The 72,089-nt window shown below is 35.7% G+C and overlaps 1 protein-coding gene and 1 long non-coding RNA gene across 7 annotated transcripts; both read left to right on the top strand.

Moving 5' to 3' along the window:
• Positions 1 to 9,893: 9,893 nt before the first annotated feature.
• LOC114400246 (putative aminoacrylate hydrolase RutD) lies at positions 9,894 to 17,966 on the top strand. Of its 3 annotated transcripts, none has more exons than XR_003663915.1 (11): positions 9,894 to 10,283; positions 10,392 to 10,587; positions 10,707 to 10,789; positions 12,126 to 12,226; positions 12,774 to 12,869; positions 13,201 to 13,254; positions 15,367 to 15,515; positions 15,727 to 15,844; positions 15,972 to 16,059; positions 16,151 to 16,723; positions 16,821 to 17,057. XR_003663915.1 is itself a non-coding variant. In XM_028362594.1 (11 exons), exons 1-10 carry the CDS (start codon positions 10,160 to 10,162, stop codon positions 17,427 to 17,429), a joined length of 1,218 nt encoding a protein of 405 aa, XP_028218395.1. In that variant the 5' UTR covers positions 9,899 to 10,159; the 3' UTR covers positions 17,430 to 17,445; positions 17,551 to 17,966. The 3 variants fall into 3 exon arrangements, 2 of the variants coding, with proteins under 2 accessions (XP_028218398.1, XP_028218395.1); XM_028362594.1 differs by lacking the exons at positions 16,151 to 16,723; positions 16,821 to 17,057 and adding exons at positions 17,221 to 17,445; positions 17,551 to 17,966 and having other exon boundaries at positions 9,899 to 10,283; XM_028362597.1 differs by having other exon boundaries at positions 16,151 to 17,057.
• A 9,045-nt stretch (positions 17,967 to 27,011) lies between these two features.
• LOC114399104 lies at positions 27,012 to 46,468 on the top strand. Of its 4 annotated transcripts, XR_003663645.1 has the most exons (6): positions 27,012 to 27,134; positions 27,325 to 27,395; positions 28,583 to 28,679; positions 33,270 to 33,349; positions 45,125 to 45,218; positions 45,962 to 46,468. It is a non-coding gene; the product is annotated as an uncharacterized LOC114399104 (long non-coding RNA). The 4 variants fall into 4 exon arrangements; XR_003663646.1 differs by lacking the exons at positions 45,125 to 45,218; positions 45,962 to 46,468 and adding an exon at positions 43,094 to 43,133; XR_003663644.1 differs by lacking the exons at positions 45,125 to 45,218; positions 45,962 to 46,468 and adding an exon at positions 37,991 to 38,048.
• The last annotated feature ends 25,621 nt before the right edge of the window (positions 46,469 to 72,089 follow it).

Consider the following 72,089-nt stretch of genomic DNA (forward strand, 5'->3'; position numbering starts at 1 on the left):
GTTCGTTCTTCGTTTTCTTCAGTCTTCAACGGGTAAGTACCTCAAACCAAGCTTTTCAATTCATTCTATGAACCCGTGGTGGTCCACATTTTGTTTCATGTATTTTTCTTCTCGTTTTCATTTACTTTTTATACACCCTTTTGACGTGCTTAAGCCATTTATTTAAGTCATTTCTCGCTTAATGTAAAAATAAAATAAATTTCCACCGATCGTTTGAATTGTATCATCCGGTAATTTTGGTTAAAATGAATTCCGACCATTCGGTCGTGCCGTAACCACGTTGGAAATCAAAAAAGAGGTAAAATAATAATATAATAATCAAAAAATGTCTTTTAGTAAAATGAAGCGAAATATCAATCGGACGTTTTCTCTTTGGGATTTCTCATTCTTATGTGAATTGACTAATAACTAAAGTGAAACTAAGGCTAAAATCAACTCGCCTAGTCAAGCTCGTCCACAAAAATAGGGTTTCGAAAGTTTATCATTTCGCGTAAGTAAGAACTACGTAGGTCTGATTTCCTCTCCAAAGGAGGGTACGTAGGAGCAAAAGCCCCGCTTTTGTCGACCTCAAAAAATAAAAAGAAATAAAAGGTAACATAACACAATTTCCACAATTCTAAAAAATAGGTTGTTGTCCTTTGAGACAAACGTGAGAGGTGCTAATACCTTCCTCAAGCGTAAATACAACTCCCGAACCTAGAATTTTCATTTTGACCGGTTTCCTTCAGTTTTTCTGACGTTTTCCACAAATAAACGTTGGTGGCGACTCCGCGCACCTTTCCTCCTTTGGAAAGCGCACCCATGAGCCTCGCCCTCGCTCGCCCGCGAAGGGCACGTTGCGACAGATAGCTTGCAAGCGTTGGGCACCTCTAGTAACCCCCATGGCTAAGTTCGACCCAGAAATAGTCATGGAATTCTACGCCAACGCCTGGCCCACCGAAGAAGGTTTCCGTGACATGCGCTCGTGGGTAAGGGGCCAATGGGTCCCTTTAGATGCAGATGCCCTCAGCCGGTTCTTGGACCACCCGCTGATCCTGGAAGAGGGTCAGCAATGCAAGTACGGCCAGCAGAGGAACCAGGCTAACAGTTTCGACGAGGAGGCCATCGCCCAGTTGCTATGTACACCGGGGCAGGATTTTGCCCGGACTGCCGCAGGGAGGCGGGTGCGGATCATGTGCACCAGCATGACCGCCCTGACCCAGATGTGGATGACACTGCTACTCAACAACATCCTTTCTAGCGACCACAACTCTGACCTTCACCTGCCGAAGTGTCAGCTGGTGTATGCCATCCTTAGGGGATGAGCGTTCATGTGGCTCAGCTGATGGCTGATGCCATTTATATTTTTGCAGCTATAGCTCCCACGAGATACCCCTTGGACCCGGAGAAGTCCAACAGGGCCCTGGGGTTTCCGACTCTGATCACGGGCCTCTACCAGTTCTATGGAGTGCCCGTTACACCCAGCAAGGTCATACGACCTCCCATCACTAGGGCCTTTGTTGAGAAGTATTGTACTCCCCGACAGGTACCGGGCGGAGCACCCTAGCAACAGGCAGTGGGCGCACTGCCACCACCTCAGCAGGTCACTTCGACCAGTCCACTGAACGTGGAGCATTACCTGCAACATATGGTTCGCCAGCAGGCGGCCAACCACCGCGGACAGGTGCAGCTGCATGAGTGCCTCTACCAGTTCAGTCTCAGCCAGTAGGGTCAGGGTTTCACCCCTTTCATATGCCCTACCCTAGAGCAGTTCAGAGCTGCGGTCGCATGGCCTGGAGATTGGCCCGATGCTCAGACAAGGGTAGGACCCGTAGGGGGCCCTGGAGCCGAAGAGGAAGCCCAAGAAGATGAAGAGATGACTGACCTATTCGACTTCTTGGGAGGGGGCGGTGCCAGGTGATTAGGAGCACCAGACTTGTGACTTCTTTTCTATCATTTTTCATTTTTTTATTATTATTATTTTATTTTGATATGCATGTTATCGCTTTCGTTGTTGTTATGTGCTGATTTTACTTTTCAGTTGTCTCCATAATTACTGCTTTCAGTCGTGTTGACATTGCATTTTGATATTTACTGTTCGTCATATGTAAGTCAAATGTGTCGTCATTATTTCGTTGCATGTCACGATTTACCGTTGTTCGGCTTTTTGTCGTACGTGCTTTACGATGTTTTGTCTGAAACCAAAAAATATGTGTGAGTGTGTAAGCTTTGTGAACCTTCATTCATACGCCTTTCTCACTGAAAAAAAGGAACAACCTCGGGTATCAACCGTGCCCAGGTTACAAGCTATTTTTAATCTTTTAAAAAATGGCCAAAACAATAAGAAAAAAAACAACAAAACAACAAAAACAAAAAATAATAATAATAAAAATAAAATTGGTTAGCTAAAAGCCAACATGCTCTTGAAAGGAAATGGACTTGCCATTCAGAACACAAGGTTTTTGAAAAAATATGTATGCACCCGAAGAGTGAATTTTGTGAAAATTTTCCCAAAAGCCCATAATGAACTCGCATGAATGCATGAATTGATAAAAGAACATGTTTTGGAAACATTGGGTTGGCTTGAATAGGAAGAATGAAATCCTGATCCCTAGTGTCACATGACCATAGAAACTTGATGCTTAAGTGTCCACATAGGTGCATGCATGACCAGTTTTGCATAAAATTTCCAAATCATCATTGTTGCATGTGTGTCGTGGAAGTAATGTGGGACATCCCTTTTATCCCTAAACCGCTGGCCAAACCAACACCCTGACATACCTCATGTCCAGCCATTCTACAAGCCTTGAGCCAAAATCCCAACTCACCATAAACCTTGACCCAGGATGAGAATTTCCTGTTGGACCTTGTGGCCTCAATAAATCATGAAGATTTTGATGATGTCAAGAAGAATTAAGAATTTGCTTGAGAAAGGGGGAGAATGTAAATCATGCAAGCTTTGATGGTGTTGAGAAGAAATCACATGTTTGTCATCATCAAAAAGGGGGAGAATGTGAATGTATGTATACATGATTTTGATGATGTCAAAAGAAGAATTAAACAAGGCTCATTTTGCTTCAAGATTAATACAAGATTGTTTCAACAAACAAAGCCTTGATTCAAGATTTCTTCAAGATCAAGCCTTGCCTCACAATGAAAGGTTTCAAGTCATTCAAGGCACATGTAATCGATTACCAATACATGTAATCGATTACCAATGGTTTGAAAGTGTGTAATCGATTACACATCATATGTAATCGATTACCAGAGACTCTGAACGTTGGGAATTCAAATTTTAAATGAAGGGTCATAACTATTCAAGAAAAACAACTGTGTAATCGATTACACTAATTCTGTAATCGATTACCTGAGAGGATTTTCAAGGAATATCGCCAACAGTCACATCTTTTCATTAGATTTGAGAATGGCCATCAAAGGCCTATAAATAGGTGACTTGGGCACGAATTTTATGCAGAGAGTTTTGCTTGGCAAAAATGTCTTATCCTCTCAAAAGACAATGAGAGAGATTCCAAAAGAACTTCATTGTCAAATGCTCTCTCAAGAAATCCTTGAACAAACACTTGCAAAATCTATAAGGATTCTTACATGATCTTCATTGTAATATTCTTCTCTTGAAGAGAGAATTCTTCTTCCATTCTTCTTATTCAATGAGATTGGTTAAGAGACTGTGAGTCTCTTGTTGTAAAGGATTCCTGAACACAAGGGATGGGTTGTCCCTGTGTGGTTCAGACTTTGTAATGGATTTTACAAAGATAGTGGAAATCTCAAGTGGGTTGCTTGAGTACTGGACGTAGGCACGGGTTGTGGCCGAACCAGTATAAAACTGTGTTTGCATTCTCTCTTCCCTTATCTCATTTATGTTATTGCAATCAATTTTGCCTTGCATGTTTATAGAACATTATTAAATTGATTGTTGTTGCTTCTTCTACATTCTAAGCCTATCACTCTTAAGATTATTGAGGCCACAAGGTCCAACATTTCCATCCTTGCCCTCGAAAGAAGGAACAGTGGGGTCTCCCAAGAAAGAAGAGTTACTCATTGTTGAGCTGCTAACACGCTTCAAAAATAAAAGAAAAAAAGAAAGTTCCCGATCAAAGATTGGAAGAAAACAAAAGAAAAAAGTTCCCGATCAAGGATTGGAAGAAAACAAAAGAAAAAAATTCCCAACCAAAGATCGGAAGAAAATAAAAGAAAAAGAAAGTTCCCGGTCAGACATCGGAAGAAAGCAAAAGAAAAGAAAATCCCCGATCAAAGATAGGAAGAAAATGAAAGAATTTTACAGAAAGGTCTTCGGACCAGACGAATATCCAAGCAATACAAAATTGTCACAACCGAATAAGGAAAAAAAAGGGAACCATGACTTGAAGTGGTTCTCTCCCTTTGATTGCCAACCAAAATCCTGTGCGCTGGCGACTTTCTCGCCCCGCACTAAACAAAAACATAAAAGAAAAAGGACAAAACACTCAGAGCCAAATTTCCCACCAAAAACACTATTCCCAAAAAAGTCCTATTGATCCATGATCATACATGTAATATTTGATTTGATAGGAAAGAATTTGCAAAATCAAGTCATGACATATCTATGGTTCGGAATTAGGATAAAACACTTGCCTGTGTGAGATTGATACATTTTGAGTGGTTTTCTTCTATTTTTAGTTGGACTTGATGTTTCCTCTAAATGGTCGTTTAGAAACGAAACGCTAACATTGAAAATCTCATTTGTGGTTATGAGAAAATTTTATCAGCATACTCTCATTCCCCAATAGACACATTGTTTTTCTCCAAAAATTATATGTTGCTCTGATCAGTTGGAGGTTTTGTTTCTTTACTAAAGCATGTTCGCATTTTTGTGAAAGAACACTGAGGTTATTTTAGTCTCACACCGCTTTCGCAAGAACTACGTAGGTCTGAGTTCCTCATCACAAATTAAAGATATGTAGGAGCAAAAGCCCCAGTTTTGTCGACCACCCCACCTGTTGCTATCGTGACCCATGAGTTCGGTGGCATGCAGAGACACCCGATGGTTATCTGCCCACACACTTTTGCTATCCGGTAACCCGAGAGTCCGATAGCATGCAGAGACGCCTTACGATTATCCATACCTCGTCATTTAGAGACCCAAAGTTCGATTGACAAGCAGAGGCCAATGTGGTCATCTGCACCCTTTACGGAGATGTCAACATCTTTCGATCGAGACTTTTTTAGTCTCACAAGTAACATCTGTTAATCTTGACCCATGCGTCAAGTGGCAGGCGGAAATACCCCAAGTGGTTATCCGTACAAACACCACATCTGTTGATCTTGACCCATGCGTCAGGTGGCAGGCGGAAATACCTCAAGTGGTTATCCGTACAAACACAACATCTGTTGATCTTGACAAATGCGTCAGGTGGCAGGCGAAAATTTCCCAAGTGATTATCCGTACAAACACAACATCTATTAATCCTGACCCATGCATCAGGTGTTAATCCTGACCCATGTGTCAGGTGACAGGCGGAAATACCCCAAGTGGTTATCCGTACAAACACAACATCTGTTGATCCTGATCCATGCGTTAGGTGGCAAGCGAAAATACCCCAAGTGGTTATCCGTACAAACACAACATCTATTAATCCTGACCCATGTGTCAGGTGGCAGGTGGAAATACCCCAAGTTGTTATCCGTACAAACACAACATCTGTTAATCCTAACCCATGCATCAGGTGTTAATCTTGACCCATGCGCCAGGTGGCAGGCGGAAATACCCCAAGTGGTTATCCGTACAAACACAACATATGTTGATCCTGACCCATGCGTCAGGTGGCAAGCGGAAATAACCCAAGTGGTTATCCGTACAAACACAACATATGTTGATCCTGACCCATGCGTTAGGTGGCAAGCGAAAATAACCCAAGTGGTTATCCGTACAAACACAACATCTATTAATCCTGACCCATGCGCCAGGTGGTAGGCGAAAATACCCCAAGTGGTTATCCGTACAAACACAACATCTGTTGATCCTGACCCATGAGTCAAGTGGCAGGCGGAAATACCCCAAGTGGTTATTCGTACAAACACAACATTTGTTAATCCTGACCCATGCATCAGGTGTTAATCTTGACCCATGCGTCACGTGGCAGACAGAAATACCCCAAGTGGTTATCCGTACAAATACAACATCTGTTGATCCTGACCCATGCATCAGGTGGCATGCGAAAATACACCAAGTGGTTATCCGTACAAACACAAAATTTGTTAATCCTGACCCATCCATAAAGTCCTAGGATGTTTCAAGGAGAAACCGGCCAAAAACACGAAAACAGGAGTGTATTTAGCAAAATGGGGAATGTGAAAATAGACTGTTACACCCTAATTTTATCCAGGGACCATTGTTGATCGCTTCGAAAGGATTAACACCCATCGCCGTGGAATCCATAAAGTTCTGTGAGGTTTCGAAAAGAAAACAACCAAACACACAAAAATGGGGGGTGAACTTATCAAGATGGGGTGTAAATAGCAGGTTTCAAATCTGGGCCCATCTAGAGGATTCTGGACCTTCTCTTGCTTCCATTCTAAGCAACCAGCTCGCCTGGGCGAGCTGGGTGGCAAGCACCTCCCTCTTTTTTATGAAAACGGGCCTTCAGGGCTTCCGTAATGCTTCCGTAAAATTCCTGTAACCCTGGGTAAGCCTTTTCTACTTAATATTGGTGAGAGAAAGGACAAAAAATAATAAAATCAAGTCTGATAGGCTTCCGTAATGCTTCCATAACTTTTCTGTAAAATACGAGAAGGGGGTGAACTTAGGAATCAGGGGGGTGCCTCAGGAAGCTTCCTGAGGAAGCCACCTGCTTGCCCGGGAGAGCAGAGCTCGCTGGGGCTAGCTGGGCGGCAAGCATCACCCTTTTTTGCCTATAAATAAGGGAAGGGCGTTTCCGTGAAGAAAATTCAAACCGATGTGCTTCCGTAACGCTTCTGAAATATTTCCGTGGATGATTCCGTAAAGATTTTCCGTCGTTCTTCGCCATTCTTCGACTGTTCTTCATTCGTTCTTCGTTCTTCAATCGGTAAGTGTTCGAATTAGAGGCTTTCAATTCATTTTCTTGTTTTGTTTGCTTTCGTCTTCATCTCGTCACTTTCGGTTTTCTATTCTTCCGCTTTAACGAGCTTTTAACCGTTTATTTAAGCCATTTTCCCACCTAATAATTGATAAAATGAATTTCAACCGATCATTTACATTGTAATCTCGTTTAATCATTGTTAAAGCAAAATCTAACCGATCGTTCACACTGTAACTTCGGTTAAATAAAAAAAGGTAAATAATAATAAAATAATCAAGTACCCCCTTGAATAAAATAATAATAAAAAATCAATCGGACGTTTTTTCTTTGGGACTTTCCTTGAATGAATTGATTAATAACTAAAGTGAAACTAAGGATAAAAACAACTCACAAATCAAGTCTTGTCCGCGAAAATCACTCAAAAGGTCATTTTAGGGTCCAACGCCTTAAACGATCATCTTCGCTTTTATTGGTTAAAATGAACCACTAAATCAACACAGTGTAAATTTGTAGGAACAAAAACCTCGCTTTTGTCGACCCCCCCAAAAAGATTAAAAAAACATAAAAAGGGAAAATAACATTAATCTTTGTCGTCCTGTGTGGCGGACGTTTGGGGTGCTAATACCTTCCCCATGCGTAAAAACAACTCCCGAACCTTTTACACTTAAAATTCGTAGACCCACATTTGGTTTTTCTAACGTTTTCCACAAATAAACGTTGGTGACAACTTCGTCCGTCATCCTCCCTTGGAAGACACACCCACGAGCCTTCGCGTCGCCTTCCCACCGAAGGGTAGGTTGCGACACTTATTAACAAATAATTATCCACTCACATTTTCCATTTCCTTTAGTTTATTTTTGCCCAACGAAACCCCTCTGGTATGTATAAGTGTTTATTCATTCCTACTCATTCATTCTACAAGACTAAGTGACAATCCCATGCCATTTTCATCGTCAATGGAGGTATCAACTGCACCACCAAGTTTATGTAGAGGGCGATGGTGATGGTAGAGGTGCATTTACGTGTAAATAGAATTTGATGGCGATTCCACACCATTGACTAATGGCATTCAACATATAAAGTGTTTTTATGACATCCAATCAATTGTTTTGTTCAAATTCACCTACATTCGCAAAAACTATTTCAAAATTGTAATCAATAAGGAGTTGGATGACTCCGATGATGATGAAAATCAGCTCAGAGACGACCTACTCTGACAAACACATGTGTCTGAAGCAATGACAAATTCAATCGAGCAACTTGTAATCATAAGTCCTTTATCACGTATATTGCTTGTTGCATACATGCAAATTAGAAATACACTAACAAACTGCTTCCTCCTTTGCAGGTGATTGCAGAACATTTGATAAACTATGTCTTCCATCACATGTCAAATACAATAATGGTAAAGTCGCCAAATGAAACTCAGGAATTTTGGTCATTGATCTGGAGTATTACCATAGCCAAACATTGCCAACTTGGACAACAATGGGATGACTTTATAAGATATTATATTGTATTAAAAATAATGATGAGGTTAATTTTATGAAAAATCGTGATTGTAACACAATATGGGTTATAATTATAAAAAATTAGTATGTGTGTATTTTTCACAATTTCTTCACATATTTATCTTTTACACATTTTTAATTTATTAATTTCTTAATTTAACACCATTTATTGGTTACTTTCTTAATTCCATCAATTTCAAGTGAAAAATATTTACCCAATGACAATCATCTTTCCATTGATATAAATCTCTCTTTTTGTTCATTAGATACACTTCTAATTGTCGTTATTTGACATATATAGGTAGGTCGGTTATTTTAAATGAAGCATAGTAGTAGCATTTGCAAAGAAAGAATAACCAACCAATTTTTAATGTTATAATTCTCGCATTCGTGGCGATTAACTCTGTTAAAAAAATTAATAAAAGAAAGTGTTATACAATATACAAAATAAATGACTAATACAAAAATAACTCACTAATAATTGTAAAAAAATATTACTCATTAAGATCCATTATAATTTCCTAAACCCTAATAAAATCTCACAATTGTAACATTCCATTTTTCAATGAAAGCTTCACATTGTAAATATAAGTTCAATATTCCGCAAAATGATTTTTTTTTTTACTATAGTCATTTAAATTATTATGTTTCCCTTAATCTCCTCATACATGCTTTATTAATTTTATTATGTGCTACAATAATTCTTCTATTGAGATTCAAAAAAGTAAATTACATTTATAAAATTATTTATATTGCATGGAAAAATTAATCAATTTTTTAAAAATTACTAGTGTAATTTTCCTTAACCAAAAGTGCAATTGCTTCATACGGTTGATTTTCAATTAGGAGTACAGGAATAAATAAACAATGGGTGCAAGAAGTAATTCCTTAAAAAACACCCAAAATACTAACGTCCAACTACTAAGGTTCATCCAATATAACAAATGGGCCGTCGGGTAATTATCCTATATCAAAGATTTCCAAACAGGCCTGAACTAACCTTAGATTCTTAAAGCAATGAAATAGGGGAACAATTGAAACGTCGAAGAAGAGGCCACCGTCTCGGCGGTGAAGAACTGAGGTTCAGATGTGTACTGCTAAAAATTGTATGAATGGAAATGCCTTCTACACTTTTTTTTAATATATATATATATATATTAAACTAGACACGTGAAAATGAGGGGATTTTTTAATTTGTATGGCCCCACAAAAATACATACAACTACCCATTCTCCTCCCAACCTAATCTGCACCGTCAATAATCCAACTAACACATCTGACACCTAAAAATAACTTTTGTGCCGGTGCTGCAAGACCCATAAACTCTTAGCACCTCAGAACTCGTCATCTTTTAGATATTGTTCTTATTCTTAAAAGAAAAGAAGCACGTTTCGCAGGAAAATTTTTTTTTTTTTTTTTAAAAAAAACGTGCTTCTGATCTCAATTTTGGAGTTGGCATGTTGACTTTGACACCGTCTCCGTTCGCGTCGAGTCGAGACAACAGACCGTTAGACGTGGCATCAACCGCTTCTTATCCGCCACGTGGTCCCAAACTGCTATAACAACCCCCCCAATAAAACATCATATTCTCCCTCTCTCTATTTCGCAACAATGCCGTTTTGCTACGTCGGAACGCAGCCATCTTCCCCCGTCGCCGATGCGCCCCTCAATAATGACATCAAGATATTCTACAGAACTTACGGTGGCGGTCCAACGAAAGTGCTTCTCATCATAGGTCCTTCATTTTTACTTTTTATTTTATTTTATGAATTTATTTATTTATTTATTCCTTTTAGCTGCAAAAAAGTTTTGCTGATTTTGTGGAGATTGAACCAACGGTCAGGATTGGCCGCGACACACGAAGCGTGGGGCCCACAAATCAAAGGCTTGACGGGAACCACCGTCTCCAACGACGACGACGACGACGACGTCCGCGTCGTTTGGAGCGGAGAAGAAGTAAATGGTGGCATCCATGTATGCGCGTTTGACAATCGCGGCGTGGGTCGCAGCTCCGTGGCCGTCTCAAAATCTGAATACTCGTGAGTTGCTTTCTTCAAGCGACGCTGCGTTTTGAGATATTATTCTGCTTCGCGTCTTTTGGAAATTGAAATTTTATTGGTAAGTTTTAACGCACGGTTTTGGTTGTTGTTGGGTGCAGAACCAAGATCATGGCAAAGGATGCAATTGCTTTGTTAGATCATCTAGGTTGGAAAAAAGCCCATGTTTTTGGGCACTCGATGGGTGAGTTCCGAGTTTGTCATTGAACACCTTACATGTTTAGATCCTATTTGCATAAACCTCTCGATTTAAGGACCTGAAGGGAAATAAATAAGAAAGTAAAATTAATGGAATTTCTTTATAATTCAAAAGAGGTTTAGGATGAATTTGATTTCTATTTTCATTTTCTGTTTTCATGTCCTGTTTTTGTTGTCTGAAAATTGTTTTCAAGATTAGAATTGACTTCTTGTTTTCTGTTTTTAAGAAATAAAAACATTAAAAATACGTTTTTAAAAGAAAATATATTTTTAGATTTGTTTAAAATTACATTCCTTCACTGCGCTTTCATTTTATCCAAAATGAGATTCCTGATTTCAATTGAAAATATTGAAAACGAGATTTTATTGTTTCCAATTTTTTATTCGTTTGGGAAAATATTTTCATTGAAAATGAAATAAGAAATTCAATCAAACATATTTCCATCACTATTTGATTCTAATTCACAAAAAAGCTTAATTTATTTTACCTTCTTATTAAGTGCTTATAGAAAAGTTTATCCAAACATAACCTTTTATTTTACCTTCTTATTATTTTCTTTTTATCTTCTTATTATTTCTTTTTTTATCAAAAAGTTTATATTATGTTCTTCTCTTATAAGTGTTTATAGAGAAGTTTATTCAAAAATGGTCTTAGGGTAGGATTGTTTAATTTAGTTTCGTTAAATTACTTATTTGTTTCCTATAGTTTCATTATTCATATTTGTTAGTATATATAGTTTAAAAGTGAGTTTTTTAATCTCTATAATTTACATTTTAATTCTTTTTTAGTCCCTATAATTTAAAAGTAGTATTTTTATTTCTTATAGATTGTATTTTAATTCTCTTTTACTTCCTATAGTTTAAAATTAATCTTTTTAGTCTTTATAATTTGTATTTTAATTATCTTTTAGTCAATGTGTACAAAAAATATATAAAAATAATTAGCTACAAATTAGTTATAAATTATCAATTATTTTTTTATTACAAATTATCTTGCAATAAATTAGTTATGAATTATTTGCTAATATTTTTTAGTTAATTATAATTGATAATAAAGACTAAAAGAGAATTAAAATATAAAGTATAGGATTAAAAAGAATATTTTCAAAATATAAGAATTAAAAGGAAATTATAATGTAAATTATAAGGATTAAAAAAATCACTTTCAAACTATATGAACTAAAAAGGGAATTAAAATATAAGTTATAGGGATTAAAAAAATCACTTTAAAACTATAAAAACTAAAAAGGTAAACTATAGACACGAGGGAATAAATGAGTAATTAAACCATTTAATTTAACTAACTTTCACCGCAAAAACAGGAGCTATGATAGCTTGTAAAGTAGCAGCAATGGTTCCTGATAGAGTCCTTTCCTTGGCATTGCTCAATGTGACGGGTGGAGGTTTTCAATGTTTTCCAAAGGTATTGTATTGTTCTTATCATCTTTTGCGAAACCTCCCATTAGTGGCGGAAGGAACTTTCTTTTACTGTTTTCAGAGATGACTATGAATTTCAGAGAACATTGAACTGCAGTATCAGAAAACTAAGGTGGTTGGTTGGGAAACATCCTGAATCTCTGCTTGCACCCATTGCTGATTGTATCTTAAATATCTACTGTCTATCTCTTGTGATCTTTAACAATTGGAAGAAAAAAGTTGAACTATAATAAATTTTCATGTGGTTGACACTGGTACAAAGGAAAAAAAAGAAAAGAAAAGAAAACATACCGTAGCAATAAGAAAAGGAAATGGTATCTCAAACTTAGGATGCATCTATTTGATATTTGCCATCAAAATATTGCTATGAATCTTATAATTTTTCACATGCTTAATGTATAAGAAAACAGAAATGTATGGATCAGACATATATAATGTCTGATCCTTGTTTACACTGGTTTCAAGTTTTAGGCACCATGAACTTGGACACAGTACCTCAAAAGGGTGGCTTACTCATTTTTATTTTTTTGCAGTTGGACCAAAAAACAATCTCCGTTGCTTACCGTTTCTTGAAAGCGAAGACACCTGAACAAAGGGCTGCTGTTGACTTGGACACCCATTACTCTCAAGTAAGAAGAAATTTTTCTTGCTTTTGTTCATTAATAAAAAGTTGTCTTCCTAACCTCTCCCCCCCAACTTTTTCATTCCTTTGTTTCCACATAGTGCATTGAGCCACAACTATAACAAAAGTATGTGTTGATTTAAAAAATTGAATAACTCGGTATATATTATAATCATATCAAGCGCCTGGCTCTTATCATGAATATTAACATTGAGCTGAAGGTTGTCTATTTCTTGTCTTGTAAAAATTGTGATCTACAGTTACTGATAGCCCAGAAATTTATGTTCATTTTGTCCTTGGGATGAATCTTAAAGATAAGTTTTATATATGGCATGCAGGAATATCTTGAAGAATATGTTGGAACAGATAAGAGGAGAGCCATCTTATATCAGGTACAGTATACTAAATAAGCTTATCTTAATTAAGTAGATGTTGCTAAGTCCGCTTTGAGTTTATTACTTTGTGCTGTAGCTGTGTTTTGTTTCTATAGTTAAACAGCAATATACCAGATGCATTTATAAAGACAAGTTAAAATTACACAGGTGGTTGCACATTCCTGTAATTAAATAATCTAAAAGCATATTCCACCAAGAGTATAAATGCATATACTGCTATCAAATTTTACATTTCAAAACCTGTCATTTAATGTTTGCCATGCTTCACTGAAATTTCTAAGGTTAAAAGTAGGACTACACAGGTCCAATGATTATTTTTGCAGTGTGTAATTTAAGGGTATACTCTTGGATTGAGTATAAGGCTAGGGAGGATTTTGGGAGATTTCTTGTAGAAGGAAAGGAAAATGACTAATGAGGGATGTTCAGTTAAATATTCATAATCCTCTGGAGTTCACCTTTCTGATTTTTCTCAATTTGGGGAATTTTGGAGAAGAAATTAATAATTTCGAACCTATTGATATCCATATCAATAACCAATCTACATCTGTATGGTAAATTGACTCGAATTAAATAAATATCATTTAGAATTCTTTAACTATTCAATCTATAAATATTGGCTCGAGTTCAATATATGCCATTAGTATCATATAAGTCAGCTAAAATCCAGTTAATACGTTTTACCCACTGATAGTTTCAAGATAAGTGCATTGTTCCCTAACCCCATACACGGTATTCTATTCTTTTAAGGAATACATGGACAATTAACTCTCAACTCATTTGCATCACTTAGTTGAAATCTAGTTTTATTTATTTCTCTTTTTTTTAGGCTCAAATTCACGTTCTAAGATAATATTAGAATTTATCCTAAATCTATTAAAAAAAAGGATCATCCACCATTTTATTCATGCACTAAGTCCAAAAATGTTGAACATGAAGTCATGTATTAGAAAAAATTTAAGTCCTACATTAGTTAGAGAAAGTATCAAGATAAAATATATAAGTATGAGGTTATTCTCACTCTATGAGCTAACTTTTGGGATTGAGTTAAACCCAAACTCACATTCTAAAAATAATAAATCATTTTAAAATGATGGTCATTTTTATAAGACCCAATATATAATGTTGGCAATATTTTTGTTTCGCTAGTGTATGCAACCGCATCCTACTGCAATTGCAATGTGATTTTCAATCACGTGTAATACCTCAAGTCCTCAACGGAGCTTTAACACCGTTTTATTCTACTTTTTTTTTTGTCAAAATTAAATTAAATTTAGATTCCAATCTTCTATTTTGAATTTCTAAGAGACAATGATCGAATGTGTTTGGCTATATGGGACGTTAGAAGATACAAAATCTTAAAATGAATGAAATATTATGTTATGCTATAAATAAAAGATATGTCAATAATTAGAATAATTGTAAAATTCATTTTTCTTTAGTGAAAACATATAATAATTTCACGTCGCAATCTGCATTGCAGCAGTCGCATTGCCTGCAACCGCCACAGTTTAAAACCATAATGATAAGGATAATTTAAAAAAAAAAAATTATAAATTTAAGATAAAATTATTGTTATCAACTAACCGGTTACTTTCTCAACTAACATAGTATAGCATGATTGGTAGATACTAGATAACCTTGTCCTTTAAGGGCGTGGTTACGGGTTTAATCCCTGATTCAGGTATGAAAAAATATTGTTGGGAGAGATCAACTTAAATGAATTTCAGAACCTTGGGGGATTAATCTTTGACTTTCGGTTGGGAGATATCTTGGTTCACATGAAAAATAAAAAAATTAACCACTTTTCTTAATCTTAATCTTGATAAATTAGATAATTGGTCTTATAATATGTGTAATTGGTCTTATAATATGTAAGAACTAAGGGAGTATTAGTTAACCCTTTGTTTCCTTTACCATGCTTATTTTGAACATCCTAATAAGGGGTAAGAAAGCCACCCTTTAGTTACTTCCCTTCCCTTCTCTTTCATTTCTCTCACAACTCCGCTCCCGCTCCCCCACACACCGTATACCTAGTCATCATGTTGTTCTTCATAAGTATTTGGAATCCTTTTCTTTATTTTACTAATTCACCGCCACGGTCTCTTTCAGCAATATGTTAAAGGTATATCAACAACTGGGATGCAATCTAACTATGGTTTCGATGGTCAACTCAATGCATGTTGGACACATAAAATGACTGAAACAGAGATTGAGGTGATCAAATCTGCAGGTTTTCTTGTTTCAGTCATCCATGGCAGGTTTGTACTGTGTCAGGAAACATTTACGTAATGCTGCTTCATAGGAATGTCACTTTCAAAATATAAATGGAACTTGACCCCGAGGCACACATGCACATGTCATTCAGGCACAGAAAGAAAATTATGCATGAAATTGAAAACACTGTACAGAGACTCAAATTATGCATTTTATAGTTTTACCTGGATATTGAGACATTTCCTTCACGTTCAGGCATGATATAATTGCTCAGATATATTATGCAAAAAGACTTGCTGAAAGGCTTCATCCAGTGGCTAGAATGGTAGATCTTCACGGAGGTCATTTAGTAAGTCATGAGCGGCCTGAAGAGGTATAATTTGCATATATGTAATATATGCTTGATAATTTGAGTTAAAAGCACACGGGCAATTTGCATGCTGTACTTTGCTTCACAGGATGCACCACTGGTAATGGACTAAAGCTTTGCATAAATTCAGGTTAATCAAGCACTATTTGACTTGATCAAGGCATCAGAAGTGAATATGAGCCCACATGATTGGACTAATTTGCCAAAGAAAGAGTCTTGTAAGTATTCCACATTTAATGTTATAGATTTTCTTGCACCTGGCAATTCAGCATGAGCTCACACTACTCATGCCATGACTGTTTTCTGTAGCTTGGTGGGTTGCCAATGTGTGGTAATAATGTCTAAGCTCCAAAGCAGAGACAGACCCACGTTGGTGGGTTAGGGCAGTGTCCCCTCTCAAATTTACTACTACCATACATGATTTTCCATTTTTGACCCGAGCCTAAGAAGGTTTGCCCCAAAACAAGGTTCCCTGGGTAAATTCTAATTTATACTAACCACAGCCAATTCCTCTCTTTTGGAGTTCACCCTACTCCTCCCTTCTCAGTAGCAACTAGCAAAACCCAATTTCATTCAAAAGTGTTAACTGATAATTGGTTCCATACATGGTTTGATTACTTATCTATCACCCAACAGCCTCAAGTCTTCACAAAGCACAGGGACATGTTTCATCAGTGCATAATCAGTCCTAGATGGATTTACTGGTGAATTCCTAAGAGATGAACTAGCTCTGATACACAGCGAAACAAAAATGATGGTCAAATTAACATTGCTTTCCCTGAAAAAACTGCAAGAGATATCACTACTCGAAAATACCAAAAAAGTTACAGGGCAGGTTGACAAAAAGGTTTTCCCCACTAAGCCACTACCCAACATATCCAGGTCTGTCACTGGCTCCCAATGAGGAAACGCATGGTCTGCTATCATATGCTTCCTTTTTTGAAATATAATACATCTATTAATTGTAACTGCATTGCAGGCCAATGATTAAGTAAGTGTATATTAGAAGGGGTTGGAATGGGCTGCAGTTGGTTGGACCCAGTTAGGAGTTTTCTGTTATAGGCTGTAATCACTAACTACCTATATGAGGGGACTTTGAAGAATTAGAAAATTGTGGGGAGTGGACCCCAGACCTCTCAAACCTTTGGAGCAATGTATCATTTTCATAGGGAGATTTTCCCTGTTATGCATTCAATAAAATTTCAATTTCCTCACTGTTTTTTATGCTGGTTCGGTAACAATATATTCTTATGAATCTAGACTTATGGGACTGAGGTTGCAATTACGATGATATTGGAGATTAGAAGATGTGTCACTCGAGACAGTTATTAGGTGCACAATTTTTCTAATAAGATCTACTATATACTGATCTTGTGCAGGGTGGAACGAGAAAAGGGTGTTGATCATAACAAACATTCAGGCCGGAAGAAATGTCTCCCTTAACGGCTGCATGTTAGAAAAACTGCATCTCTGCCTATTATACTTCTTTGGTCTCCTTGTTTTAGCATTTGAATATGGAAGAAAGCTTCTGAGAAGCTTAAAACCAACTCAAGTTGGAGTTTCCCCCTCATATATTGAAAGTCAATAACTCCTTTTGTTAATAGGTAGGTAACTATGATTATTTTCTTTTCTGCATTATAATAATTGATTGATTACTTTCCTTATAAAGATTTGTCGAGGCTGGAATCTTTAACTCCTATTCGTTTCAGATGTGTATTGTGTAATTTGATAAACCCTCAAACTCAAAGTGATAAAGATTACAGCAAACCGAGTCTCATGCATGCCACGATGTTGACTTCGTTTTCTCAGCTGGAAATTTGGGATTTCTCTCAAGCAGCCAGAAAGCACATGAGAGAATCCTTGACTTGTGCTACTTGAGGCTTGACACTAAAATATCCCTTCATTGACAAGATGAATTCCAAGTGCTCCGTATAGCCAATAAAGGGGGACAGAAGAGAGGATGGATGGGCCTCTTTTCTTTATGTACACTGTAATGTAATATATGCGATCAGAATGCAACTCTAGTAATGCTCCATACCACATTTTTGGTACATGTTTGATAAGTATTTAGAAATAAAACTATCAAAACCAAATCACAGTAAAAACGTTTAACATGATTCCCGCATGCTTGTCTATATCAACAGATGATTTAAACGAATTACAGGATTTTCTAATTCTCGGGCCTCCTTGCAAACCTCTTTTCCATTTCAAAATTGTTAAAAATATTTGCACCCTTTTGTTTTCCTAGCAAGCCAGGTTTCATAATGGTGGCTTATGCTCGGTGGTTAATTGTATTTGCTTTTGTTTAAGTATATATCTAATAGTGTCTTTCAACAATACACAAGCTTAACCATTAAACAAAAGTCATACAATAATGTTATTAGGATCAGTGTTTGAAAAATCAGGTCATTCTGGTCGGTCGAACCGGTCGTAGCACCAAGTGGTCTAGGGTAGTCCTTTGCTGACCATGCACGCTCCCCAGGTGCTTTTAAGTTGTTGTATGTGCAAAGGTTGAATTTGAAATTGAAAACATTTGCTTTTAGGAAAATACAACAAAAAAACGGCCCTTTTAAAGGTTTGAACTTGCATCTCCTCAAGGTTATTTTAGGAGTATCAACCACCAGGCAACTTATTTAACAATTACATGCACAAACTAACACATATACATTTATTTTGATTTTTATGTTGATTATACCAGTTCATGTGGTCCAACCAATGATCGAGTGTCTCGAATAATTTGATTTTTAAAACCATGATTTGGATTGAATATATAAGCAGTAATGTATTCATGTAAATTGATTTTTTTATTTGAGTAAAATTCATTTTCAGATTATATAGTTCCCTCTTTTAGATTCTCTGATCCATGGATTCTAACAGCTACTATTGGGACAAAGTCTTACAAGTTATCCTCGTAGTTATTTCGTGGCCGGGAATCTCGGCTTGGGGGACCGTTGGCGATGGGGGTAGTAAGGAAACTCAGCTTCGGCCACTCTCACCGAAATTGGATTCGATTTCGATGTTTGATCCACTAGTCAATAACCAAAGGTTGTATGTATGATTGCAAAAGGGTTTGCGTGTTGGAGGGGATGAGACAACCAGCAAGAAAGAGGCTTTTTGTGTCAGGTGTGTAGGCACACATGTGATTGGTGATATTAGAGTGCCTCGGGAAGAGGACCACAAAAGATGTTTGAATGTGATGACATGGAATAAGTCCCATTTTGGATCTAAATTCAAACAAGGTATCCAAGGATTTTTCTTTCAGCACTCAACATTTTTTTTAATATATCCAATAATAAAAGAAAAAAAATAAAAAATATCTATACATATTACCTAAATTGATTAATAATCCGTACGTGCATATTATATTAAAAATATATTTTCTGAAATGAAATTAATTACTCATCTAAGTCTTAAATATGTAATTTTCACATTATTAAAATACACTCAGGTCAATTAAGTTAATATGTCAATTATATTAAAAAATAATTAATATTAATATATATATATATATATATATATATATCACTAAAAATTTTAATATATATTTAGTACACATATAAATTTACATAATTAATTTTTTAAATAATTAATTTTGATTTAATAATATTTTTTTATATATATAAATTTTAAATATAAATTTACATAAAAAATTATATATGTAAAAAAATAATATTATTAGATCAAAATTAATTGTTACAAAATTTATTATATAAATTTATGCGTATTAAATATACATTAAAAATTTTATTATTATATATATCAATCTTAATTATTTTTTAACATAATTTATCTATTAGAGTCAGAAATAATTCAAAAATCATAGGTTCCAGTGATTAAACAAAAAATTTATTAGGTGTAATCCTTTTTTGTGCGGTTGTGTAGAATCTATGTGGTAGGCCTTGTGGAGGGGTTAATGGCTTTTTAGTTTGTTTAGGTGCTGTAGTTTTGGAGGGATGGGTTATTTGGAGGGAAAAAATTGAAGTATTTTCATCGTCTCTCTCTCTTTCAGTAACTTGGTGGATATGTTTTATTTCTTGTATTTTGACATTTTTTATGCCTTTCTTTTATATATATATATATATATATATATATATATATATATGGCCCATAAAAAAAATCCTTGTAATTATTAAATAAGAAACTGGGACCAGTCTAACAAGTTTAGATTTGGGATATCAAATCGGGATTATGAAAATGTCCAAGAAAAAAAAAAGTAACGGTCACAAACAAGACTTTTCATGGAGAATAAATGAAAAGTTAAAACACAAGCATAGCAAGAATCTGTCTATGAATAGCAAAGTAATCTACATATATTTTAATGGTTATGCACATAGCAAAATTCTTTCATATATTTTCGATATATAATAGATTAATGGGTCGATTTTATCCGGCTACTATTATTTAGCTCAATTTATGTCAACAATCTAATTGACACCCCTAAAATTGTCGAACAATGAAGTCATAACTTAGCTTGATTAGTTGAAATTGACATGAACATTATAAACAACTCAATCGTAGACGGAAAAGAATAATTTTTAAAGGCATATAAGTTGAGGCTATGTGAGACGACAAAAAACAATGCCTAATCCACAAAATAATTAAGCAAAGCAAACGAGAAAAAAATAATGTTATTTTCACTTTGTCTCGTGTTTAGGCCTGAATTTGGCCTATTAAAAATAATGAAGAAAATATATAAAGTGAAAAAAAGAGTAACATTTTTTAGGTGTACAAATTGAAATAAGATTAGAATCTAGAACCTAGTACACACTACCTATTTACCCTTACCCTTACTAAGGCCGACCACATTGGTTTATAAAAGAATATGACTCTTTCATTTGAATTAAAATACTTCATATTCTCTTGTTTTCCTAAACCTACATATGTGCTGAAAAATAGATGAAAAAAACAAATACTTCATATTCTTCTGTTTTTCTGAACTTACATTTGAAGTAAATGCTTTTCTAATTCATATTCCATCTTTCAAATAAGAATAAATCTTGAAGATCAAGAGATTTGACTCGGTTGATTAAACGTTTGAATATTATAAACCTTTGATACAGTATTTAATTCCTACTAATAAAAAAACTCTCGAAGAAAAAGAAAAAAAATATTTTGCATCATAGTAAAATATTTGGAAGAAAAAAAATATTTTGCATCATAGTAAAATATTATAAACCTTTGTTATGTCCAAATATATTTTGCAAGGTTTTACGTACTCATCCCTTTTGGCGAGAGAAAACGTACCTGATTTGGTTTGGTCTCTTAGACAGGAGCCTGGAAATTAAAAACAAGTTCAGAGGCACAAGAAAGGGGAGAGAGAGATAACAATTAAGCAGAGAATGTGTAAATGCTCAATAATATACCCTCGACTTGCTAGGAATGTTTGGAAGATCAAAGCAAATATTCCGCTGGAATATCCCTATATGCTTAGTCCCATGAAATTATAATAAAGCTTAAGGGGGTCCCAACGTGTTCCAGCTAACCAATGTTAAGTAATAGCAACTTGATTAAGTTGGCGTCTAAAGTGAAGTATCCACTTTGGGGGTACACCCGTGAAGCAACCAAAAGTACCGTAAGATATATTATTAAACAATTGGACGGATAAGATTTATTACCTGTTACCGGTTACTAATTCCATTTAAGAATATAGTTTATTCTGATTAATTAAATTTTTAATTCCCAAAATTTTGTTTAATTGGTAAAGGTTTCCAACTTTTTTTTATTAAGTTTTCTATTTCTTAAATTTTTATTTTTTTGACTGATCATTGTCTCTTAATTTTTTTTTTCATTAAAAATATGGTTATCAAACTCTCGAATTAACTCGCTAACTCTTACGAGTTTATGAGTTAACTTGCTAATTTTTCAACTTGACTCTTGAGTAAACTTTGGGTAAACTCTAACTAAACTCGATAAACTCTCGAGTTTACCACCGAATAACAAATTAGCAAGTTAAAAGGATTAGATCAAAATGTAAGTCATTTTTTATTGTTTTCTGACTAAAAAACTCTAACTAAACTCGATAAACTCTCGAGTTTACCACCGAATAACAAATTAGCATTCAACATACCTTTCATTTGGTGTGTTATTCTCAAATACAAAATTTTCACCTTTAATAATATCAAACTCTTGTTCTATAATAATATCAAACCATCGATGAGAATGATCTACTACTATTATAACATCTACAAGTTATTATTTAGCAGTGATGTATTATTACTAAACTTAATTATTTAAGTATTATGAATTTTATGATTTACTGTTTTGCTTTATTATATTATTGAAATATTTAATTAATTTGTTATTTGCAGATATATTATTATTATTTTTATATGAAGTAGACTCTTAAGTCTAGAAGTTGAAGTTGAGTCCACGAGTCGAGTCTATGAAACTCTTACAAGTTTGTGTAAACTCTAAGATTGATAACCTTGATTAAGAGTAACATAAATTTTGAAAAAAAATTCTTAAAAACTGATTAAATAATTAAACTAATAGATTTAAACTTTTGTTTAAAAATTAAAAATTGAAATTTTTAAAGTTTAAATATGTTAATTAATCAGTTAAACAAAATTTAGAAATTGAAAACTTTAAAAGAAAAAAATTAAGAGATCTTAATCGATCAAACACAAATTTTGAGATTAAAAATCTAATTTTTAAAAAATTTAGAAAATAAAAACTTAATTAATCCTTTAATTTATGTATAATTTAGAATAGTTACAAATTTTTAATTAAGGAAAATATTAATTAATGAAATTAGAATTGTTTCAATATTTTCATTCCAGACTTTTACGAGAGAAAATCCTAGCAAGGTGGCGATCGGAGGCGGCAACATCGCTACCCACTGTGGTTTTGTCTCCATCGGTGAATGCAATGGGATTTTCTTTCAATAATTTCATTCCAGACTTTTACACCGCCGCTACCATCCCATTTTTTCCCCTTTTTCCACTGACAACAGAAATACAAAACACAAGCAGAAAATGCCAAAAAGATTTTGCCATCGGCGCATGATGGATCAAACGGTGAGGGAAGCTTAAAATAAATTTAAAGAAGACAAATTTACTTTAACAGAAGAATTATATGTTAAACTTTTTTTACCAAACACATGTGATATTTTTTGTCAAACATGTAATCTTTTTTATTTTATAATAAACGGATAGCGAATATTTTTTTAAGTAGGCTTAAAGCACATGCTTTAATTGTTTTACATTAGGTCAGCTCTGCGTCGGCGACCCAGACGGGGGTGGAGCTGAAGAAGACTTGTACGGGTAACTTGTCGTCGTTGACGAAGGATTGAGTCATGGTGATAATATTGGAGTGACGAACCCTAACAATGGTCTCCACCTCGAACTCAATCGCGACAGAGAGACCAAAGATTATACGGACTGAGAGGGTCTCACCACTGTGTTCTTTTCACTCTCTTTTGGATCTGCAGGGTGAAGTGCATTAAGGCTCTAAGGGTAACCATCTTCAGGGTTTGCCAAAATCTCATGCTTTTGCGCTTTGGGGCACACGATTTGCAACAATAAGACAAAGTGGGTGAAGGCCCTGCTCAAACTCAAAGAGTACTTTGCAGACAATAAAAAAAAAGCGATGTTTTCAAACGTTATTGGACGAGTAATTTTAAGTAGTTTTTAAGTTTTTTATCTGGTAAATAATTTGTTTGAGTTTATTTGGTAGTATTTTTTTAATATTTTAAAAAATATTGACTTCTAGAGATAGCGCCGAGATGCATGCTTTTTGCAGATGACATAGTCCTCCTTGGAGAGTCGAGGGAGGAGTTGAATGAGAGGTTGGAAACTTGGAGACGAGCTCTAGAAACACATGGCTTTCGCCTAAGCAGAAGCAAATCGGAGTATATGGAATGTAAGTTCAACAAAAGAAGGAGGGTTTCTAACTCAGAGGTGAAAATAGGAGACCATATTATCCCTCAAGTCACACGGTTTAAATATCTTGGGTCTGTAATACAGGATGATGGAGAAATTGAAGGGGATGTGAATCATCGCATTCAAGCAGGATGGATGAAATGGAGAAAAGCATCGGGGGTGTTATGTGATGCAAAGGTACCGATCAAGCTAAAGGGAAAGTTTTATCGGACTGCGGTAAGACCGGCGATTTTGTACGGAACAGAATGTTGGGCGGTCAAGAGTCAACATGAGAATAAAGTAGGTGTAGCGGAGATGAGGATGTTGCGGTGGATGTGTGGTAAGACTCGACAGGATAAAATTAGAAATGAAGCTATTAGAGAGAGGGTTGGAGTAGCGCCTATTGTAGAGAAGATGATGGAAAATAGACTTAGGTGGTTTGGGCATGTAGAGAGAAGACCGGTAGACTCTGTAGTGAGGAGAGTAGACCAGATGGAGAGAAAGCAAACAATTCGAGACAGAGGAAGACCCAAAAAGACTATAAGAGAGATTATCAAAAAGGATCTCGAACTTAATGATTTGGATAGAAGTATGGTACTTGATAGAACATTATGGCGGAAGTTGAACCATGTAGCCGACCCCACCTAGTGGGATAAGGCGTTGTTGTTGTTGTTATATACTTTTTTATTTTTATTTTTAATATATTTATCAAATTTTCTTATTATATATTTTTTTAAATAAATCATAATTTTATTATTTTTTGTCATTTTATATTTTTAAATTATTTTAATAATTATTTTTATTAAATACTTATAATTTAATAAGTTAATTTTCAATTTTTAATTATAGTTAATTTTTTAATTTTAAACGAACTTTCAACTAGTTTTTTTCAAACATAACTAAAATGTCATGTTTTTTCTCTTTCAAATAATTAGTTGTTTTTTAGCTCAAGCATTTTAATTTTAAACCACGGAATAAATATGATAAAAAAAAACTGAATGAATTAAATGCAGTGGAAAAAAAAGAAGTTGATGAGTAATTAGAAGCAATTAAATTCCAGCAACTCTTTGTTCTAAAACAATGAATGAATGGATAAAGGTAGTTAATAAGAAAGTTTTTAACTACTTGCACCGATCAAACGCACCGATTCAATTGAAAGAAATAATTATTATCTTCAATGTTTTCTATTTATTATTAATATATTATTCTGTATTTTGTTTTTTCTAATTATTAATAATATAATATTTTCAATTTAAAAAATGTTTTTTTATTTATTATAAATAATTTTTTCCGGTTATAAATCTATTACTACTGGAGTACCGGTCATTTTGCTCCCTCACGGTTAAGGGAGGGACATTTTCAGTCTTCACCTTAGAAGCCAATCAATTATCTGAATTTGTAGGAAGATTGTCGTAGGCTAAAATTACTTTGGTTGAGTGGATTTGTAGGAAGATTGTTGTAGGTTAAAAGTCTTACTTTGGTAGAGTGGATTTACAGATATTGTAATACCAGTCGAAGAAGCTGGTTATACTTGCTAGATTTAGAATGTACCCCTTGGAGAGGTGAAAATACTTAGTACATACCAATAGTAATAACACTATCGGATTTAAAGACTGATTAGGTTCTTATGGTTAATTTTTTTTAATAATAATTAGATAAACGAACTCAATTAAAAACAAATTTAACTTCAAAATCCAATTAAAAAAAGTTCAGGACTTAAATAAAAATTGTGAAATAGTTAAAGGATCACAATTAATTTAATCTATTAATAAAATAGATCAGCATCAATGTAAGATGAAATGTTGGAAAACACATTCTTTTAAATTCTTTGAAAAAAAGTCTTTTGAACACTATTTTTGTTTATCATTTATTGAAAATTAAAAAATGTAATAGTCTAACATCCTATTTAATGAATCTCTGTTAATTTTGTAATTCTAAAAAAAGTTTTAACCAATAAAAAAATGAATTTAAAAGAGTGTGATGGATAATTTATTTCTAGCACTCCTCTTAAAGAAAATTACTTAATTATGAATTTTCAAAGTACATACCGTTTTGATATTGTTTTAATATAAAGCGTAAAATAATTACTATCTAGACCAATTTGTGACAAGCTAGAAACCTAATTTTTTTCATTCAAATTATATATACTAATATAATTTCGTACGTATGTAATATATGCAATGACTAACTATAATGGGTGCTAATTATAACAAAGATAATATTATTTTAGTTGAAGTATATTTTTGTTTTAGATGGCATCTCGATAAAGAATATTTCGGCCTGCTATCAATTTGAACACACTTAAAGCGTGATTGCTAGCTGTCATCACCCCTAAAGCATGACCCTCACAATTACACCTAATTATCCTCAAAGAGATCCAATCTCTCCCTATATTTTTGTGCTTTGCATTGAAAGGCTTTTTCAGATGATATTTGTTGTTGTTGACCAAGAAGTTTGGCACCCTATTTGTTTAAGTAGACATGATCCCCTTATTTGAACACACTTGGCCTTTGTTGATGACCTGATTCTTTTTGCAGAGACATCTATTTAGAATATTTTAAATATTTTTTGCAGGACTTCTAGGCAAAAAATTAGCCTAGAAAAATCTCGGTTTTTCTTTTAAAAAATTGTGGCGGTTTGTTCAAAGGAATCAACTTAGTCAAGAAATGGGAATCCAAGGGACTCAGGATTTGGGGAAGTATTTGGGAGTCCCTATATTTCACAAAAGGGCCTCTAGGAGCGCTTTCCAATTTATTTTGGATTAGGTTGATCAGCGTCTTAACACATGGAAAGCAAAAACTTTATCCTTTGCAGGTAGAGTGAGTCTAACAAAATCAGTTTTGCAAGCCCTTCCGGCCTATGTGATGCAATCTATCTTGCTTCCAAAATCTATTTGTGATGATATAGACAAAGTCTGCGAAGTTTTATTTGGGGTGATGGGAATAGGTGGTAGCACTATTAGAAATATGTTTTTTTACGAGGTACTATTTAAGTGATTATCTAGAACTACCTTAGAAGGTAGCGTAGCGGTAAACTTAATTATTAAAGTTGAGAATAATTTTTTATAATGTAAATTCTCGTCTTAGAATGAGGCTGGGTGGCTTTTTTGTAAATATAGGAAAAAAATTCAAGGAACGGGTTTGGACGAAAACCGGCTTTGTTTTATTTCCCTCAAATTTGGGATTATTCCTTTACAGCCTTCCTTTCCACTGTTGACCCAGCGTCTCATCTCGTGTTCGAAGACAACTCCAGCGTCCCCTTGGTTCCGGAAGAGAACTGGTACATCGAAGAGAACTCTGTGACCCATCACTAAGCCCTGTCGTCGAAGAGAACTCTGTGACCCATCACTAAGCCCTGTCGTCGAAGAGAACTCTGTGACCCATCACTAAGCCCTGTTCAAGGTGTGTCGTGCCGCGATGGTATCGTACGAATTGGTAAGTACCCATGCCCTAGTTTTGCTTTCTTGAAAATGTGTAATGAATGGCATTGTCAACACACGGTTTTTGTTTCGCTGGTAGGTAGGGGCTTTTGTTTTGACTGTGTAATGAATGACATTGTCATTTTGAGTGTATTTGGTTTATCTTCTCACCATCATTTTATTTTGCCTTTATCGATTATCAACAGACGGACGAAGGGCAGCTTGCTTGTGGCTTCAACATCTGCCAACCAAACCCTTAGTCATCTGGGATTTAAAGGTACCGCGTGTTCTTATTTTGAACCACATAGCATATTCTTCAAAGCAATTATGCAGAAATAGTTTCTTATGTTAGTATTACTATGAGATAAGGTATGTTTTAATATAAAAATCATGAATGAATGTTATATTCAGGGGTGGCAGCACAGGGAAGTGGGGTAGGTTTCTCCTTTCCCAACCCTGATCTCATCTCTTTAAACTTTTTTCTTGAATCCGTTCTTACCCACTCTTTTTATTTTGTTTTGTACAATTTCACATTTTCCCTTAAATAAATTATATATTATATATCAAGTACATTTTGCACTAAATAATGCATTAAAATAAACTTTAAGATGAAGAAAGAAATTTAAGAAAAAATGTGTTTAATTTTATAATTTAATTATTGCAATAAAATAATTATTGTCATGATGGAATAGAGCATCTATATCTCGAACTTGCCTCACCTCTTTACCTATTTAGTTAAATTGAGTTTTTCATATCAAATTTGAGGTAAGATAAGATGGGTATGGGTATAGATTTTCTTTACCTCATCTAATTATAACAAAAACAGCTTATGCATTGATGAAAGTTACATGCATAGGCTTGTTAGCTGTCTTAGAAGCTGATGTAAAAGAGATAGTTAGTTTTGCTCATGAAACTTATGAGAAGTAAATCCTATTCCTATTCTTTTCCCTGCAAAATGATGTCATTAATGTCTATAGCTTGTCTAAGTAACTTTCTTGTTCATTTCTTGTTGGAGACTGATTCAAATGTCTGAGTGGCCTTACTATTAATAATCTTACTGGTTCAGAACAGTGAACATCCTTTGAACATTAGCAGTATATCTAATATGAGCCTTGATATAAATTATTTGACGATTTATTTCTTGTAAATTTTAATAATTATTTTGTACAACTAAGACATCTACTGGAATTTACAAGATTTCTGGTGCATTAATGTTAAGACATGCTTGTGTGTGCCTGTTGTGATGCTCTGGCCTAAAACTTAATCTTGTGACTTGTTAATTGATATACTGTACAAATCCAATCAGTGTTCTGATTCCCATATCAATGTAATATTAGTCTCTCAATTCAGTTTCTTGTACTTTCTTCCTACATTCTTTAGCCTCTTTCTTGTATCTTTATCTGCAAGTCTGCAACTGATTCTTCGGCCACTTACAAAGAATGATATGATTGATATTTTATCCAGGGAGGGACCGTTGTTGGTTGTCGCATGTGGAAGAGATACCATTTCTACTGCAAGTTCCACAAAACGTTTAGCATCTGAAAATGTTTTTGTTGTTCAGGTTTGCAGACTTCATGCATATTATTCTTTTATTTAATTTTGCTATGATATCTTGTAAATTATTGCTAATAATAGCACTTTTAGTTTTAAGCAAATATTGTATGATGAAGTAAAAGGAGTTGAACTTTATTAAATTTTCACCACTTAGCATAAGTGGTCTAACATAATAGAATTGCCTGCAATTAACTTTTTTTTGCTTTATTATTGTAAAATTGTATCATTAATCACTTAAAAATTAAACTAGTTATTTATCTAAAACAAGTTAAAATAGATTGATATTCAGTATGTAATAAATCCACTGCAGAAACAACACATTTTGGAACTTTCTCTCTTGAGTGTGTAAACAGGAAGGTCAAGATGTGTATTTTAATAGGGAATGTGTTATGTGACAATCATTATCTGCTCCTACCATACCCCATTCCTGTCACAAAGCAATTGTGTCCCATTCGATGGCCACCACATGGGTACATCTGGCTATATGCTAATTATTATAGATTATGATAGATATACTGTATAAAATTTATGAAGGTATAACATTGGACTTAGGATCTGTCATATTGAAGACTTAATTGGAAGGTTTTGGATCGATCTTTGGCCAGTAGTTATAGAGTGGTGTATAAATATAATGTGAGCATGTGAAGAGAGAAAGAGAAAGGGGGAGGGATATTGAAATCACCTTGTTCTAGTATTTTGTCCTGGTCGTCTCTTTGTTCTCTTAATTAAAAAGTAGTTACATTTTCTTTATTAATTATCACTTTGCTAGATTTTTTTTAGCTAACATAATATTTTAATTGAGAGACAGGAAAAAATAGAAAAGAAAAGCAGATTGCTGCATTAAATAATTTCAGTCCTCTAACTATCATAAACTAATTTTCTTAAGAGAAATTTTATAGTATTTTTTTAGAAATTTAAGAATTATACCACTCAGCATGAATTAATGGCTCCAGACTATTTCAATTCAATCAATGATCTTAAATTCTTTTTCTTTTTTCACCTTTTATAGTATGCACTTAAATTAGTACACATAAACAACCAAATCAAGTCTGTATCTGTCAGATCAAGTAAATTAAAGTGTTTTGAACCATATGGGTAAATTTAAGGTAAAAGAACTAAAAACGGAAGCAAATGTGTGTGAGGAAGCACATACTCAAGAAATTACCCCCCTGCAAACCAATAAGAGAAGTTAAAAGCTTCAGGGAAAGCCAAAGATAGAATCATTGATTAGACAATTGCTGGTTGTTTTCCCAAGAGATAGATAGAGTTGTTGCACCACTACCACGTACACATACATACACATCTACACAAAAGAAAGGAGACATAGAGAGAACATTCTGTTATTTTCTAACTTTTTGCTTTTTCTGTTGCCTCAATAAACAAATAGATCTTGTTTTATATACTTACCTAGCTACGTCCAGCATTTGCTTGGTTTATTGTGTTTAGTGTTTCTTACATTTGCACGCATACTCATATCCACTGTTCATTCATACCATTCTCAGTTTCTGGCATTTTGTCTGATCAGTCAACAAAATATAAATCACTAATTCCATTTTGTTTATTCCAAGTCTTACCATGGTTCATTTTCATTTGCTACTCCTGCTCCTGGTCAAGTACTATTTTTTTCCCTGCAATGTATTTCATTAATATTTTGGAATTTCTGTTATTTTAATATTTATCTAAATATGTGGGTACATCTCCTACATGGGAAGTTGCTCCGTGCATTTTTAATTTTGCTTCCTGCACTCTTTTGAGCATGCATCCGAAACATCTATTATTCCAAAATGTAAATTACAATCCAGAAAGACTTTTTTAGAATGTAAATCCTATCATTCCGAAAAGGCATTATTTTCAGAATGCAATTTTAAATTATATTAAAATTGGGTGTAAGAAACAATTTGAGAGGTGTTGAAAGTAATTGCCTTGTACATGTTAAGAGTTAAACTAAGTACTTTTTATGTAAAAAAACTACTTAGTACATTGAAAAAAAAAAAAATTAACACTTAGTTATGATCTTTATACTTTTGTTATTAATATGCTTTATAAGGAGGTAATTTTCTAAAACTTAAATATGATTTTTGTTCCTGAAAAATAAGGTGGATGGGTAGCGGAAGAGGAGGAATTATATAGCAGTTCAAGAGTGTTTTCTTTAACCCTATATACTAAAGATGAATGTTTCTTAAAATGGTATTTGAAACACAAGGTGGATGAATAAGGAAAGCTGGTGTGTGTGTCTTCTTTGCTTTATTTTCTGTCTTAGCTAAAGATAGGTAAAGATAGTACTATGTAGTCTCCCTTTTCTTCTCTTGTCTGTTGTCTCTTGTCTAATAAATATAAGGTAGCTACAGCCTGCAAGTGTGAAGTTCGTGAGTATTCTTTGTCGATGATACCCACATAAAAAAGAAGTTCTTTGTTGATGATGATAAAGTGTAATAGGAATGAGTTAGTCAAATCTTCCTAGGTAGCTGACTATAATTAAATGGAAGGGGAGCGGCTATAACAATACAGACTGATTTTCATAGTGTGAAAGGGAAAGAAAGATAAGTGATTAGATGGACTCAGGAGTCAAACTCAAATCCCACTACATATGTGATTAGATAAGTGAGTAGATGGAATCAGGGAAAGAAAGAAAGATAAGTTCTTTGATGCTTCGAAATTCACTTCAACAATGTTATCTTCAACATATGTCTCTTTATAAGTGTGATTTCTAAGCCAAATTCCTTTGCGAACATTTGAAAATTGAATATCTCGGAGGTAATAGCTACTTAGTGATATAACTAAAATGGAGTATTGCTTAGTCTGAAAATTGAATATCTCGGAGGTAAAATTTGTGAGTATTGTATCATTTGAAGCACCTAATAACTATGTTCTGTTATTTTAAAAGTAGAAGTTGCACGTTGAAATTTTTAAAATCTTTATAAATGAACTTGTGATAATTACAGTTGACAAATAAACTAGTCAGAAGTTTGAACTCACATGCATGAGATTGGGTTAAGTTCACACTGTTGTAGAATGAAAATTCACTTGTTAGATGTGTTAACTTGGTTGTTAATTAAGTTGGTTTTTTTGAAAATCTTTTATTTGTAGGTTTTTTCTAAGTTTTCCTAGGTATGTCCCCCTTCAACTGCTGTCATTTAAGTTTCACATGTTTTTGGCCATTTTTTAAAAAGATTTTTCTTTTAAACAAGATTGTAATGAGAAATATATATTCAGCAACTTGCCTTGAAATTAACCCAAGACATGGAATTTTGTTGCATCACATTATTTACAGCAGTATATAGTATATACCATACCCTATGAGTAATTGGCATATTTCAGGCCTGACCCCATGCCAATGGCATGTTCCCTCCTTCATTAGCTTTATATACTCCCATTTTCTCTGCCTGCAAAACAATTTTGTTGACTCATTAATTAGCATAAACTTTTCAACACTTGTGAGCTACATGGATTTACAAAATCTTTTTGGGAGACAAAAAACAAGTCTTACTTTTATTGCTTCAAGAAGTTTGTGGTCATCCTCAAGATACTTGAGAATCCAGGTTAGAACACTTGCTGTAGTATCCTCAGCTTCAAATAGGACCCCAATTACATTCAGCAATTTGGTCATCGCTTAGCATTTGTCCTTTTTCATCGTTGTAGTTCAGCAAGTGGCCTAATAGATACCTCTCCATCGTAAAATTCTCTTTTCTCTTACACATGATGTCACTTATAATGTTTGTGATTCTCCTCCTTTGCCTTCAAATCATTTCACAAAACATTCATAAGACAAAGACATGACACAAAATCTGATCCCATGTATCAAATGATTTTCTTAGACCATGACTAACAAACCATATGATATAAAATATAAAATAAAGTACAAAAAACATGACACTATTTTCTTTTTATCTATAATAAAAAATATATAAAAATTTTATGACTTACGCATTATCTTCAATCAACTAAACAAGATCCATGGAAACCATTACACTATTTAACACACATTTTCTACTATTGATTAAAATTCATTAAGAATTACAAAATGATGAGTGAGACTCCTTAAGCAATGAGTTAAACCTACAAAATTTTATGATGTACATTATATCTCAGTATTAACAAGAAGTGTGTTAAAAAGAATGTATGAGAGAGTCTTTTGAGATATGCAACTTACCAACAGTGCTTTGGATACAATTTTTTTGGATCCCGTTGTTGGTGGTGTTGCTAACTTTGCTGTGATTTAAATCTTCGTTGTTGATACAATTAATTTTGTGGCATGTCTCTTTGTATGTATGATCTGAAGTTTTTCTATTGTTATTTGTCAATTTGATATGCATTTCAAGTTGGACAATTGAGAGGGTATCAAACAAGGTTCAAAGTACAGAATTGAAATTGTTTTTGGACTGGTAATATTTTTATTTATGGAAGTTGTATACCATTTTCATAGCATGAAATTGTTATGCTATATGGCAATGTACTAATGGTATGATTCTAAGAATCAGTCATTGGCTTTTACTTAATCCGCTTCTTATTTTCCCTGTTAAAGCTTCGAGTTATAGTCATACTAACACTAGTTCATCAGTTGAATGTTTAGATATTTCAGCATGTTACATTATTTCAGGTTCTCGTATCCTTGGTCTGCCGCTTCCTAGTTGCTTAACCTCAGTGCTGTGTAGAAGATTGTACCAACCTTTTTACTTGGTAAGATTATAACATACTTTTCTGGTACAATTGAGACTTCATTGTCAAATTAAAGCCTTTTCTGTAGTGATATTGATAATGACGGCATATTAGAGTAGGAGGGGTAGTAATCAATTTAAACTAACATGAAATGATGAAACTTGATTTACATAACACAGTACGAATTATTAAAAATTTACTTTGAACACACACATTGAAGCACATTAAAATAAAATAAAGTAAGTGTGTGTTTGACACTTTGACTACATTGAATATCACTTTGTAGGTTAAATGATATTTTTTATCTTTTATGTTTTAATATTTTTTTATGCATTAAGTTTAAAAAAATTTATTTTGATTTTTTATATTTTTAGAAAGTTTATTTTAGCCATTTCTTCTATTTTTCATTAAAAGCATTAGTGTTTCGTTCACTTTTAAATTTTAAAATAATTAATTTAAAATAATAAAAGCAAAAATCACCACTATGTATCTTTCAAAAGTGAAATTAGTTTATATACAGGGAAATTGGAAGCATAAGTAGGAGGACGCAATACTAGTGTTGTATTTGTTTGGTGATGAAAAGACATACTCCTTTCATCTAATACTAATTGTTATATAATAAGAAAATATTTATTTTAAAATAATTGTCATTTTAGTGTTTTAATGTAATATTAATTATATTTTTTATTTATATTCCTTATAATATTAATGATATATGGACAACAAAAACTAAAAATAAATTAATAATAATAATAGTAAAATTAATTTTATAAAGTTGTTATTCTCTTTAATTTATTTGTTAGATTTTATTTGGTTTGTGTAAAATAATCTAGAACTACAATTATAATGAAAAAAAAGGAATATGTTGAAGTGATTTTTCTAAGATTTTAATTTTTCAAATAAAAATGCACTGAACATTTTCTTTAAAAAGTAGGTCAATTCATTCTTTTTTATTAAGATTCAATTTGAACAAATTTTGTAATATAGTTTTTTTTATTTTTATGCAACAAATTAAAAACTTTAGATCATAATAGATAAAAAAATCTTATTAATCTTGAATTTTTTTTAAAGATAATCATTCAAATAATATTGATAATCTTGATTTATTTTCAAAATTAAAAGTATTGATAGAAGTGTTAAGAGATTAAATTAATTCTTTAATAAAAATATTATATTAACATGATAACATACATCACTTATAAAATACTACAATAGTAGTGTACATCATTTGGAATTACTTGTTTTATATTTTATTCTTTAAATAAAAATTTAAAAGCACTCATCATCAGGCTTCCAGTTCAAAAGTACTACTAATATCCAGAGGAATTCGTGGTCCCTCCTCCCTCTGCAGCGATGGACATGTTGTAGCTAGTGCTAGCTAATTCTCTTGACTTTATTTCCTTATTATTATTGTATCAAAATAAAAATAAATAAAAAGTACTACTCCATAAAATGTGTTACTAATCTATACCTATCATGCTTTACTTATTATAATTCTCTTGTCTTTATATTTTATTTGGCTCAACCAAGCACGACTAGCTAGATAGCAAATAAAACTAAAAGTTGAGCTCCACCTATCTTCTCTTTTTTTCCTCTTCATTAATTCTCTTAGGTAGTTGAAAACCTTTTGAACATAAAAGGAGATGCAGTACAAGAAAGTTTGCCTAAGTGAGAACACTATATGCTGCAACAACGACCATATTCCATATCATTAACAAAAACTTTGTCAGTTGAAGAACTAATTTTCATGCAGTCGATGAGAATTTACTCTTGCCTGGTCCACCACATAATCAATGATTTCATCCACATGGACAAACCACCAACAGTTATGAAGCAAAAATTACTAATGTCAAATAGATGTTAACAACAAAATATTGTTTCATTAGCTATTAGATAGACATTTGCTGACCAACCCACCCACTTAAATAGTGAAACCAACATCTTAACAACAAAATAGGTAATAGCTACTACAAAACCTTGTTTCTACCATCTAGAGGTCTCACTGGCTTCATCTCCCCCTCTCTCACAAACCTTTGTTCTGTCTGTCAGTTTAATCTCTCCCATAATAGATTGTTTGGTACTCTGCAACACCACTTTTTGTCATTGGTGAATCACTTGTTGGTTCTTGAATAGAGCTATAACTGTCTCTCTGGTCAATTGCCACTTTTTGTTGTTGATATTAGTGGCAAAAATAGTAGTGGTGGTGTTATTCAGGAGCTGGATTTGTCTAGATGGAATAACTTCTTGTCAAGTTCTCCATCTCCATGTTCAATTCTGATGCAATCCTTCCTAGGAAGGGACCAATCACTAGAACCATGAGCAAGAGGCTCCAAGAAGATTGGGCTAGAGCTGCTGAAGAAGGCCCTAGGGTTCTCATGAACCTTAGGGTAGATTTCTGAGCCCATGGGCCAAGGTTGGGTCCAATTATCTTTGTATATATTAGACTAGGATGTCATTATATTTGGTCCTTGTATATAGGGCTCCATATTGTAGGTAGGGTACCCTAGAAATATAGGATTTTTCAGCCCTTGTATTTTTGGGCACCTAGACTAGTTTTTGTATTAGGGGTAGTTTTGTAATTTTACATGCACTAAGTGGATATTTGATGTGTGTGGTTGGAAATAAATTTAATTGAATTGGTAGAAGTCCAATCCAATTAAATTTTAGAGGGGGAGGTGAGCATTTGCTTACTACATCCCATTGTCACATCATATAGTCACACTTTGTGCATGTCCTTCATGTTTTTCATGCCTCATGACACCTAAGCACACTTAGTGGAGAATCTTGTAATTGATCTTGGATTAGTGGGCTGAACCATAACTAAAATTCACTAATCATAATTAGTGAAATTTTGGCTCCAAAGTTTGGTTCCACAAATTCAATTTCAAATTCAAGTGAAATTTGAATTTCCCTCCAATTTTGTGTGACACTTAGGCTATAAATAGAGGTCATGTGTGTGTATTTTTTTTCAACTTTGATCATTTGAATATTAAAATTCAGATTTCAAAGCTCATTTGGAGCACAAAATTTCGTGCTCTTCTCTCCCTCTCCCTTCATTCATCTCCTTCTTCCTCCAAGCTCTTATCCATGGTCTCCTATGGTGGTGAACTTCTTTTAGACTCATCTTCTCCTTGAAGTGACGTCTCCTCTCTCTCTTTCTTCTCCATTCCGCTGCCATTCATCTTCCAAGAAGCAAAGGAATCCATTGATGAAGAAGATCCTAGGCCTACAAGCTCCAATGGAGCTTGCATCATGGAATCCATTGATGAAGAAGATCCTAGGCCTACAAGCTCCAATGGAGCTTGCATCATGTGGTATCAAGAGCATCTTCATCTAGGTGATGTTCTTTTGCTTCCTCTATCTTTTTGTTCGGTGAATTCTCTTTAATTCCTTGTTCTTCATTTTATTCTCCATGTATATCCTCCATTGTCTTGTGGTTTGGTGCTGTTTAGAGTAGATTCAAAAAAAATAAACCGATTAAATCTTAGATCTACACTTGTTCTTGCATTTCTATGGTTCAAATTTTGTAGATCTACTCTTGAATCTTGTTTTTGTGTTGATTTTAGGTTCTATCAATTTTCATTCATAATATTCTTGTGCTGAACCTTTAGATCTAAATTTTGTTCCAAAATATTGATTAGAAAAAAAAAACACAAAAATCTAAGTGTAAATCACTTAATCCATGTTGTCTTAGAGTCATGTTTAGTCATAGTAATTGTCACATTATGCTCTAAGTTTGTGTTGAATTTTTATTTTGTTTTTTGAATTCTAGATACATTTTTTCATGTATTCTTGTCATTCTTAGCCTATCTTTTGAATTTTGAGTCTAATTCATGCATGTTATTTAGTTCATAACATGTTTTAAATCAATTACTAGAAGTAGTCTTGTTGTTGAACTCTTTTTTTGTTTTCTAAGATTCCTACATGATGCCTATGATGAAGTTGAGATGTGGTGTTGAGTTGTGGCTGGATTTGTGAATCAAATAAGTCTTAAGCTCTCTTGAATTGTGTTATTCAAGATAATTGAGCATAAGCAAACACAAATTGTAACTATCCAAGCCTTAAGCAACATAAACACTACTCTTGATTTCTAGGTTGAAATCGCTGGTGCAGACAACTTGAACATACAAAAGTGTATAAATTACTGGGAATTGGTCACTACGTTTTTTGAGCTGAAACTTTTACTGAATTTTTTAGACATCTGGACCAAAATTATAAAAAAAGAACCAAGCGATTTGGATTAAAGGAAAAATAAAGAAAAATCTCACAAGTTGGCAGAAAAATCAGTGTCCAGGAAAAAAAAAAAAGAAGTGAAAGGAAAGTGTGCTTGTTGTTTTGGCTCAAAATTTGTTCTATAATTGGTGCCTATTTTATACCAATCCTAGTTCTGAAATTTCAATTGAAAATTATTGTGAAAACAAGTGCCAAAACTAGAGGTTTCTTGAGTCATTTTTTTTTTAGTTTTTCTACTATACTCTAGAGCCATTCTAGGTTTCTCTTTGAGTCCTAGCTTGCTTTTTTGTGCTTTTCATTGCTTTAATTGTTGAATAATCCTTGGAAATTTGTCTTGTTAAAACTCTATTGGTTTAGCTTTCATTTCATTTTTTTTGTCTTTGGTTATTGCTTGTCTCTTTGTTTCCTTGTTTGTGAGTTGTCATATAGGAAATTGGAAAGGAGGATTGGTGTCATATCTTGAAGAATTTGAGTCAAGAAGCAAGGGGCCAACCACCTTAAGAGCTATTGGACTAAGAAGCACTCCAAATTGAGTGAAACACTAAAGAGAGAATAGCCACCACAATTGAGGACTTTTTTCTTTGTAATTTTGTAATTGGCAATTTGCTTTGCTTTCAAATTTTGTAACAAAAAGGCCTTTCATTGGAAGTAAGTTGGGAGCCTCCGCTAGGTCACCCTACTTCCATTTGTGTGTAATAATTTTAGGCAATTTTCTCTTAGGATAGTGAGTGTTTTGTTGGGAACCTTAAATGAGGTCATCCAAACACTCTTAGGATCCGCCTAGTTTGCATTTCTTGCACTTTAATTTCTTGCTTACTTTCATAACTTATTTCCTTTACCCTCCATTGTCAAATCGCCTAGATAACTTTCTTTTTACCAATTAGTTTTTACCTTATCTTTTACACCTTTTTTAGTGTTTATTTTGGTTAGTTTCAACCATAGTTTCTTTTACCTTTTTTTCAAACCCCCAACAAGAAAGAACCATAACTTAGGAACCAACATGAGTCTTCATTCTTCATCTAGTGTTAATGGTGAGGGTTCTACTCCTAAGGACCCCTTGTATAAGATATTAGATGAGTTGAGATCCCTTAAGTTGTGGAAAGAAAAACAAGAGAGAAAAGAAAAAGGTAAAAAAAGAGTGGAAGAAATAAGTCAAGATGAAAGAGAGAAAATAAGAGAGGAAGAAAGAAGAAGAAGAAAAATAATGAAAGAAATGAAAAGAGAAAAACATGCCTCCTATAGTAGTCATGACTCTTGCAAGAGTTTAAGTGAAGAACTTAACGACTATTATAGAGGGCGTCATAGTTCACATACTAAACATCACTCCCAAAGAAGAGAAAAGGATAGAAGGCCTCAAGAGGTTAACATTAGCCTCCCATATTTCCACGGAAAAGATAATGTTGAGGCCTACTTAGATTGGGAAATGAAGGTTGAACAACTATTTGCTTGCCATCATATTAGCGAAGAGAGAAAAGTTCCATTGGCTACCCTTAGCTTTCAAGGGTATGCCCTTTATTGGTGGACTTCCCTTGTTAAAGAACGAAGGATTCATGGGGATCCTCCAGTAGAGTATTGGAATGATCTTAAGAGTGCCCTTAGGAAGAGACACATTCCCTCCTACTATGAAAGGGAGCTTATGGACAAGCTCCAAAGGCTTAGACAAGGGAGTATGAGTGTTGAAGAATATAGACAACAAATGGAACTACTCCTTTTAAGAGCTGGACTTAGGGAGGAGGAAAGAACAAGCATAGCTAGGTTCCTTAGTGGACTTAATATGGAAGTGAGGGACAAGGTTGAACTCCTTCCATATAGGGACCTAGATGAGCTAGTCCAACTTTGTATAAGAGTGGAGCAACAACTTAAAAGAAAGCCTTCTTCAAAATCTTATGGCTCTCACTCTTATCCAAGGAAGGACCAAGCCCATGGAATTTTAGGGGCTGCACCTTCAAAACCCAAGGAAGATAAGGGTAAGACCATAGAGAAATACACCCCTAAGACTAGTTCCCAAGAAAGGACTAGCAACATTAAATGCTTCAAATGTCTTGGGAGAGGTCACATTGCCTCTCAATGCCCCACAAAGAAAACCATGATCATGAGGGGTCAAGACATTTATAGTAGTCAAGAGGAGACTACTTCTTGCCCTTCCTCTAGTGGAAGTGAAGATGAAGTAAGGGGTGAAGAGTCTAGTGAGGAAGTCTACCCTCATGAAGAAGGTGACCTCTTAATGGTTAGAAGGCTCCTTGGAGGTCAATCTTGTGATCTATCTCAATCCCAAAGAGAGAGCATCTTTCATACAAGATGCAAAATTTTAGATAAAACTTGTTCTCTCATTGTGGATGATCTTGTTGCAATTGTTGTAGCACAAGATTAGTTTCCAAGTTGAACCTCACTATCATTCCCCACCCAAAACCTTATAAACTTCAATGGCTCAATGAGCAAGGGGAAATGATAGTTAACCAACAAGTGAAGGTACCTTTCTCCATTGGGACATATAAGGATGAAGTTAATTGTGATATAGTTCCCATGGAGGCAGGACATATTCTTTTAGGAAGGCCGTGACAATTTGATAGGAAGATCATTTATAATGGCCTAACTAATGAGATTAGCCTCACCCATCTTGGCACTAAATTTGTGTTGCATCCTCAAACACCTTCACAGGTGGCCAAAGATCAACTAACTATGAAAGATAAGAGGGATGAGGAAGAAAAATTAGAAAAACAAAAGAAAAAGAAGGATAGTAAGGTCTTGTCTTCAAAGGCCAGGGGGAAGGAAAAAGAGGGAAAGGATTCCTCCAAGAAGATTGTTAAAAAGGAAAATCATTTTGCAATAAAAGGTGATATTAAAAGAGCACTCCTTCTTAAACAATCTTTCTACCTTCTCCTATTAAGGGAAACATCCCTTAGCATTGTCACAATTCCTACATTTGAGACCTTACCCCCAAAGGTCCAAGAACTCTTACATGAATTTGGTGATATATTTCCCAAAGAGATACCCCCTGGGCTACCTCCTTTAAGGGGAATAGAACACCAAATAGATTTAGTCCCAGGAGCAAGCCTTCCTAATAGGCCAGCCTATAGGACTAACCCTCATGAGACTAAGGAGATAGAGTCTCAGGTTAAAGAATTGTTGGAGAAGGGCTGGGTCCAAGAGAGCCTAAGCCCATGTGCTGTGCCAGTGTTGTTGGTGCCCAAAAAGGATGGTACGTGGAGAATGTGTACAGATTGCAGGGCCATCAACAACATCACTGTAAAGTATAGGCACCCCATTCCTAGACTTGATGATCTGCTTGATGAGTTGCATGGTGCCAATATCTTTTCAAAAATTGATCTTAAAAGTGGTTATCACCAAATCAGGATGAAAAAGGGTGATGAGTGGAAAACTGCTTTCAAGACCAAGTTTGGTTTGTATGAATGGCTAGTGATGCCTTTTGGGCTCACTAATGCACCAAGCACCTTTATGAGGCTTATGCATCATGTCTTAAGGGATTTCATAGGTAGATTTGTAGTTGTTTATTTTGATGATATTTTAGTGTATAGTAGGAGCCTAGATGATCACTTAGGACATCTCAGACAAGTTCTTTCAGTCCTTAGGAAAAACACCCTCTATGCAAATATAGAGAAGTGTACCTTTTGTGTAGATAATATAGTTTTCTTAGGTTTTGTAGTTGGTAGAAATGGGGTCCAAGTGGACCCTGAGAAAATCAAGGCCATCCAAGAATGGCCCACCCCAAAAAGTGTGGGAGATATTAGGAGCTTCCATGGGTTAGCAAGCTTCTATAGAAGGTTCGTTCCTAATTTCTCTATAATTGCATCACCTCTCAATGAGCTGGTGAAGAAGAATGTGACATTTACCTGGGGTGAAAAACAAGAGCAAGCCTTTGCTTTGCTCAAAGAAAATCTTACTAAGGCACCTGTTCTAGCTCTTCCTGACTTTTCTAAAACTTTTGAGCTAGAATGTGATGCCTCTGGAGTGGGAGTTGGAGTTGTATTGTTACAAGGTGGGCACCCTATTGCTTATTTTAGTGAAAAACTTCATAGTGCCACCCTCAACTACCCCACCTATGATAAAGAGCTTTATGCCTTAATAAGAGCCCTCCAAACTTGGGAACATTACCTTGTTTCCAAGGAATTTGTCATTCATAGTGATCATCAATCACTTAAGTACATTAGAGGGCAAAGCAAGTTAAACAAGAGGCATGCAAAATGGGTAGAGTACCTAGAGCAATTTCCATATGTTATCAAATACAAAAAGGGAAAAACAAATGTGGTAGCTGATGCCCTCTCTAGGAGACACACATTGTTTTGCTCCCTAGGAGCTCAAATTTTAGGATTTGATAATATTAGGGACTTGTATGCTTTAGATGAACATTTCTCTCCCATTTATGAGAATTGTGGGAAAAAGGCCCAAGATGGATTCTATTTGGCTGAGGGGTATTTGTTCAAAGAGGGAAAGCTTTGCATACCCCAAGGATCCATTAGGAAATTACTTGTGAAAGAGAGCCATGAGGGTGGGCTCATGGGCCACTTTGGGATAGACAAGACCCTTGTCTTACTCAAAGAAAAGTTTTATTGGCCCCATATGAAGAAAGATGTCCATAAGCATTGCACTAGGTGTGTGGCTTGTTTACAAGCCAAGTCTAGGGTGATGCCTCATGGGCTATACACACCCTTACCCATCCCATCTGCACCTTGGGTAGACATTAGTATGGACTTAGTCCTTGGGCTTCCTAGAACCCAAAGAGGTGTAGACTCTATCTTTGTGGTGGTGGATAGGTTTAGCAAGATGGCACACTTTATACCATGCCACAAGGTGGATGATGCTTCCCACATCTCAAAACTCTTTTTCAGGGAAGTTGTGAGACTCCATGGTTTTCCTAGGACCATTGTGTTAGATAGAGATGCTAAGTTCCTTAGCCACTTCTGGAAAACCTTATAGGCTAAGTTAGGAACTAAACTTCTTTTCTCTACCACTTGTCATCCACAAACTGATGGGCAAACAGAGGTAGTGAATAGGTCTTTATCCACCCTTTTAAGGGCTCTTTTGAAAGGCAACCATAAGTCTTGGGATGAGTATCTTCCTCATGTAGAATTTGCCTACAACGGGGGGGGGTTCATAGAACCACCAAGCAGTCCCCTTTTGAGGTTGTCTATGGGTTCAATCCCCTAACACCGTTAGACCTCATTCCCCTCCCACTGGACATTTCTTTTATACATAAAGAAGGGGAATCTAGGTCAGAATTTGTAAAGAAGATGCATGAGAGGGTTAAGAACCAAATAGAGAACCAAACAAAGGTGTATTCAACTAAAGGCAATAGAGGAAGAAAAGAGCTAGTTCTTAATGAGGGTGACTGAGTTTGGCTCCATCTTAGGAAGGATAGATTCCCTACTAAAAGAAAATCCAAGCTTAGCCCTAGAGGGGATGGACCTTTTCAGGTTTTGGAGAGGATCAATAACAATGCCTATAGGTTGGACCTCCCAGAAGAGTATGGAGTCAACACCACTTTTAACATTTCTGATTTAACTCCTTTTGCAGGTGAAGCTGATATTGAGGAGGAGAAACTAACAGATTTGAGGTCAACTCCTCTTCAAGGGGAAGGGGATGATGCAATCCTCCCTAGGAAGACCAATCACTAGAACCATGAGCAAGAGGCTCCAAGAAGATTGGGCTAGAGCTGCTGAAGAAGGCCCTAGGGTTCTCATGAACCTTAGGGTAGATTTCTGAGCCCATAGGCCAAGGTTGGGTCCAATTATCTTTGTACATATTAGACTAGGATGTCATTATATTTGGTCCTTGTATATAAGGCTCCATATTGTAGGTAGGGTACCCTAGAAATATAGGATTTTTCAGCCCTTGTATTTTTGGGCACCTAGACTAGTTTTTGTATTAGGGGTAGTTTTGTAATTTCACATGCACTAAGTGGATATTTGATGTGTGTGATTGGAAATAAATTTAATTGAATTGGTAGAAGCCCAATCCAATTAAATTTTAGAGGGGGAGGTGAGCATTTGCTTACTACACCCCATTGCCACATCACATAGTCACACTTTGTGCATGTCCTTCATGCTTTTCATGCCTCATGACACCTAAGCACACTTAGTGGAGAATCTTGTAATTGATCTTGGATTAGTGGGCTGAACCATAACTAAAATTCACTAATCATAATTAGTGAAATTTTGGCTCCAAAGTTTGGTTCCACAAATTCAATTTCAAATTCAAGTGAAATTTGAATTTCCCTCCAATTTTGTGTGACACTTAGGCTATAAATAGAGGTCATGTGTGTGTATTTTTTTCAACTTTGATCATTTGAATATTAAACTTCAGATTTCAAAGCTCATTTGGAGCACAAAATTTCGTGCTCTTCTCTCCCTCTCCCTTCATTCATCTCCTTCTTCCTCCAAGCTCTTATCCATGGCCTCCTATGGTGGTGAGCTTCTTCTAGACTCATCTTCTCCTTGAAGTGGTGTCTCCTCTCTCTCTTCCTTCTCCATTCCGTTGCTATTCATCTTCCAAGAAGCAAATGAATTCATTGATGAAGAAGATCCTAGGCCTACAAGCTCCAATGGAGCTTGCATCAAATTCCAAGACAGCCCAAGATAGGATTGCTTTCTTTGTGGCACTACCTGAAAACTCAAATTCACAACCTCATTTATTGGACTTGTGCACACTACCAGTAGTGTTTAGTGCCACTCCTTCTTGGATCAATTGAAGAACAAATGGAGAAACCTTTGTGTAGGAACTTCGTAGCACAGGTTCTAGGAGATACCAGGTCAAATAACAAAGTAATTTAGAAATGAAAATAACAAATTAGTTAACATAATTTAGCTTTTCTGTTCATGATACCTCAACTGTTTTGATTTTAAGTCCGCTTCAAAGAATCTGTGAAGTTTCTGTTCCCGTTTGAAATTTATAATTACTGTTTATAATTTAAATTATGTTAAATAAAGATTTTAGTCAAACTCTTATAATTAATATTAAAAACGTTACATAAAAAACACTTCTATTTCGACTGTAGGCAGTAGGTACCCTCTGTTTTTACACTTGTTTTGCAGCTTGTAGCTGTTGTTGTTTTTTTGTTCCCCAATCCAAGTCCACATGAACTTGTTGATAATAAAAAACAAGAAATTTCCATTATTTTTTTTAGTAAGTACAACAATATTGTGTTTGGATGCATTTGTGAGCTTTAGTGCAATAAAGCAACAAAGTCATAGAAAGTAAACTGAAATTAGTAATTGGTATTCGCAGGTTATTTTGAGCTTCTTCCATTCTGACTTTTGTCTATGTTTAGAAGAAATTCGTTGGTTAAACTATTTCTTTGTGTCTTATAGTTCCTATTTTAAATTTTAGTCCTTGCACAAGAAAATTGTGAGTTGTAGTAGCCGTATCAGAAAACATTAAGTTATAGCCTCTACACATGCATAAGAATTATTAGTTTATATTGTGATGAGAAATCGCATCATGTCATCCATGTCATACAACAACATACTAATAAGTTCTAGAAAGGTCTTAGTTATACTCAGTTGTAATCAGTTTAACCTGAAAATCATTTTTCTGCTGTAATGACAGGTTCTTGAATTGAATAATAAAGTATATTTGGGATGTCGTGTTCGAGTTTCTATTGCTAAAGGCTACGAAAGGGTGAATATACCTCTAATAGAAGGTAATGTACATAGTTATTGAATCTGTGCAATTACTTTGCCTCTGGTGACTATTTGTCGACTAAAACTCCACTTTTTAAGCAATTTCTATTTTTAAATTGTGCATTTTACTAGCCACGGTGGTTTTTTACTAGCACTGCTGTAGTTCATGGATAAGCTTTGCATAGATAGAAGAGAGATTGAGTAGAGCGAAAGAAAGAGACACGTTAGAAAACTGTAATCGGACACCCTTCAATGTATAATGATCCTCATATTTTTATAACAAGGTTAATAGAGTAGTGCATAAGAAGACTTCCCCTCAAGCTGTAGCCTTAATAGAAAAAGACCATGTACATTAGAACTTTCTTTTGGGTAGCATTTGCAGCTTCAAAGTGGCTGTGTTGTGGCAACAACCACTTTGATATCTGCTAATTTATCAGACTCCTTAACCTTATGAACTATGGATTCAAACTCCTCCCTTGAAATTGTAATTCTTGCACCAGGTTCAGAAGGTGATGAATGAGAATGACTAGTTCTCATAGATAAGACCTTAATCTGATCAACAACACTTGCCTCTGCTGCATTAGCTGCTTCCATTTCTTCCACCGTTACTCTAAGCTTTGTTTCTGCATTTTGTAACACAAGTTTAGTGACTGCAACTTCCATCTTCAATTCTGTAGTGTCATTCTTCATATGCTGTAGCTTTACATTTTGCTGCTAAGTAGGCTTCATGTTCAAACTCACTTTTTCAGAGCTGTACCTGCAGATTCTCAACAATGGATTCAGTTTTGGATTCTTTGTCCTTCAATTTAGAGTGACATGTCTCAAAGAGTTGAAGTCCGATGTCTTTTTGAAGAACCAGTTCCTTGTTCTTCCCATTCAGTTGCCCACCTTGTTGAAGAACCAGTTTATCATGCACCATGTCCACATACAAGGACCTTCATAGCTTCACATTCATCAGCAAATCCCTTGAAGAGAAGCTGTGTGGATTCAGGGCACCAAATTAGTATGCTCTTTGCTCGACTTTTTAACAGACAAAACAATGTAGTTCACATTAAGGGAGTTGCAGCTTGTAATCATTAACAGACTTGCCAGAAGTTCATCAACTAGGTGTTTGAAGAAGAGAAGACAAGACCATTTTTTGTCAACTCTAACCGGTTCTGTAATGCTTTAAGATGGTCAAAACTTTGTCAACTCTAACCAGTCATCACAACACATTTTAACTTCGCTGTGCATCCAAAAATAAATATGAAACTGCAGCAACCCCTTTGTTGACCATCGAATTGTCAATCTTTGCATCCTCTTCGAGATTGTCATCCCTACAATGAATCTGAATGCTAAAATTCTAGTAAACCTGTTAAACCTTCTCAGTTCTCGCAGGATTGACATGAACCCGCATCAAACAATTGAACGTAATCCCATTAGGATCCCACCCTGCATCGATCATGTCCGATACAACATCATGAGGTCACATAATTTTTTTGCAGCAACAAAATAAAATCATTGACAATACTATAACTATGAACATTAGGTTAAATTCCAACCATCTTCATATCACTAAACACCTCTTCAGCCTAACAAAATTTTGGAATCATTCTTCAGTTTTGCGTTTGACTTCCATTACATAGTCCACCCGTATTTATTTATTTAATACCTTTTAGAGGTTACCAAGTTGTATGGGGTTTGTTTTGTTATTTGAAAACTCAGTTTCAATTAGTTCATATTTAGAATAATTCGAAAGAGTGGAATTGCATGATTTTATATCAATAAATATGAAAATAGCACAAACTTATATGAGTACATACAAATTTCCCAAGTATGACATTAGGTGATATTTGTCACTCACACTCCCTTTTTGGCAATGTTTTAATACAACAATAGTATCTGTTATGCTTTTCAACTTTGTTTGTTATTAATTTCCTTCATTTAACAATGAATACTTTATTTGTATGCCATTGTCACATTTATGTCGTTATTTATTATATTGTTGGTTCACATGAAACTGGTGTGTAGTACTACATTGAGCGAGCCATAGTTCCCCGTTTGAGGTTCAATACAACAATTAATACGGATAGTTTGGATTAATTGTTGTATTGAATCTTGAATTGTCCGTTTGGACGGTCTGGGAAGACAAAGTTTTTTTACTTCATTTTCACTAAAAATTTAACTACGTTGTGTTATTTTTAACTAGATTTCGGACACTGCATCTTGCTTTGTTCTCCGGGTGCATACATGATCGGGGTGAATTGTTGTCACCGCTTTCATGTCGTGTACTTGGAGACCAAAGTGAAATGCTGCCAAAATTTAGTTAAAAATAACATAACATAGTTAACTTTTTAGTCAAAATGAAGTAAAAAAAATGTTTTCCTGAATGGGGTAAGGTCACACATTTGGTTTAATAAAAGAGAGGTTTGCATGCATATCGAATAATGTATCTCGTCTGACAGTACACCAAAGATGGATTGGCGTTGGATGAAAACAACACGCATAACTGAAGAGTACGAAAATGGGATTGAAGGTTTCTTAAAATTTGCTAAAGATAATGCATCTGACAATGGTGGACTATACTTTTGTCCTTGTGTTAAATGTTTGAATGGGCGACGACAATGTTTGGATGACATTAGAACACACCTTATCTGTGATGGTATCTGTCCTACTTATACAAAATGGATATGGCATGGTGAGTTACCAGAAATGTCATCAACCCCTCCAACTGCTCCAGTTGATGAACAAGTCGGTGATCAGATAGAAGACATGCTACGTGATCTTGGATAAGAGGGTTTTAGGCAAGAAAATGCACCGTATTATGACACCTTAGATAATGATTCAAAGATTCCATTGTTTATTGGATGCACTAAGTACACACGGTTATCAGGGGTGTTAGCTTTGGTCAATTTGAAACCAAGATTTGGGAGGAGTGACAAAAGCTTCAATGAATTACTGTTATTGAAGAATATGCTTTTGGGAGATAACACGTACCGAAGACTCATTACAAGGCAAAGAAGATATTATGTCCTGTTGGAATGGAATACCAAAAAATACATGCTTGCCGTAATGATTGCATTTTGTATAGACATGAGTTTGCTGAATTGCGCAACTGCCCTACATGTGGGGTGTGATGTGTCATCATTTTCTCCTATTTCTTAACCCTTTATGTCACCATTTTAATTACTGATTAGCCTTAATTGTCAAATTAATTATGCAGTTTTATCATTTAGGCCTACTGGACTAATTTTGTGTTTTTAATTTAATTTCAGGAGAATTATAAACAATTGAGTTTGAATCTGGAATTGGGCTTGGACTTGAAGAGAGCAGACAATTTTATTCTACCAAATCTTATCTTATCCAGATTTTATCTAATCTAGATATTATTTCATCTAGATTTTATCTTATCTAGATTTTATTTCATCTAAATTTTATTTTATCAAATCTTATCTTATCTTGTCCATATTTTATTTTATTAATGAGCTTGGACTTAAAATAGATTTGTAAGCTTTGGGGGCTGAGAACCTATATAACAACACCAAGATTTTAGTTTAGGAGTCTTTTCGTTTTTGGGAAAAAGAATAATTTTAGGTTTTGCAATTTCAGTTTTTACTATTCACGTAACAATAAAATTTTGTTTTCTGTTTCAATCTGCAATTTCGTTTTCTATTGATTAATGGAAGGCTAAGTCTCCAGCGTTGTTTTCTCTTGAGGATCAAGCACAACTCTCTTGGAGGTTTTATTATTACTATTGAATTCTGCTCAGTTTTTCCTCTTTACCAATTACTTTGTATTTGTTGCTATTAATTCATGCATGCTTAGTGCTTGATTAATTGTCTCTGTGCTTAATTTACGTTCATGCTTAATGATCAGTTTCGTTCATGATTAATTGGTATATGTGTTGCTTAATCATATAATGACAGCCTTATGTTAATTTTCGCTTAGTAATTTAATTTAAGGTTGGATTAAGTGGTTGAACTCATTAAGGATAAATTATCTTAACCTAGGATAAGAGACTTGCTTGTGAATCAAGGGGAAACATATTTTAATTTTGATATTTTCTAATTAAAATTTGCTCGCTGTTTAATTTACAAAAACAAACAACCCCCCACCCCCCCCCCAATTCGTTACTGTTTTATTACTATCTGTTATGAACGTTCGGTTGACCATTGCTCGTTGGGAGACGACCTAGGATCACTTTCTAGATACTGCATTTTTAATGTTTATTTGATTCGAGTATGACCTCGATCAAATTTGGTGCCGTTACCGGGGAGCAGTGGGCCAAAGGTTCATAATAGTGTTTAGTTATCTTATTTTGTGTAGCGTTCTGTTTTGCATTTTAGTTACATTCCCTGTTTTTAGCGACTGATTTAGCTTTGTGTTTTGCTGTGAATAGTGTTGAACAGTGATTAGCGACTGGTTTTGAAATTTAATTAGCGATTTTTGTTTTGATAGTTAGAGTTGTTATTTTTGGCTGATTTTTTGTGTGGTAGCTTCTTTTAATCCATATTTTTTGTGAAAAATATCAAGAGCACTTAGTGTGGCAGTATTTGAGAGAGACAAAAATTTTGGAAACTTGTTTTTAGCAAAACTTAAAACGGTCATAACTTTTGCTCCAGGTATCAGAATGACTATTATTATATATGCATTTGGGGTAGAAAAAAATTTCCCATACTGTGAAAACTCGCTTTAGCCGGTTAGGGTCTCCCAAACTCCAAAAATCAGCCGTTTACTAAGTTTTTATTTTTTTATTTTTCAAGTATTATTGTCCTATTTTTCTAAACTTTGCTTAGGTAGTTTTCATAGTTAGACTTTGAATTTTTGTTTGAAATTTTTTGTGCTATCTTTTCATGATTTTAGGGTGTTCCTCACAAAATTTTAGCTTATTTTGATATCATCTTAGTATAGCTGTAATTTTACCCCCTTGTTAGGAGCTGTTGGGAAACACATTATTTGCTGCATATAGTGCATGACTACGGGAAATCCAGGTGATTTACAACCCTTTGATCTTGAAAGAGATAGAACCTTTCATAGATTAGTTAGGCATAGTGTGCATCTTGGTCATTCTGTTGAGGGTGATTCTAAATATTCTAATTTTGAGCATTCCACTACTAATTTTTATACTGAGAACATGGCTCAACCTCCACCTTGTGAGAGGACTCTAAGGGAGATGGCTGCACCTGATTTCACTTATGAAAGCTTGTGCATTCAATATCCTGATGAGGGTGTTTCATATGTTCTGAAGACTGGACTAATACATTTACTGCCCAAGTTTCATGGTCTTGCAAGTGAAGATCCTCATAAGCATCTTAAGGAGTCCCATATTGTTTGTTCCACCATGAAGCCCCCTGATGTCCAAGAAGATCATATCTTTCTAAAGGCTTTTCCTCATTCTTTTGAGGGAGTGGCAAAAGATTGGCTCTACTACCTTGCTCCCAGGTTCATTTTCAGTTGGGATGACCTTAAGAGGGTGTTCTTGGAGAAATTCTTCCCTGCATCTAGGACCACTGCCATCAGAAAAGACATTTCAGGCATCAGGAAACTTAGTGGAGAGAGCTTGTATGAGTACTGAGAAAGATTCAAGAAATTATGTGCAAGCTGTCCTCACCACTAGATTTCTGAGCAACTCCTTCTTCAATATTTCTATGAGGGATTTAGCAACATGGAGAGGAGTATGATTGATGCTACCAATGGTGGAGCTCTTGGTGATATGACCCCTGCTAAAGCTAGGAATTTGATTGAGAAGATGACTTCCAACTCCCAACAATTCAGTGCAAGAAATGATGCTATTGTTCTTAGACGAGTCCATGAGGTGGCCACGGATTCATCTTCATCTACTGAAAATAAAAAGCTTGAAGGAAAACTAGATGCCTTGGTCAACCTAGTAACTCAGCTTGCCATGAATAAGAAATCTACACCTGTTGCAAGAGTTTGTGATTTGTGTTCTTCTGCAGATCACCATACAGATCTCTATCCTTCTTTACAACAATCTGAAGTCAATGAGCAACCTAAAACTTATGCTACAAACATTTATAATAGACCTCCTCAGCAGCAAAACCAACAACAACAGAATAATTATGACCTTTCAATCAATAGATACAATCCAGGTTGGAGGAATCATCCAAATCTGAGATGGACAAGTCCTCCACAACAACAATAGTCTGTCCCTCCTTTCTAGAATGTTGCTGGTCCAAGCAAGCCATATGTTCCTCCTTCAATACAGCAACAACAGCAGTCACAACAAAGACAACAAGCAACTGAGGCTCCTCCTCAACCTTCCTTAGAAGAGTTAGTGAGACAAATGACCATCCAGAATATGCAATTTCAGTAAGAGACAAGAGCCTCCATTCAGAGTCTGACAAATCAGATGGGGCAGATGGCTACTCAGATGAACCAAGCTCAGTCCCAAAATTCTGACAAATTGCCTTCACAAACTGTGCAGAATCCGAAAAATGTGAGTGCCATCACCTTGAGGTCTGGCAACCAAATTCAAGTGCCTCCACCAGTAGCAGCACCTGCACCTGAACCTGTCAAGCTTCATTCTACACCTAAAAAAGAGGATGAGATAGTTGCACAAAAGAGAAAGCTTCCTAACAAAAATTTTCATGCAGGTGGACCTTCTTCTAGTAATTCCGACTTACAGCAGCCTTCTATCCCTCTTCCATTCCCACCTAGAGCAATTCCAAACAAAAAGATGGAAGAAGCGGAAAAGGAGATCTTGGAGACCTTCAGAAAAGTAGAGGTGAACATACCTCTGCTAGATGCCATCGAGCAGATTCCAAGATATGCCAAGTTTCTAAAGGAGCTGTGCACCCACAAAAGGAAGCTCAAAGGAAATGAAAGGATTAGCATGGGAAGAAATGTGTCAGCATTGATAGGTAAATCTGTTCCTCACATTCCTGAGAAATGTAAGGACCCAGGTACTTTCTGTATACCTTGCATTATTGGGAACAATAAATTTAAGAATGCCATGCTAGATCTAGGAGCATCAGTTAGTGTCATGCCTCTGTCCATTTTCAATTCTTTATCTCTTGGACCTTTGCAATCTACAAATGTGGTGATTCATTTGGTAAATAAAAGTATTGCTTACCCCGCAGGTTTCATAAAGGATGTTCTGGTTCGGGTTGGTGAACTTATTTTTCCTATTAATTTTTATGTTCTTAATCTGGAAGAGGGATTTTCCCATGATTCAGTTCCAATTATTTTAGGCATACCATTTATGAAAATAGCCCGAACCAAGATAGATGTTTATGCTGGCTCATTGTCTATGGAATTTGGTGATATTGTTATTCATTTTAACATTCTTGATGCCATGAAACATCCATCTGAGGATCATTCTGTTTTTCGTGCTGAGATAATTGATCATATTGTTGATGATTATATGATTGATTTTGATTTTGTTCTTCATGGTAGAAAACATCCATTTTTATCTGATCTGCATACTTGTCATTCCTTATGCATTGAATTTGAATCTGAGTTTGAATTTGATCATGTATCTAATTTTTATGCTGAGAATAAATCTGAATTTGAGTCTGGTCCTGATTTTCTGGGTGTTGTACCTCTTGATGTTGATTTTTTAGAGGTAGAATGCACTAACCATGTTGCAGGAAATACATATACTTCTTACTTGCTTTATGAGGTACAGGCTGAGGAACCTTCTTCTTCTCCTACCCTGGTTCCTCCCATTATTCAGCCACCACCTACACCAGAGTTGAAACCCTTACCAGCAACTCTCAAATATGCTTACTTGGAGGACAAGGAAAAATTTCCAGTGATCATCTCTGCCTCCCTTGATGCTGAGCAAGAGGAGAAGTTGTTGCTAGTGCTCAAGAAGCACAAGAAGGTCATTGGATGGACTTTAGCAGACATTCCTGGTATTAGCCCATCAACCCCGTCATTCTAGATGTGGTGAAAAAGGAAGTGACCAAGCTCTTACAAGCTGGAATCATCTACCCTATTTCTGACAGCCAGTGGGTGTGTCCAGTCCAAGTGGTTCCTAAGAAGACAAGCCTCACAGTGATTAAGAATGAAAGGGATGAGCTTATCCCCACAAGAGTGCAGAACAACTGGCGAGTCTGCATTGATTATAGGAGGCTAAACCAGGTAACCAGAAAAGATCATTTTCCCCTGCCATTCATTGATCAAATGCTTGAGCGCTTGGCAAGTAAGTCTCATTATTGTTTTCTTGATGGTTTTTCTGGTTATTTACAAATTCATATTGCTCCTGAGGATCGAGAAAAGACCACATTCACCTGTCCCTTTGGAACTTTTGCCTATAGGAGGATGCCCTTTGGCCTATGCAACGCCCTCGGTACCTTCTAGCGGTGCATGCTTAGCATTTTCAGTAATTTTTTAGAGAGTTGCATAGAGGTGTTTATGAATGATTTTACTGTTTATGGATCCTCTTTTGATGCATGTTTGGATAGTCTGGATAGAGTCCTTAATAGATGCATTGAAATCAACCTTGTGCTGAATTTTGAAAAATGTCACTTCATGGTAGAACAAGGTATAGTTTTAGGGCATATCATTTCCAGTAAGGGCATAGAGGTAGACCCTGCAAAAATAAATGTTATTTCACAATTTCCTTACCCCTCTTGCATGCGAGAGGTTCGTTTTTTTCTTGGTCATGCAAGGTTTTATAGGGGCTTTATCAAGGATTTTAGCAAAGTGGCCCTTCCACTATCCAATCTGCTGCAAAAGGAAGTGAAGTTTGATTTTGATGACTGGTGCAAAAAGGCTTTTGATTGCCTCAAGCGTGCGGTGACTACCACCCCTATCATTTAGGCACCTGACTGGACAACCCCAATTGAGCTAATGTGCGATGCATCCAATTACGCAAACTTTGGATGCTGCTCAAGCAAATTACACTACCACAGAGAATGAGCTATTAGCGATAATTTTTGCTCTTGAAAAATTTCGTTCATATTTGCTTGGTACTCGTGTTATTATTTATACTAACCATGCAACTCTAAAGTACCTGTTGAAGAAGGCTGAATCAAAGCCTAGATTGATCGGGTGGATGCTTTGGCTCCAAGAGTTTGATTTGTGTCGGATCGAGTGGCCTCAGAATAATTAAGAAGGGGGGTTGAATTAATTATTCCTAAACCTTTACTAATTAAAAATTACTCTTCTAAGGATTTTACTAAATTGTTAAGAGAATGAGGAGTAGAAGAGAAACTTAACAGAAAGTAAAAGCGAAAATTAAATGCACAGCAGAAAGTAAAAGAGTAGGGAAGAAGGAAATAAACACACAAGAGTTTTTATACTGGTTCGGCAACAACCCGTGCCTACATCCAGTCCCCAAGTGACCTGCGGTCCTTGAGATTTCTTTCAACCTTGTAAAAATCCTTTTACAAGCAAAGATCCACAAGGGATGTACCCTCCCTTGTTCTCTTTGAACCTAGTGGATGTACCCTCCATTAGAACTGATCCACAAGAGATGTACCCTCTCTTGTTCTCAGTCAAACCCAAGTAGATGTACCCTCTACTTGTACCACAAAGGATGTACCCTCCAATGTGTTGAGACAAAGATCTCAGGCTGTTAAACCTTTGATACTTTGTGAATGGGGATACAAAAGAATTCTCAGGTGGTTAGTCCTTTGAACACTTTTGTATTAGGGAATTGGAAGAATCAAAAGAATTCTCAGACTGTGTCGTTTTGAATTCTTTGACAAGGGAGAAGGGAGACACAAAAGAATTCAGGCAGTTAGTCCTTTGTTCTTTTGGAAAAGGGAGAAGAGAGACACAAAAAGAATTCAGGCGGTTAGTCCTTGGCGAATTCTTTTTGGCAAAGGGAGAAGAGAATGAAAAGATGAATAGCACAAGTTTTCAAGGTTTGGAAAAACCAGAAAACTTTAGAAAGCTTTTAGTACAAAGAAGAAGAAGAAGTTCAAAGAGATTCAAGGCTTGCAAAGGATTGATTGAATGAATGTGAAAAGTGTATTGAAAAGCAAATCAAAGCCTTGCTTTTATAGACTCTTCATGTCTGGCCAAGAAGACCATTTAGAAGAGTTATAACTTTTAGAAAAACTTAAAACCAATTTGAAAAAGTCAAAACCCTTTTGAAGAGTTACATCTTTTGATTTATCAGAAACAGTCACTGGTAATCGATTACCAAATAAGTGTAATCGATTACACAAAGCTTTTATGTGAAAGGATGTGACTCTTCACATTTGAATTTGAATTTCAACGTTCAAAGGTACTGGTAATCGATTACCAAAACATTGTAATCGATTACAACATTTTGAAATTAATTGGAACGTTGTAAATTCAATTTGAAAACTTTTTCAAAACAATTTTGCTACTGGTAATTGATTACAACAATCTGGTAATCGATTACTAGAGAGTAAAAACTCTTTGGTAAAAGGTTTTGTCAAAAACTCATGTGCTATTCAAAGTTTTGAAAAACTTTTTAATACTTATCTTGATTGAGTCTTCTCTTCATTCTTGAATCTTGAGTCTTGAATCTTGATCTTGATTCTTGAGATCTTGAACCTTGAATCTTGATTCTTGTCTCTAGACTTTCTTCTTGAGTCTTGAATTCTTCTTGATTCTTATCTTGAACTCTTGAATTGTTCTTGATTGATCTTTGATTTACATGAGTTGTTCTTTGATTAATCTTTGAGCTTTTTGTCATCACCTTTGTCATCATCTTTTGTTATCATCATTGTTATCATCAAAACACCTTTGAATCACCTTTGATTCACCATGAAGCTTTGCTTCTACAATTTGGAGATTCGTGATCGGAGTGGTGCACAGAACCTCGTGGCTGACCATCTGAGTAGGATTGAGCGTGCGTCTGAGGACTCACCCATTCGGGATGATTTTCCGGATGACCATTTGTACATTCTCTATAGTATTTCTGATTCCTTTCCCACTCCATGGTTTGCTAATATTGTGAATTATTTGGTTGCTTATGTTTTTCCTCCCTTAGCATCTAAAGCTCAAAATGGTAAAATTAAGAGCGATGCTAAGCATTATATTTGGGATGACCTCTATTTGTGGAAGTTGTGCAGTGACTAGTTTATTAGAAGATGCATTCCAGACCATGAGATTGACTCGGTCCTGCAATTTTGTCATTCTTTCGCACCAGATGACCATCTTGGCATACAGAGGACAACTTGCAAGGTGCTTGACTGCGGTTTCTACTGGCCCACCATCTTCAAGGATGCGTGGAGAGTCTGTAGCACTTGTGAGTCATGTTAGAGAGCAGGCGACTCACCTTCATGGACACAACAAATGCCTCAACAACCCATGTTATTTTGTGAGATGTTTGATGTCTGGGGTATAGATTTTATGGGGCCTTTCCCTGTCTCTTTTGGTTTTGTTTATATTCTCCTTGCTGTTGATTATGTTTCAAAATGGGTGGAATCCAAACCCACCAGAACTAACGATGCTAAGGTTGTTGTGGATTTTTTTAGATCTAATCTGTTTTGCAGGTTTGGAGTCCCTAGAGCTATCGTTAGTGATCAAGGCACCCATTTTTGTAACAGATCCATGTATGCCTTGCTAAAAAAGTATGGGGTCGTGCACATAATTTCCACACCTTACCACCCCCAAACTAATGGGCAGGCTGAGATTTCAAACAGAGAGATAAAAAGGATCTTAGAGAAGATTGTGTAGCTAAACAGAAAGGATTGGAGCACCAGGCTGGATGATGCTCTTTGGGCATATAGGACTGCCTACATAGCACCCATAGGAATGTCGCTTTATCAGGTTGTCTTTGGCAAGGCATGCCATCTTCCTGTAGAGATAGAGCACAAAGCCTACTGGGCTGTAAAGACCTGCAACTTCTCTATTGATCAGGCTAGAGAGAAAAGGAAGTTGTAACTAAGTGAGCTAGATGAAATCCATTTAAGCCTATGAGAATGAGTGAATAGGCAATTTAGTCCCTGAGATTGTACCCATTTTGCATATTAGTCCCTAACTTAATATTAAATTCAAAATAGTCCCTATCTTTGCAAAAGTGTTGCAAAATAGTCCTTCCGTTAAATTTTAAAGTAACGTTGTTAGTGAGGTCAATTTTAGTGCCACGTGGACTATCCAATGTGGCACTAAAGGATGATGTGGCATGACACGTGGACGTGCCTCCTAAAAGATTGCACGTCATTTGATGATAACAAAACGAGTAAATAGGCAATTTAGTCCCTGACTTTGTACCCCTGTTGCATATTAGTCCCTAACTTAATGAAAAATTCAAGATAATCCCTATCTTTTGCATAAGTGTTGCAAAATAGTACCTAACTTAAAAGATGCCGGAAATCTTGCTTAAAGTGTCCATGCATTGCAAAGGTTGTGCCTAGCACGATTTCTGGCGTCGCAGATTCCTCCTTGGATTCCTTGTCATCTTTTGATTCCTCTGGTTTTTTCTCTTCTTCTTTCTTTTCTTCTTCATTTGCTTTTTTCTCCTCCACTTTGTTTTCCTCTGGTTTTTTCTCTTCCTATTCAAAACACACACACAAAAAAAAAAAAAATCAGAACCCAGAATGATATATTGATGGTAATTGAAGAAAAAAAAGGAAAAGAGAATGGTTATGTAGACCTCGCCCATTGGTGTTGACGACTACTGAGATAAGGTTGTTGCTGTGGATTTTTGGTTCTTTTTATTTGTGCAAGTGTGTGGGGGTTCTTTTTCGTATATATGCCTCAATTGGTTCAGAACTATCAAATTTGAAGAATTCACTCATTCTATCATCATCAAATGATGTGACACTAAAATTGACCTCACTAACAACATTACTTTAAAATTTAACGAAAAGACTATTTTGCAATACTTATACAAAAGATAGGGACTATTTTGAATTTTTATTAAGTTAGGGACTAATATGCAATAGGGGTACAAAGTCAGGGACTAAATTGCCTATTTACTCGTTTTGTTATCATCAAATGACGTGGCATCTTTTAAGAGGCACGTCCATGTGTCATGCCACGTCATCCTTTAGTGCCACGTTGGATAGTCCACGTGGCACTAAAATTGACCTCATTAACGGCGTTACTTTAAAATTTAACGGAAGGACTATTTTGCAACACTTTGGCAAAGATAGGGACTATTTTGAATTTAATATTAAGTTAGGGACTAATATGCAAAATGAGTACAATCTCAGGGACTAAATTGCCTATTCACTCTGCCTTTTCGCGTCCATATATATATATATATATATATATATATATATATATATATATATATATATATATATGTTTGTATTAAGTTATTTTAATTTATATGAAAGAGGTAATAAATGATTTTGAATTGATATGAAATTTTTTTAGAAAATATTAATCAGTTGAAAGTTATAAAATAATATAACAGTTGTCAAAATTATATTAGTATAATTTGATTCGTTTATATATATATATATATATATATATATATATATATATATATATATATATATATATATATAGCGTCTACAATGGAAGTGCTTCAAATGCTTTTATGGTGGACTTTTAAATGGTCTTTAGATTAATAATAGTCCATTTTCTTATTATGGACTCTCAAACACCTAATCCTTACTCCTTCCTAGCCGGTGCTTATTCTCCATGGTGCATCGCCCGCAGATGCGATTTTCGACAGCAGTGCCCCACTTTTTCTTTTTCTTGCTTCTTCTCACACCCCTCTCCTTTTCTACTCCTTATTCTCATTCCCTCTCTAACAACACCTCCATTGGCCACGTCCTTTATAGCACCATCGCTACGTTTCCTCCTTCCTACGTATTTTGACTGTGGGGCCTCCTCCCTCTATCCATTAAGACATCACACATCAGTGCACGATGACCCAAAAAACACAAGGTCTCAACATGGCAGTATAACAAACAGTTGATTAAATCACAAAAATAAGAAGAAGCAAACAAACCCAAGGATTAAATTACAAAAAGAACAAAAGAAAGCTAGAAGGAACTTTCGATGTGTGGGAACAAACATGGTTGGTGGGGCTTGAATCTATGTGTGCATGGCTTGAGGATTGATGTGGATGTACTGACATGGACACTTGTCTCGAGATGAGTAGAAGAATCCATTAAAAAAAAACAATCGAAATATGGTCAAAAATTCGAGAAGTTGATTATGTAATCAAAGGGAGTTATTTCGATTGGGATTAATAATTTTGATAATTTCATTTAGGCATGTGAGATTGGTAAGTGCGGGGAAGCAAGGTCTTTTTTTATAATTGAAGTACCAGTTCACACAATTGCAAAGAAGTTATACAAAGACAATTACTAGTGTCATATTAATGTATTTAGGAATATCACCATACACATGTCCAAATCATTTAATTCAAATGTTAGTATTAGAAATCTATATATAAAATTGTTGTTTGCCAATTTTCGAGGGGTTGAAACACTATCACTTAATTCCTCAAATACCGACAACACCTACTTGTTAGAGATAGGGAAGCAACATGAACAACATGGTGAACAACCTAACGGCTAAAGCTTTAAGTTCAAGGAAAAGCTTGTAGAAGGTTTGAAGAAGTTTTGGCTTTTACATGCCCAACTCCCTTGAGTGGCATTTGTATTGGTTGTTATCTTGGTTGTTCCATCATAGTACATTTGATATTTGTATTGCATCATGCATCATCATGGTTTGTGTGAAAAAAGTTTATAAGTTAGAAAAGTTTCTTTAGAGACAAAAATTCTCTATTTTAATCGATTACTTGTAGAAGCAAATGAATTTGGTGTTTTGATGATGATCATGATGATTTGATGCAAATGATGCAAATGGGCTTTTCAAGTTTAAATTCAAGACTATGATTCAAGAATACAAGCCACAACATCAAGATGATCACTAGTATTTTAGGAAGGGAATTCTTAATTGATATAGCAAAAGGTTTGGCCAAGTAATGCATGTTAAAAAGTGTTTTTCAAGAGATTTACTCTCTGGTAATCGATTACTAGAGGATGTAATCGATTACTGGTGGCCAAAAATGATTTACAATAGCTACTAAATATTTGAATTCAAATTTTAGACTGTGTAATCGATTACACAATATTGGTAATTGATTACTAGCAGTTAATAAACGTTTTAATTCAAATTTTAAAAGCTGTAAGCGATTACACAAATCCTGTAATCGATTACCAGACAAGATTTTCAGAAAAATATTTCTAAGAGTCACAACTTCTCAAATGGTTTTTACATGACCACCAATGGTCTATATATATGTGACTTAGAACACGAATTTGCTTAGAGTTTTTCAGAACAACAAGTGTTTATTCTCTCAAAGAGCAAAATCATTTTATCCTCTTAAGAATTCCTTGGCCAATCCATTTGCAATTAATTAAGGAATCATTTGAGTGCTCAGATTGTAAAATATATCTCTTCCAAGAGAGATTCATTCTTCTCCTCTTTCTAATTCTCTAAGGGATTAAGAGACCGAGGGTCTCTTGTTGTAAAAGAATTCTGAACACAAAGGAAGGATTGTCCTTGTGTGTTCAGAACTTGTAAAAGGATTTTACAAGATAGTGGAACTCTCAAGCGGGTTGCTTGGGGACTGGACGTAGGCACAAGGGTGTGGCCGAACCAGTATAAATCTGAGTTTGCACTTTCTCTTCCCTTAAACTCTTTTATTTATTATTGTTTTATATTTATATTCAGATTGTTCTATTTGAATCAATATTTAAGAAGTTCATTGTTAAGGGAATTTGTAACTTGAATAGAAAGTGAAATAGAATCTTAATTGGGAAAATAGTGTGTAATATCTTAATTCAACCCCCCTTCTTAAGATATCTGAGGCCACTTGTCTAACATTACTGATATCTCGTAATTGATTGCACTGTTGTTTGAGACAATGACTAATTTATTTAGGAGTCTTTTCTTTAATCGATTACTTTTGTAGATTAGTCGATTACTTCTCTCTCACTTAAGTGTTCAGTGGTGAACAAGAACACTTTAATCGATTACTTAGATAATCTAATCGATTACCTTATAGAATTAATTGATTACAAGCGGTTATAACTATTTTCTTTATAAATAATCAGCTTTTGTTCACATCTATACATCAAGAGATCAATACAGGATTCTCAATACATCTAAAAAAAAACATCTTAGCCTTAGAATGAGTAATATTTCGTGTTGTCATTAGTGAATAAGAGAAGAAAAGAAAAGAACTTAATAGTAACTGATAACTTCTTAATCGTTTGGTTATCAAGATCTTTTCTTGGAAGTGAGTTGTGTCTTTTAAGTTGAAGAAGATCACATTCTCAATCCAACAAGGTTTTTGTGAAAATATAGGTCAGGTTGTATTTCTTTTACTCAGTTTTTCTTGTGTATGGTTTTTACACGGTCTTTTTGGTTATGCATGAATCGCTTAAAGCATGCTAGAATAGGGTTTTCTAGTTTGGGCTAAAAGTAGGGTTCTCTTAGGCTTATATTCATAAGGGACCCTAGTGTTGGGTGCCTTAGTCTTTTTTTCCGGGGTGAGAATTGTAGATTGGTTATGATTGCTTGTAAGGATTCTTGATGCATATTGAAAATCTAATTCTGGTTGTGGATAAGATAATTGGATTAGCTTCTCTAATAATAGAGAGTGAACCAATATAAAAAGATTGTGTCTTTCTTCTCTTGTTCTGATCTTTTTCTCTCATTCAAGTATTAATCAAGTTTTTCATAAAGGTTCAAGTTTTATAATCATGAAAGAAAGGAAGTTAATGAAGGATCATGTTTAAGGAAGATTGATTAAGTATTGATTACGTTCGATTCATATATTTGTTTGTGATACGATCCATACAAAAGTTTTTTTTGTAACTATTTTTTTAAGTACATTTCTGTTTGAAAACCAATTCACCCGAGCTCTTGGTTTATTGAGTTCCATCATCTTTTTTTACTATCATCGAAAATTGGCTACAGGTTCGATAGGTCATCATATATGTATTCAATTCTCATTCTTCATGAATTCTTATTTCTTTACTTTATTGCACATTTCTAAACCCTTTACTCTTTTCAATCTTCATTTATCCTCAAAACTCTACTTTTCCAATCCTTATTTCTTATTATTATCGAAATTATTTAAAAAATAATCATTAAATCGATTTTTTTTATAAAATTTTCCTTATTATCTTATAAACTCTTATATTATTGTAATTCAAATGAATATATTTATCAAAATTATAACTATGATTTGTGATCGAGGTCGTACCCGAATCAAATAAACATTAAAAATGCAGTATCTAGGAAGTAATCCTAGGTCGTCTCCCAACGAGCAATGGTCAACCAAACGTTCATAACAGATTGTAATAAAACAGTGACGAATTGGGGGGGGGGGTTGTTTGTTTTTGTAAATTAAACAACAAGTAAATTTGAATTAGAAAATATCAGAATTAAAACATGTTGTTTCCCCTTGATTCACAAGCAAGTCTCTTATCCAAGGTTACGAGGATTTATCCTTTATCAGTTCAACCACTTAATCCAACCCTAAATTAAATTACTAAGCGAAATTTGACATAAGGCATTCATTATGTGATTAAGCAACACATACACCAATTAATCATGAATGAAACTGATCATTGAGCATAAACGTAAATTAAACGTAGAGACAATTAATCAAGCACTAAGCATGCATGGATTAATAGCAACAAATACAGAGTAATTGGTGAAGAGGAAAAACTGATCAGAATTCAATAGTAATAATAAAACCTCAAAGAGAGTTGTGCTTGATCCTCAAGAGAAAACAACGCTGGAGACTTAGCCTTCCATTAATAAATAGAAAACGAAATTGTAGTAGAAAACGAAGAAAACTCCAATTATTCTCCAAAACGAAAAAAAACTAAAAACCAAAGAGAGAGAGAAACTAGAACCTTGGTGCTGTTATATAGTTCTCAGCCCCAAAGCTTACAAATTTGTTTTAAGTTCAAGCGCATAAATAAAATAAAATCTAGATAAGATAACATAAAACAAAATCTAGATGAAATAATATCTAGATGAAATAAAATCTAGATAAGATAAGATAAGATAAGATCTAGATGAAATAATATCTAGATGAGATAAAATCTAGATATGATAAGATAAAATCTAGATAAGATTTTGTAGAATAAAATAGTATGCTCTCTTCAAGTTCAAGCCCAATTCTGGATTCAAGCCCAATTGCTTATAATTCTCCTGAAATTAAATTAAAAACACAAAATTAATCCAATAGGCCCAAATGATAAAACTGCATAATTAAATTGACAATTAAGACTAATCAGTAATTAAAATGGTGACAAAAAGGGTTAAGAAATATGAGAAAATGATGACACATCAAATCCCCTCACACTTAGCCTTTTGCATTCCTGGGCAAAAAAAAAAAAACAAAGCAAGGGACAAATCCAGAGACATTAAAGAGAAACAAACAGACACAACAACAATTACATATTTCTCAATGAATCTCAAGGAATGAAAAGAATGGGTAACATCCAACATGTAAAGAGTTAAAGAATCAAGGCCGTTATGAAAATCATCTAAGCATCTCAAACATGGCAAGATAATCAATCAGCTCAAGAATGAAAAGTGATAAAGCCTCACATGATATGCATTCTATCTCTCAAGTGTCTAGGCTACTGTTTACTCTTAGAGCACCCATGAAAACAAACACCACATAGACTTGGCAAGACTCTAAAATTGACAACCACATCACAAGCACATGCACATGAGGATCAAAAGGTCTTTTAAGGTTGTAATGGGGCCAAGGACAAGGTAGATGAAAGTATGGGATGGTAGCTAAAACCCAAAGGAATAGAGGAGCAATGGGGAATAAGTGGGAAGTAAGAAAAAGTAATAAACCCCAAAACCAAAATTACAAATTAAGCTTTAAAAAGTAACCCAAAACAAAATCAACCAAGTCCTCAAACCAATTCAAGTCTCCAAACCAAGACCTCATTTATTCAACCTCATTCTTTTTCTTTTTTTCTTTTTTTTTTGATTTTTTTTGAACGTGAACAATAGCAATGGAAAGCATTTGAAAAATAAAGCAACAATTAGGCAATATATGTATATACATCAATGTCGCAACCTACCCTTTTGCGAGCGAGGCGAGGCTCACGGGTGCGTCTTCCAAAGGAGGAAAATGCGCGGAGTCGCCATCAACGTTTATTGAAAGGAAAAAGTTAGAAAAACCAAAGGAAACCGGTCATGAAGAATATTCCAGATTCGGGAGTTGTATTTACGTTTGAGGAAGGTATTAGCACCTCTCACGTTTGTCCCAAAGGACAACAACCTTAAATTAGAATTGTGTGAAATTATATATCTAAACTTTTATTTCTTTTTTATTTTTGAGGTCGACAAAAGCATGACTCTTGCTCCTACGTACCCTCCATCGAAGAGGAAATCAGACCTACATAGTTTTTTCAAAAAGGGTGAATCAAATGATTCTTTTTACTTGGAAGGTAGTCATTTAAGGCATTGGACCTTAAAATGATCCATCTTTATTTGGTGAGAAAAGCTGAGGCATTGGACCTTAAAACATTTTTTTAGTGATTTTTTGAGGACAAAGCTTGATTTTGTGAGTTGATTTTAGCCTTAGTTTCACTTTAGTTATTAGTCAATTCAATTAAGAAAGAAGAATCCCAAAGAGAAACGTCCGTTTTATTTTACTAAAAGATATTTTTTGATTATTATATTATTATTTTACCTCTTTTTTTATTTCCAACGTGGTTATGGCATGACCGAACGGTCGGATTTCATTTTAACAGAAATTAACAGATATTACAATTCAAATGATCGGTGGAAATTTATTTTATTTTTTGATTAGGCGAGAAAATGACTTAAATAAATTACTAAAGCACATCAAAAGGGGGTACGGAAAGTAAATGAAATGAAAATAAAAGTACACGAAACAAGTGGGGACCACCAAGGGTACATAGAATGAATTAAAAAGTTCGATTTTGGGAACTTACCGGTTGAAGACCGAAGAACAACGAAGAACGAACGAAAGATGGCGGAAAATCTTCACGGAATTACCCACGGAAATGTTTCGGACACGTTACGGAAGCGCCTCGGCGTGGATTTTCTTCACGGAAATGATTTTTTTTCACTAATTTCAAGTGATCCCAAGATACCAGGAGGGCTGAACGTTTATCTCCTTCACTCCTCCCCTTATTTATAGGAAAATGAGGGAGGAGCTTGCCACCCAACTCGCCCAGGTGAGCTAGGTTGCTTCCTCCAGAAGCAACCGCCTTCTGGAGGAACATCCTAGAAGGCCCAAGTGGGCCTGGTTGCTATTTGAACCCCCCTATTTACTTAATACACCCCCTATCTTTTTTTGCTGATTCTTTTTCCTTAACGTTACAGAAATTTACAAATTCCGTAATGATACTTGTTTTTCCTTCCGTAATGTTACGGAACCTTACGAATCACGTAATCATCCCTTTTTTGGCTTTCGGAATGTTACAGAACCTCACGGATTGTTACATAACCTCACGGATTGCGTAATAATGCTCCCTTTTGATTTCTGGCATGTTACGAAACTTCAAGGATCGTGCAACAATGCTCTCTTTTGACTTCCGACACGTTACGGAACTTCACGTATTGTGCAACAATGGGTGCCAAGTACCTCAAAGCGGTCAAGCAAAGGTTGCATGCCATCAACAATGGTCCCCGGACGAAATTAGGGTATGACAGTTGCCCCTCTTTACTTACCTTTTATCGGAGATAGGAGGAAAGTAAAGATAAAACACTGATTTCGTTCGTCTTAGCCCTTTCCGTAATTAATCTATGATGACTCCCGAAGGCCATTCTTTGCCCATCATGGGGATTTAATCAATCTCAATCACAATAGTTCCAACCCAAAACGATTTGAGATAAGTGACTCCCGTCTCTCCTTCTTTCTCTGCACAACACAAAACAAAACAAACAAAAATAACATAATATATATACGTATACACATGTTTGGTGAAGGAACCGATTGGGAAAATAACAAAAAACCGTATTTTTCCCTTTACCGGAGGCTCCGTACTTGATAACGGAGGATGAATGAACAGCGCTAGGCAATCAATTCATGGGGCTCTGAATAAGATGGTGTAGGATGCACGAATAGCGCTCGGCAATCAATTCGTGGGGCTCTGGACTCGATGGTGGAGGATGCATGAATGACAATCAATTCATGGGGCTCCGGATAAGATTTGATGGTGGAGGACGCACAAACATCGCTAGGCAATCAATTCGTGGGGCTCCGGACTCGATGGTGGAGGATCCATGAATGACAATCAATTCATGGGGCTCCGGACTTGATGGTGGAGGACGTACGAACAGCGCTAGGCAATCAATTCGTGGGGCTCCGGACTCGATGGTGGAGGATGCATGAATGACAATCAATTCATGGGGCTTCGAATAAGATTTGATGGTGGAGGACGCACGAACAGCGCTAGGCAATCAATTCGTGGGGCTCCGGACTCGATGGTGGAGGATGCATGAATGACAATCAATTCATGGGGCTCCGGACTTGATGGTGGAGGACGCACGAACAACGCTAGGCAATCAATTCGTGGGGCTCCGGACTCAATGGTGGAGGATGCATGAATGACAATCAATTCATGGGGCTCCGGACTTGATGGTGGAGGACGCACGAATAGCGCTAGGCAATCAATTCGTGGGGCTCCGGACTCGATGATGGAGGATGCATGAATGACAATCAATTCATGGGGCTCCGGATAAGATTTGATGGTGGAGGACGCACGAACAGTGCTAGGCAATCAATTCGTGGGGCTCCGGACTTGATGGTGGAGGATGCATGAATGACAATCAATTCATGGGGCTTCAGACTTGATGGTGGAGGACGCACGAACAGCGCTAGGCAATCAATTTGTGGTTCTCCGAACTCGATTGTGGAGGATGCATGAATGACAATCAATTCATGGGGCTCCGGATAAGATTTGATTTTAGGACCGAATGGTCCACTGGGTTCTTTCACCTAAAAGGCGAACATGCTTTAGCAAGGAAAAATAAATCATTCACGAGAGCACCATATTTTAGAGAAACAATATGCTTATGCCAAAAGTAATTTTCCTTGTAACCGAAAATGAAGGGTAGGATGTCGGCATTTAGATTTTAAATGAACATTCAGGGGAAATGTTGGGTCAAACTGAAACTGGGAATAAAATCACTCATGGTGTATAAAAACTCACACAAGTAAGTGTTTTACCCTAATTTCAAACCGTAGTTGTACCATGACTTTATTTTGCACATGATTTCCTATCAAACCAAAAGATTACATGCGCGATCACGGATCAATAGGATTTTCTCGAGGGTAGTGTTTTTGGAGAGGAAGCTGGGTGTTTCGGTCTTTTCCTCTTGGTTTATGCGGGGCGGGACATCGCCAGTCGGGAGCGACCTTTAATGGCAATCCCAAAGGAAGAACCTCTTTAAAAATGGGTTTTCCCTTTGCCGGCAGTTATTTACCTCGCCGAAAATTTATTTGGTCCGAAGATCTTCTGTTCTCTTTCTTGCTTTCCTTTATTGATCAGGAATTATTCTGTTTTCCTCCGATCTTTTCCTTTTTACTTTCTTCCGATCTTTGATTGGGAATCCTTCTTTTCCTTTTCTTTTCTTTCTTTTCATTTCTTCCTTTTCTTTCTTTTCATTTTCTTCCAATCTTTGATTGGGAATTCGGATTTTACCATTCTTTATTCGCTCTCCCTTGATGAGATTCTGCTGTCCTTTTCTTTGGGGGAAAGGATGAGGATTCTCTTCACAGGCCAAGGTTCAAAGTAGCTTAAGGTTATGTCTCAACATGGTCTTTTCATCGTGCGTGCCCGACTTTGATATTTGGGGCAAAACAGATTCATGTGTCAGGGTGTCGGTTTCGGGTTAAACTTCCTTATCATTTCCACGAGGCATGCGTAACAATGATGATTTGGAAATAACGTGCAAAATTAGTCGTGCATACAACTAGGTGGGTACTCAAGCATCCAGTTTATGGCATTGTGATACTAAGGCTTGGGATTTACACAAGTAGACCCAACGTTTCCAAATTATGTTCTTTCATTGGTTCAACAAATCCATCCATTCTTATCTCGGTTATTTTGGAAAATAAACTCTTAGCGTCAGTTTCTTGTTTCCAAAAGATATGTTTGCGCTCTATGAATGATTTGTGCTTCCTATGACCATAACATGCCGACCTTCGAGGTCTTTCTTTCTCTTTTCTTTTTGTTTCATTTTTCTTATGCATGTTTGCAGAAACTATACATCCATCGCTATCTATGAGAAAAGCTTTTTCTCTGTACACCTACATTCCTATACACGAAAAAACTTTTTCTGTATACACACGCATTAAAAAAAAACTCTTTCTCTTTATATCAACATGGTCTATATAAAAACCTCTATTCCTTTTCAAAGATTTCTTTTTCCTTTTTCAACATACACTCGTTGTGTATACAAAAAATTTTCTTTATATACACTCATTGCTCACACACAAGAATTTCTTTTCACACATTATTTATACACACAAAATCTTTTCATACACTTTTTATATACAAAAACTCTTTTCTTTTCTTTATATACAAATATGACATTTGTTCACAACGCCTCTTTCTTTTTCTATTCTTGGTGTTATCATGATGTTTGTTCATTTTATTTTAGGACGACGTTCCTAAATGAAAACTCTACACGGTTCCGGAATTTCAACAAACATTATCGACAATAACGAAGTAAGCACTAACGCAATAGTTCAACAAAATGTATGCACAAAACAAATGACAATCAAAACAAAAAAAACAAACGTTAGTCCCTCAAGTCATAGAAATAAAATAACATGTAAATAATAAAGGATGAAACATAAAAAAGAATATGAATCTGGAGATCCCATGGTCATGTGGCTCCACTCCCTCCCAAGAAACCGAGCAAATCCGTCATCTCCTCATCCATGCGGGCCTCTTCTACATCGCTAGGAGCCTCTGCAGGCGCCTCCCCTGCCTGGGCCTCGGGCCAATCTCCGGGCCATGCGACCTCAGCCCTAAACTGATCTGGAGTAGGGCATGCAAAAGGAACGAAACCCTGGCCCTGCTGACTGAGGCTGAGCTGGTAGAGACACTCATGTATCTGCACCTTCCCCCGGTGGTTAGCTGCCTGCTGGTGAACCAAGTGTTGTAGATACCGCTCCATGCCTAATGACCCAACAGGATCAGCCTGATGAGGTGGTGGTGGTGCGTCTGTGGCCTGTGGTGCATCGCCCTGCGCTTGCCTAGGCGTGCAATACTTCTCAATGAAGGCCCGGGTGATCGGCGATTGGATCACCTTACTAGGTGTGACGGGAACCCCGAATGACTGGCAGAGGCCCGTGATCAATGCTGGAAATCCCAGAGCCCTGTTAGACTTATCCGGGTCTAGAGGGTGCCTGGTGGGTGGCATACCTACAAACAAATAGATGTCGTCAGCAATCAACTGAGCCACATGGACGCTCATCTGTGTCAGGATGGCATACACCAGCTGACACTTTGGCAAAGGAAGGTCAGAGTTATGATCACTAGGCAAGATATTGCTGAGCAACAATGTCATCCACATTTGGGTCAAGGTGGTCATGCTGGTGCGCATGATCCGCACCTGCCTCCCTGCAGCGGCCCGAGCGAAGTCCTGACCCGGTATGCATAATAGTTGGGCAATGGCCTCTTCGTCGAACCCATCGGCCATGTTCCTCCTCTGACTAAACTCGCACTCTTGGCCTTCCTCTAACACCAGCGGGTCACCCAGGAACTGGCCGAGGGCATCTGCGTCAAAAGGAATCCACTGACCCCTCACCCATGACCGCATGTCCTGCACACCCTCCTCTGTGGGCCAAGCATTAGCATAAAACTCCAGGACTATATATGGGTCAAACTTAGCCATGGGAGTGACTAGCGAAGTCCAATGTCGGCGAGCTATCTCTTCTTGAAAATCAGTGTACTCATCGTGCCTGAGCTGGACGCGTCTCTCTCGGTGGAACGACCATCCTTTGATGACCTCGAAGCACTGCTGGTGCTCGGTGCTCCTGAAATGGTGGCTATCAAACTCGGGGGCGGCACTGGTCCCTTCATCCGCGGTGTCCCTCCTAGATCTCTTTGCGGAAAGCTTTTTCGGAGCCATTTCCTGCGAGGACAAACATTTGGAAAGTTAGTTTACAAGAAAAATACCAATCATTACGAACAAGAGCCAAACAACACTTATATGGCGCGAGTGTCAACATGCACTTCACAAAATAATCACATTGGGGCATGTGCTATTTTATGACACATATCTATATACATGCATTTACACACGCACACATAAAATTTTTTTGGTGAAAGGCAATTTTATGACACACATCCATGTATGTTTTTGACAAGCCTTTTCATGCTACATCCCACATATATGCACATTTTTTGAAAGGCTCCTTATGCTACCTACTCACAAATATACGTATTTTGAAAGGAATTTTTACGCTACCTATTTACACACTTTACAAGGCATTTTCATGCTATATATTCACACACTTTGCAAGGCATTTTCATGCTACATATTCACACACTTTGCAAGGCATTTTCACGCTATATATTCACATATATACATACTATTGAAGGGTTTTTCTTTTCATGCTGTATATTCACATATGTACATACTATTCAAAGGTATTTTTCATGCTATCTAGGCACAAGGTATTCCTCATAAGGCAGCAAGTTTAAATTCTAGTTAAAAACTTCTCAAACATGTTCTAACATTCATGTATTTTTTTACATTCAAAACCAAAAACTTAGATTCCTAGGCGTAAGTCATGCTTTTGGCACTTTAGTCTAGCTTCTACAAACTGCCCACACACTCACAATGGCAGCCATATGTCCACAATTTGTTTCACAAGCTAAGTTTCACAAAATCATGCGCAAATGCCATTAAGGCATTTCACCGAACACTTGGTGGGCACATGTTTAAGCATGAAAATCAAGGGAATGGGGGCAATGTGGCATGCCCCATTAATTCAGAACACAACCTAAGCCTAAGGCCATCCCCTACAACCCCTCAATTCAACAAAAACAAACAACAATTCAAGGATAAATCCCTCACGTTTTTGAGCAAATACATGCAACTTAGAGCACCAAAATACATCAATGGAAAGCTAGAGAGCCCAAGAATGAGGTACTTACTTGTTGGAGATGAATAATAGAGCAAAATGGAATCCAAAACGTGAAAAATGGTGACCTAAGGGCTGCAAAATCCGTGAATCCCGTGAGCTCTTGCTTTTTTGAATGAGGGGGGAGAGTTTTTGGTGCAGAAACCTTCCCCCTCCCCCCTTTTAACCCATTTCGTGCAGGGGTTGCTCGCCCAGGCATCCAATAAGTAAGGCTTCTATGGGTCGGCGTTCGCTTACTCGAACCCCCTCAGGGTATATTAGGCATCCAATATTTACTTTAAAGACATAATAGTAATAATTACGGGAATTTAAAGGATACTGGGCTGCCTTGCAGCGGTGCTTTCCGTTTGTCCAGAGTTGGGCAAGGGACGACGATCCATCGGTTAAGACCCTAGCCTCTACTTGTGTCCGTCCCTAAGTGCCTGAAAGTAGGAAACGACATTGCACGGTGAACTGTGGCCGCGTTACCATTTTACCTTGATTGGTTTCTGCCTTTAGCTTTGTCTCGACATCTGACCATTGCCTAAGACGATTCTGCCCCTGTTATCACAAAATATGCATGCGTATGCGTATGCATGAGTGTTTTCAAATGCAATAATCTTCTTAGTGAAAGCTAGTTAGGTTCAGTTTTAATTAAGCGCTTGGGGCACCCCATGAACTGAGCGAAAGGGCTCAGGTTATCACAAACTGCACATGGTTTAAAACCAAAGTGAGGACTGAAGCCTCAAACCCATGTTCTCTTCTTTTAAAGAACTGTGGCGAGAAAATTACAGCGGACAGGAATCCATGGAGGAAACCAAGAAGAACACACAAAAAAAACAAGAACATGCAGCGATTTCCTCAATTGCCCCAGATCTTAAGCGTAATATCGCTT

This window comes from Glycine soja, chromosome 19, assembly GCF_004193775.1.
Source record: "Glycine soja cultivar W05 chromosome 19, ASM419377v2, whole genome shotgun sequence".
NCBI lineage: Eukaryota > Viridiplantae > Streptophyta > Magnoliopsida > Fabales > Fabaceae > Glycine > Glycine soja.

Excerpts from the sequence above, each read along its gene's own strand:
- LOC114400246 (XM_028362594.1), top strand. The coding sequence starts at position 10,160 with ATGCCGTTTTGCTACGTCGGAACGCAGCCATCTTCCCCCGTCGCCGAT. Across the intron at positions 10,588-10,706 it reads GTCTCAAAATCTGAATACTC|AACCAAGATCATGGCAAAGG; the intron begins GTGAGTTGCTTT and ends TGTTGGGTGCAG. Across the intron at positions 16,060-17,220 it reads TTTGCCAAAGAAAGAGTCTT|GGTGGAACGAGAAAAGGGTG; the intron begins GTAAGTATTCCA and ends GATCTTGTGCAG.